The sequence below is a fragment of the Hordeum vulgare genome, chromosome 2H, assembly GCF_904849725.1.
Source record: "Hordeum vulgare subsp. vulgare chromosome 2H, MorexV3_pseudomolecules_assembly, whole genome shotgun sequence".
In the NCBI taxonomy this organism is placed as follows: Eukaryota; Viridiplantae; Streptophyta; class Magnoliopsida; order Poales; family Poaceae; genus Hordeum; species Hordeum vulgare.
In genome coordinates, this window is record NC_058519.1 from 82,973,427 (window position 1) to 83,045,515 (window position 72,089).

Consider the following 72,089-nt stretch of genomic DNA (forward strand, 5'->3'; position numbering starts at 1 on the left):
TGGGTAATTATCCTACGAAATGACATAATTAGCTTAGTTAGCTCCAAAATGGCTTATTTAATAAAAATGACCTATACTTAGCTAATTATCCTCGAAATGACATAATTAGCTCCAAAAAGGCATTCTTAGCCAATTTAGCCCGAAGAAGGGGACAAGAAGAGAAAAAGAGCAAAATGAAAGGAAGGAAGAGGAAAAAGGAGAAGAAGAAGAAGGGGGAGAGGGAGGAGGAGAAGAAGAAGGAGAAGAAGGAGAAGAAGGAGGAGAAGGAGAAGGAGCTCCTCCTTCTCCTTCTTCTTCCTCCTTGTTCCTCCTTCTCCTTCTCCTTCTTCTTCTCCTTCTCCTTCTTCTTTTCTTCTTCTTCTCCTCTTCCTTCTTCTTCTCCTCCTCCTCCTCCTCCTCCTTATTTTACTTCTTCTTCTCTATCTCTTCTTCTACGTAGCTTAGATTTATCCAAGAAAGGCTAAATTGGCTAATTATCCTACGAAATGACATAATTAGCTTAGTTAGCTCCAAAATGGCCTATTTAATAAAAAATGACCTATACTTAGCTAATTATCCTCGAAATGACATAATTAGCTCCAAAAAGGCATTCTTAGCCAATTTAGCCCGAAGAAGGGGACAAGAAGAGAAAAATAGGAAAATGAAAGGAAGGAAGAGGAAAAATGAGGAGAAGAAGAAGGAGGAGAGGGAGGAGGAGAAGAAGAAGGAGAAGAAGGAGGAGAAGGAGAAGGAGCTCCTCCTTCTCCTTGTTCTTCCTCCTTCTTCCTCCTTCTCCTTCTCCTTCTTCTTCTCCTTCTCCTTCTTCTTTTCTTCTTCTTCTCCTCTTCCTTCTTCTTCTCCTCCTCCTCCTCCTCCTCCTCCTTATTTTACTTCTTCTTCTCTATCTCTTCTTCTACGTAGCTTAGATTTATCCAAGAAAGGCTAAATTGGCTAATTATCTTACGAAATGACATAATTAGCTTAGTTATATCCAAAATGGCCTATTTAATAAAACATGACCTATACTTAGCTAATTATCCTCGAAATGACATAATTAGCTCCAAAAAGGCATTCTTAGCCAATTTAGCCCGAAGAAGGGGACAAGAAGAGAAAAAGAGGAAAATGAAAGGAAGGAAGAGGAAAAAGGAGAAGAAAGAGGAAAAATGAGAAGAAGGGGACAAAAGGATGAGAAGAAGAAGGAGAAGAAGGAGAAGAAGAAGGAGAAGAAGGAGAAGAAGAAGGAGAAGAAGGAGAAGAAGAAGGAGAAGGAGCGGGAAGGAGAAGAAGAAGGAGAAGGAGCTCCCGCTCCTTATCCTTCTTCTTCTCCTTCTTCTCCTTCTTCTTCTCCTTCTTCTCCTTCCTCTTCTTCTCCTCTTCCTTCTCCTTCTCCTCCTCCTCCTCCTCCTCCTCCTTTTTCTTCTTCTTCTCCTCTTCCTTCTCCTTCTCCCCCTCCTCCTCCTTCTTTTACTTCTTCTTCTCTTTCTCTTCTCCTATAGTTAGTTAGGGTTCCACCGAAATGACATAATTAGCTTAGTTAGCTCCTAAATGGTCTATACTTAGCTAATTTCTCTCCGAAATAACCTATATATACACTACTTCATCTAGTATTATTTTTCTAACTTTCTTATTTGTCATTTTGCAGATTGCCTTCACTTCACGGGAAGCTTGGTTGATGGAATGCTTGAAGATGATTTCTTATACCATGGGTTGTATTGAAACTATTGTAGTATATGAATATATGAAACTTTGTATGCACGTGGATGAAACTGGTGTAATATATGGTTTGGTACGGATGTAACTTCCATAATATGTATGCACTATGGATGAGAGTTATTTTAATATGGTTATGAGTACGGAAAGAAATTTATTTATGTCAAATATATATATATATATATCCTGATTATTTTTAAAAATGCTGGATATAACAAAAAATAAATAAAAAAGGGACTGGTTCCCCTCTTTGCCGTCTGCCAACACATGGCAAAGGGGGGAGGCACATGGCAAAGGGGGAATCTGCCCCCTCTCTCTCCCCTCTTTGCCATGTGCCAACACATGGCAAAGGGGGGAAGGCACATGGCAAAGGGGGAATCTGCCCCCTCTCTCTCCCCTCTTTGCCGTCAGACCCCACATGGCAAAGGGGGGAAGGCACATGGCAAAGGGGGAATCTGCCCCCTCTCTCTCCCCTCTTTGCCGTCTGCCCCCACATGGCAAAGGGGGGAGGCACATGGCAAAGGGGGAATCTGCCCCGTCTGTCTCCCCTCTTTGCCGTCTGCCCCCACATGGCAAAGGGGGGAAGGCAGACGGCAAAGGGGGAATCTGCCCCCTCTCTCTCCCCTCTTTGCCGTCAGCCCCCACATGGCAAAGGGGGGAAGGCTGACGGCAAAGAGAGGAGGCCTGCCGTTAACACTTAACGGGGACGTTGCAATATACGCCGTCCCATTTATTTTGCCGTCTGCCCCCGCATGGCAAAGATTCTTTGCCGTCCGCTTTGTGAAAGCAGACGGCAAAGAGCCTCTTCACCGGATTTTTTTTTACTGTCTACTTTGCCATGAGGAGGCAGACGGCAAAGCCTTTGCCGTCGGTGGTTGCCCCCTTTGCCGTCCGCCTTGGCAGACGGCAAATTTCTGAATTCTAGTAGTGATACTCCTAAAATATATAAGAAATTAGGTAGAATATACCACATCATGTGTGTGAGGAGACATATACTTCATTTTTATGAGAGAGTAAATATAGAACATTTGTATTTCAGAAGAAGGTAGAACAAGACATTTCAGAAGAACAGGATAATTAACAGTAACCGGTACAAATTAACATTACAATATCATTATATCACTACTACGAGGGGGTATATTTTTATAGTACACATGCATCTCAGTTTTTCAGCAAGATATAACGAGCCTGAATCCCTATTTACATGCTCTGAAAACCTTACCATCATTTTCTTCTTGCACACGGCAATGGCAAGAGCACATTTTGTAGAGGAAGAGGATGAGAAGAAACTTGTGGTTCTCATCCAATCTTTGTGGAACTCTCTTTATGTGCGATTGTGCACTTGTTGGGTCCTTTTTCTGTGCACTTGCACTTGCAAAAGTATTCTGTTGTGCGCATGTAAAATTATTTTGATGTGCCCTTGTTAGGCGTTGAACCTTAATGCATGGAGTCGGTGGATGATATATTGTATTTGATGTGATATGCTACTGAAATGAAATATACATTTTACTTACAATATTTTATTCTGTTGTACTTATTTTTAATGGGCCTATCCTGAGATGTGTGTGCTTCTAGCAAAAAATGCTTCAACCCAAACAAATTAGACATTTTCAATAGTAAAATAGGTATTGGGACATGCCCATATAGGCTAGATTGGTGGACAGGGATCTAAAATTTATGATGATTTCATTTGGTCACTAGCAATGCCACGTCAGCTTGGCCACGTCAGATCCTACGTGGATCACACAAACGGATAATGACCAAACCAAAATTTTGGTCGATAGAGACCTATGACCAAAATTTTACAAAGGTCATGTTTGTTCATTCTTGACGGTCAACTGTTGACCTTGTAAATTTGGTCAAGAAAATGTCAATAAACTACAACAATGACGAATCAGTGACCAATATAGGGAGTCATAATTGACCTTATTTCTTGAAGTGTAATGAAATTACTACCGTGGATTTCAAGGAATTTAATTATGATAGTTGATCTTTGATTGAATGCATTTATTTGATGCAATCCATGTGAAACTCTCTACACGCTTATAGCCAAAACAAGGCCTTTACCGATCATATCGTCGAAGCTATGATAAAATCTCTTGAAGAGAAACTTGAATTGGAAGTCTCTATCTCTAGAAAGCTTCATGATGAGTGAGAACCTACCATCAAAATCAAAATCAAAAACTATGAGTGCAATGCTTTGTGTGCTTTTGGTGCTAGTTTTTCCACGATTCCAAAGTCTTTATGCGATGTTCTGGGTTTTAATGAGATTGAAGAGTGTTCTCTTAATTTGCATCTTGCTGATTCTACTGTCAAGAAACCCATGGGAAGGATCAATGATGTTCTTATTATTGCAAATAGGAACTATGTACCCGTGGATTTCATTGTGCTTGACATTGATTGCAATCCTACATGCCCTATTATTTTTGGTAGACCTTTCCTAAGGACTATCGGTGCTATCATCGATATGAAGGAAGGGAATATTAGATTTCAATTTCCTTTAAGGAAGGGCATGGAACACTTCCCTAGAAAGAAAATAAGATTGCCTTATGAATCCATGATGAGAGCCACTTATGGTTTGAGCACCAAAGACGACGATACGTGATTCTATCACTTATGTGCCTAAGTAAGGGCGTTAAACAATAGCGCTTGTTGGGAGGCAACCCAATGAATTTATCTTTTTCTTTCTGTTTTGTTGCGTCCACACTTTCATAATTCTGTTGTGATTATTTTTTTTGTTTCTTTTTGTGTTTGAGCCAAGCAAAACCTTTATGACTAGTCTTGCTAATGGTTGTTTGATCCTGCTGGAAAAAGATAGAAACTTTTCACTCACGAGATGATTTTTCATTTTTATTCAGAAAGAGTTTTTGAGTTGATTCTTTTTCCTGCTGGTTGATATGCCTTTTTCCAAGGCCGTCATAATTTTTCAGATTTTTTGACGTAACAGAAGTACACGAAGTATACAGATTGCTACAGACTGATATGTTTTTGACAAATTTTGTTTTTGTTGAGTTGGCTACTTGTTTTGATGAAACTATGGTTAGTATCGGGGGTACTAGCCATGGAAAAGTGAGAATACAGTAGCCCAACACCAATATAGATGGAATTTAAGTTTTCTACAGTACCAAAAGAAGTGGTAGTTTGTTTTCTTGTGCTAATGTTATCACGAGTTTCTATTTAAGTTTTGCGTTGTGAAGTTTTCAAGTTTTGGGTGATGTTCTCATGGACAAAGAGATAAGGAGTAGAAAGAGCTCAAGCTTGGGGATGCCCAAGGCATCCCAAGCCAAATTCAAGGACACCAAACAGCCTAAGCTTGGGGATGCCCCGGGAAGGCATCCCTCTTTCGTCTTCAATCCATCGGTAACATTACTTGGAGCTATATTTTTAATCACCACATGATATGTGTTTTGCTTGGAGCGTCTTGGAGGGTCTTGTATCGGAGGAGTCTTTTCCTTTTGTTGTGTCGCAATCATCCTTGCTGCACACCTTTTTGAGAGAGAGAGACATGCACTCATTGTGATTTTGCTAGAATGCTCATAGTGCTTCACTTATATTTTTTGAGCTAGATACTTTTGCTCTAGTGCTTCACTTATATCTTTTAGAGCACGACGGTGCGTGATTTGGTAGTTGGCTTATGCTATGAAAGTAGTCCCAAATGTGATAGGTACCCAAAGAGGATGCAAAAACCTCCATCTTCATGTGCATTGAGTTGAAAGAGAAGTTCTGATTCCTCTCAATTAGTTTTGAGACGTGGATTTGGTAATATTAAGAGGTATGTTAGTAGGGTGTTATGAATCTAAAAATACTTGTGTTGAAGTTAGTGATTCCCGTAGCATGCACGTATGGTGAACCTCTATGTTAGGAAGTCAAAGCATAATTGATCTATTGATTGTAATCCTTTGTGTTGAGGTCGGGATCGCGCGATGGTTAACACCTACCAACCCTTCCCCTCGGAGTATGCGTTTAGCACTTTGTTTCGATTACTAATAAAAACTTTCGCAATAAGTATGTGAGTTCTTCATGACTAATGTGAGTCCATGGTATAGATGCTCTTTTCACCTTCCACCATTGCTAGCCTCTCTAGTATCGCGCAATTCTCGCCGATGCACAAACCCACCATATTCCTTCCTCAAAACAGCCACCATACCTACCTACTATGGCATTTTCATAGCCATTCTGAGATATATTGCCATGCAACTCCCATCGTTCCGTCTCATGACTTGTGCCATCATTCTCATATTGCCTTTGCATGATCGTTAGATAGCTAGCGAGATGTTTCAACGTCATACGCCATGCTAGATCATTGCACATCCCGGTACACTTCCATAGGCATTTCCTATGGAGTCATCATTGTGAGTTTTTGAGCTGTGAGTAAATAAAAGTGTGATGATCATCATTATTAGAGAATTGTCCCATGTGAGGAAATAAAAAAAGAGACCAAAGATCCCAAAAAAATGAGAAAAGAAAAGAAAAAAAAGAGGCCTAAGAGCCCAAATGAAAAAAGAGAGAAGGGACAATGCTACTATCTTTTTTCACACTTGTGCTTCATAATAGCACCATGTTCTTCATGATTGGGAGCTTCTTGCTTTGTCACTACCATACGCTAGTGGGAATCTTCATTATATAACTTGGCTTGTATATTCCAATGACGGACTTCCTCAAAATTGCCCTAGGTCTTCATGAGCAAGCAAGTTGGATGCACACCCACTAGTTTTCCTTTTGAGCTTTCACATATTTATAGCTCTAGTGCATCTCTTGTATAGCAATCCCTACTCATTCACATTGATATCTATTAATGGGCATCTCCATAGCCTTTTGATACGCCAAGTCAATGTGACCATCTCCTCTTTTTTATCTCACAACCACCACCACACTCTATTCCACCTATAGTGCTATATCCATGGCTCACGCTCATGTATTGCGTGATAGTTATAATTTTTTTGAGAAAGTAAGAGTGCGAAAACAATTACTTGGCCAATTCCGGGGTTGTGCATGATTTACATTAGTTGTGTGAGGATGATGGAACATAGCCAGACTATATGATTTTGTAGGGATAACTTTCATTGGCCTTGTTATTTTGAAAGTTCATGATTACCTTGCTAGTTTCCTTGGAGTATTATTGTTTTCATGTTAATAAAAAACTATTTTTTTGAATCTTACGGATCTGAACATTCATGTCGTGTGAAAGAAGTTGCAAAGGACAACTTGTTGGAATTATGCCCTAGAGGCAATAATAAATATAGTTATTATTATAATTCCTGTACCAAGATAATCGTTTATTATCCATGCTATAATTGTATTGAATGAAGACTCATTTACATGTGTGGATACATAGACAAAACACCGTCCCTAGCAAGCCTCTAGTTGGCTAGCCAGTTGATCAAAGATAGTCAGTGTCTTCTGATTATGAACAAGGTGTTGTTGCTTGATAACTGGATCACGTCATTAGGAGAATCACGTGATGGACTAGACCCAAACTAATAGACGTAGCATGTTGATCGTGTCATTTTGTTGCTACTGTTTTCTGCGTGTCAAGTATTTATTCCTATGACCATGAGATCATATAACTCACTGACACCGGAGGAATGCTTTGTGTGTATCAAACGTCGCAACGTAACTGGGTGACTATAAAGATGCTCTACAGGTATCTCCGATGGTGTTAGTTGAGTTGGTATGGATCAAGACTGGGATTTGTCACTCCGTGTGACGGAGAGGTATCTCGGGGCCCACGCGGTAATACAACATCACACACAAGCCTTGCAAGCAATGTAACTTAGTGTAAGTTGCGGGATCTTGTATTACGGAACGAGTAAAGAGACTTGCCGGTAAACGAGATTGAAATAGGTATACGGATACTGACGATCGAATCACGGGCAAGTAACATACCGAAGGACAAAGGGAATGACATACGGGATTATATGAATCCTTGGCACTGAGGTTCAAACGATAAGATCTTCGTAGAATATGTAGGATCCAATATGGGCATCCAGGTCCCGCTATTGGATATTGACCGAGGAGTCTCTCGGGTCATGTCTACATAGTTCTCGAACCCGCAGGGTCTGCACACTTAAGGTTCGACGTTGTTTTATGCGTATTTGAGTTATATGGTTGGTTACCGAATGTTGTTCGGAGTCCCGGATGAGATCACGGACGTCACGAGGGTTTCCGGAATGGTCCGGAAACGAAGATTGATATATAGGATGACCTCATTTGATTACCGGAAGGTTTTCGGAGTTACCGGGAATGTACCGGGAATGACGAATGGGTTCCGGGAGTTCACCGGGGGGGCAACCCACCCCGGGGAAGCCCATAGGCCTTGAGGGTGGCACACCAGCCCTTAGTGGGCTGGTGGGACAGCCCAAAAGGGCTCTATGCGCCAAGAATAGAAAATCAAGAGAAAAAGAAAAAAAAAAGGGAGGAGGTGGGAAGGAAGGGGGACTCCCTCCCACCAAACCAAGTCCAACTCGGTTTGGGGGGGAGTCCTCCCCCCTTGGACTCAGCCGACCCCCTTGGGGCTCCTTGAGCCCCAAGGCAAGGTCCCCTCCCTCCCACCTATATATACGGAGGTTTTAGGGCTGATTTGAGACGACTTTTCTCATACAGTATCTGTCGAACCACGCAGGTCGACGAGACCACGTGCTGCTCCAGAGTGGTATGGTAATCCCGTCTTATCAATCATGTTGTTAGACAACAATGAACCTGCGAATTATGAAGAAGCAATGGTGGGCCCAGATTCCAACAAATGGCTGGAAGCCATGAAGTCCGAGATAGGATCCATGTATGAGAACAAAGTGTGGACTTTGGAGATACTACCTGAGGGCCGCAAGGCTATTCAGAACAAATGGATCTTTAAGAGGAAGACGGACGCTGACGGCAATGTGACCGTTTATAAAGCTCGACTTGTGGCAAAGGGTTTTTCACAAGTTCAAGGAGTTGACTACGATGAGACATTCTCACCCGTAGCGATGCTTAAGTCCGTCAGAATCATGTTAGCAATAGCTGCATTTTTCGATTATGAAATCTGGCAGATGGATGTCAAAACAGCGTTCCTTAACGGCTTCCTTAAGGAAGAGTTGTATATGATACAACCCGAAGGTTTTGTCGATCCTAAGAATGCTAACAAGGTGTGCAAGCTCCAGCGATCCATTTATGGACTGGTGCAAGCATCTCGGAGTTGGAACAAACGCTTTGATGAGGTGATCAAAGCATTTGGGTTTATACAAGTGGTTGGAGAATCTTGTATTTACAAGAAAGTGAGTGGGAGCTCTGTGGCGTTTCTAATATTATATGTGGATGACATATTACTGATTGGAAACAACGTAGAGTTTTTAGAGAGCATAAAGGATTACTTGAATAAAAGTTTCTCTATGAAGGACCTAGGAGAAGCTGCTTACATTCTAGGCATTAAGATCTATAGGGATAGATCAAAACGCCTGATAAGACTTTCACAAAGCACATACCTTGATAAAGTTTTGAAGAGGTTCAAAATGGAACAGTCCAAGAAAGGGTTCTTGCCAGTTCTATAAGGTACGAGATTGAGTAAGACTCAGTGCCCAGCAACTGATGAAGATAGAGAGCATATGCGCTCCGTCCCCTATGCTTCAGCCATAGGTTCTATCATGTATGCGATGCTGTGCACTAGACCGGATGTTAGCCTGGCCATAAGTATGGCAGGTAGGTTCCAGAGTAATCCAGGAGTGGATCACTGGACAGCTGTCAAGAATATCCTGAAGTACCTGAAAAGGACTAAGGAGATGTTTCTCGTGTATGGAGGTGACGAAGAGCTCGTCGTAAAAGGTTACGTCGATGCAAGCTTTGACACAGATCCGGACGACTCTACGTCGCAAACCGGATACGTATTTATTCTTAATGGGGGTGCAGTAAGCTGGTGCAGTTCCAAGCAAAGCGTCGTAGCAGATTCTACATGTGAAGCGAAGTACATGGCTGCCTCGGAGGCGGCTAAGGAGGGTGTCTGGATGAAGCAGTTCATGACGGATCTTGGAGTGGTGCCAAGCGCACTGAATCCAATAACCTTGTTCTGTGACAACACTGGTGCCATTGCCTTAGCAAAGGAACCACGGTTTCACAAGAAGACCAGACACATCAAACGACGCTTCAACCTCATCCGCGACTACGTCGAGGGAGAGGACGTAAATATATGCAAAGTGCACACGGATCTGAATGTAGCGGACCCGCTCACTAAGCCTCTTCCACGGCCAAAACATGATCAACACCAGAACTGTATGGGTGTTAGATTAATTATAATGTAATTCACATGATGATGTGAGGGCTAGATTATTGACTCTAGTGCAAGTGGGAGACTGTTGGAATTATGCCCTAGAGGCAATAATAAATATAGTTATTATTATAATTCCTGTATCAAGTTAATCGTTTATTATCCATGCTATAATTGTATTGAATCAAGACTCATTTACATGTGTGGATACATAGACAAAACACCGTCCCTAGCAAGCCTCTAGTTGGCTAGCCAGTTGATCAAAGATAGTCAGTGTCTTCTGATTATGAACAAGGTGTTGTTGCTTGATAACTGGATCACGTCATTAGGAGAATCACGTGATGGACTAGACCCAAACTAATAGACGTAGCATGTTGATCGTGTCATTTTGTTGCTACTGTTTTCTGCGTGTCAAGTATTTATTCCTATGACCATGAGATCATATAACTCACTGACACCGGAGGAATGCTTTGTGTGTATCAAACGTCGCAACGTAACTGGGTGACTATAAAGATGCTCTACAGGTATCTCCAAAGGTGTTAGTTGAGTTGGTATGGATCAAGACTGGGATTTGTCACTCCGTGTGACGGAGAGGTATCTCGGGGCCCACTCGGTAATACAACATCACACACAAGCCTTGCAAGCAATGTAACTTAGTGTAAGTTGCGGGATCTTGTATTACGGAACGAGTAAAGAGACTTGCCGGTAAACGAGATTGAAATAGGTATACGGATACTGACGATCGAATCACGGGCAAGTAACATACCGAAGGACAAAGGGAATGACATACGGGATTATATGAATCCTTGGCACTGAGGTTCAAACGACAAGATCTTCGTAGAATATGTAGGATCCAATATGGGCATCCAGGTCCCGCTATTGGATATTGACCGAGGAGTCTCTCGGGTCATGTCTACATAGTTCTCGAACCCGCAGGGTCTGCACACTTAAGGTTCGACGTTGTTTTATGCGTATTTGAGTTATATGGTTGGTTACCGAATGTTGTTCGGAGTCCCGGATGAGATCACGGACATCATGAGGGTTTCCGAAATGGTCCAGAAACGAAGATTGATATATAGGATGACCTCATTTGATTACCGGAAGGTTTTCGGAGTTACCGGGAATGACGAATGGGTTCCGGGAGTTCACCGGGGGGGGCAACCCACCCCGGGGAAGCCCATAGGCCTTGAGGGTGGCACACCAGCCCTTAGTGGGCTCGTGGGACAGCCAAAAAGGGCTCTATGCGCCAAGAAGAAGAAATCAAGAGAAAAAGAAAAAAAAGGGAGGAGGTGGGAAGGAAGGGGGACTCCCTCCCACCAAACCAAGTCCAACTCGGTTTGGGGGGGAGTCCTCCCCCCTTGGACTCGGCCGACCCCCTTGGGGCTCCTTGACCCCCAAGGCAAGGTCCCCTCCCTCCCACCTATATATACGGAGGTTTTAGGGCTGATTTGAGACGACTTTTCCACGACAGCCCGACCACATACCTCCACGGTTTTTCCTCTAGATCGCGTTTCTATGGAGCTCGGGCGGAGCCCTGCTGAGACAAGGTCATCACCAACCTCTGGAGCGCCGTCACGCTGCCGGAGAACACTTCTACCTCTCCGTCTCTCTTGCTGGATCAAGAAGGCCGAGATCATCGTCGAGCTGTACGTGTGCTGAACGCGGAGGTACCGTCCGTTCGGTACTAGATCGTGGGACTGATCGCGGGATTGTTCGCGGGGCGGATCGAGGGACGTGAGGACGTTCGACTACATCAACCGCGTTCACTAACGCTTCTGCTTTACGATCTACAAGGGTACGTAGATCACTCATCCCCTCTCGTAGATGGACATCACCATGATAGGTCTTCGTGCGCGTAGGAAAATTTTTGTTTCCCATGCGACGTTCCCCAACACAACTATGCTAGGTAGCATTCCACATAAAAAATCCATTCTTTATCACTTCCCTACTCAAGGACGAGCATGAGTTAAGCTTGGGGATACTTGATACGTCTCCAACGTATCTATAATTTTTGATGGTTTCATGCTATTATCTTTTCAAACTTTTAATGTTTTGCATGCCTTTTATATATTTTTTGGGACTAACTTATTAACTCAGTGCCAAGTGTCAGTTCATGTTTTTTCTATGTTTTTGACCCCTTTCAGAGGAGATTTTGAAACAGAGTCCAAACGGAAGAAAATCCGTGAAAAGATTTTTCCGTAACGGAAGATCGGGAAGCTTGAGAGCCAAGGCAGTGGGGCCTCAGGGGCCCCAAAAGACCCCACCCCTCGACCAGGGGGGAGGCCGTGGCCCACAGGCTTGTGGGCCCCCTGGGCGCCCTTTGCCCTAGGGTTGCGCCTATATATTCCCTAAAAATCCCAAAAAAATCAGGAGATCATCGAAAGTACTTTTCCGCCGCTGCAAGCTTCTGTCTCCTCAAGATCCCATCTGGGCCACGTTCTGGTGCCCTGCCGGAGGGGGGATTCGGACACAGAGGGCTTCTTCATCAACACCATGACCTCTTCGATGATGCGTGAGTAGTTCACCATAGACCTACGGGTCCATAGCTAGTAACTAGATGGCTTCTTCTCTCTCTTGGATCTTCAATACAAAGTTCTCCATGATCTTCATGGAGATCTATTCAATGTAATCTTCTTTTGCGGTGTGTTTGTCGAGATCCAATGAATTTTGGATTTATGATCAGATTATCTATGAATCTTATTTGAGTTTCTTCTGATCTCTCTTATTCATGATTTCACATACTTGTATTTCTCTTCGAGTTATGGGTTTTCTCTGGCCAACTAGATCTATGATTCTTGCAATGGGAGAAGTGCTTGGTTTTGGGTTCATACCGTGTGGTGAGCTCACCCAGTGACAGAAGGGGTAGCGAGGCACGCATCATGTTGTTGCCATCAAGGGTAAAAAGATGGGGTTTTCATCATTGGTTTGAGATTATCCATCTACATCCATCTTTCTTAAGACGTTACTCTGTTCGTCATGAACTCAATACACTAAATGCATGCCGTATAGTGGTCGATGTGTGGAGTAATAGTAGTAGATGTAGAAAGTATCGGTCTACTTGTCTCGGACGTGATGCATATATGTATGATCATATCGTCATGACTTCGTGCGGTTCTATCAATTGCTCGACAGTAATTTGTTCACCCACCGTGATATTTGCTATTTTGAGAGAAGCCTCTAGTGAACACTATGGCCCCGGGGTCTACTCCACACCATATTTTCAGCCTTACACTTTTTCCTTCGTTGCACTTTCCGCCTTCAGATCTCACTTTGCAAACAATCTTGAAGGGATTGACAACCCCTTTGAAGCGTTGGGTGCAAGCTTGTTTGTGTTTGCGAAGGTACTCTGTACTTGACGAGACCCTCCTTCTGGATTGATACATTGGTTCTCAAACTGAGGGAAATACTTACTGCTCCTGTACTGCATCACCCTTTCCTCTTCAAGGGAAAAACCGAAGCAAACAAGAGAAGTAGCAAGAAGAATTCCTAGCGCCAAGGAAGGACTTTTGTTAACGTAGCAACGTGCAAGTTGATATTAACTATTACAACATTATCATCTCATATATCCAATATATCACATGAAGTCATTGGCCATATCATATCACAAGCATGCCCTGCAAAAACAAGTTAGACGTCCTCTAATTTGTTGTTGCATTTTTACTGGCTGCTATGGGTATCTAGTATGATCGCATCTTACTTACGCAAAAACCACAAAGGAGATGCACAAATTGCTATTTAACCTCTCTCCAAGGACCGCCTCGGTCAAAACCAATTCAACTAAAGTTGAAGAAACCAACACCCGCGAGTGATCTTTATGCAACGAGTTGAATGTCAGTCGATGAAACCAGTCTCTCGTAAGCGTACGAGTAATGTCGGTCCGGGCCACTTCAATCCAACAATACCGCCGAATCGAGAAAAAACTAAGGAGGGAAGCAAATCGAACATCAACACCCACAAAACCTTTTGTGTTCTACTCGAGATAACATCTACGTATGAACCTAGCTCATGATGCCACTGTTGGGGAACGTTGCATGGGAAACAAAAAATTTCCTACGCACATGAAGACCTATCATGGTGATGTTCATCTACAAGAGGAGATTAGATCTACGTACCCTTGTAGATCGCTAAGCGAGAAGCGTTAAGAAACGCAGTTGATGTAGTGGTACAGCTTCGTGATTCAAATCACTGTAGTCCCACGATCCGTTCCGATCTAGCGCCGAACGGACGACACCTCCACGTTCAGCACACGCACAGCTCAATGACGATCTCGGCCTTCTTGATCCAGCAAGAGAGACGGAGAAGTAGATGTGTTCTCCGGTAGCGTGACGATGCTCCAGTGGTGGTGATGATCTACTCCTGCAGGGCTCTGCCCGAGCTCCGCAGAAATCCGATCTAGAGGAAGAACTACGTGGTATAGGTTTGAGTTGCACGTGGGAAAGTTGTGTCTCAAAAGCCCTAAAACCACCAGAATATATAGGTGGAGGGGAGGGGCTAGCCTTGGGGCTCAAGGGAGCCCCAAGGGCGCCGTCCGAAGGGAGAGGTGGACTCCCACCCCAATTCGGTTTGGGGGAAGGAGTCCACTCCTTCCTTCCCACCTCCCTCTTTCCTTTTTTTCTTTCCATTGGTATTTTTCCCTTGTGGCGCCATGGCCCTATTGGGCTGGCCTCACCAGCCCACTCTGGGCTGGTGCCCCACCCTAGGGTTACTGGGCTCACTCCCAGGTGGATGGGCCCCTCCCGATGAATACACGGAACCCATTCGTCATTCCAGGTACACTGTCGGTAATCCTCGAAACTCTCCGGTGACCAAATGAAACCATCCTATATATCAACCTTCGTTTCCGGACCATTCTGGAAACCCTCGTGACGTCCGTGATATCATCCAGGACTCCGAACAACATTCGTTAACCACACATATAAATCAACTATACTAAAACATCATTGAACCTTAAGTGTGCAGACCCCGCGGGTTCGAGAACTATGTAGACATGACCCGAGACACTCCCCGGTCAATATCCAATAGCGGGACCTGGATGCCCATATTGAATCCTACATATTCTCCGAAGATCTTATCGGTTGAACCTCTGTGCCAAGGATTCATATATTCCCGTATGTCATTCCCTTTGTCCTTCGGTATGTTACTTGCCCGAGATTCGATCGTCGGTATCCGTATACCTATTTCAATCTCATTATCGGCAAGTCTCTTTACTCGTTCTGTAATACAAGATCCCGTGACTTACACTTAGTCACATTGCTTGCAAGGCTTGTTTGTGATGTTACCGAGTGGGCCCCGAGATACCTCTCCGTCACACGGAGTGACAAATCCCAGTCTTGATCCATACTAACTCAACGAACACCTTCGGAGATACCTGTAGAGCTGCAACGTTTGATACACACAAGGTATTCCTCTGGTGTCAGTGAGTTATATGATCTCATGGTCATAGGAATACATGCTTTACACGCAGAAAACAATAGCAATAAAATGACACGATCACATGCTATGTTCATAGTTTGGGTCTAGTCCATCACATGATTCTCCTATTGATGTGATCTAGTTATCAAGTGGCAACACTTGTATATGGTCAGAAAACCTTGACCATCCTTGATCAACTGGCTAGCCAACTAGAGGCTTGTTCGGGACATTGTCTTGTCTATGTATCCACACATGTATCTATGTTTTCATTCAATACAATTATAGCATGGATTATAAATGATTATCTTGAAACAGGAAATATAATAATAACTATTTTATCATTGCCTCTAGGACATATTTCCAACAGTAGGGAAGCTCACAAGGACTAACCATTGAAGCACAAGATTGGAGAGAAGACATCACATAGCTACTGGTCATGGACTCATGATCCAAGGAGGACTAATCATGGCACATCCGAGAAGCGCCCATGGCGGTGGAGAAGCTCGCGGAGGTCAATCCTCCCTCTAACAGGGTGCCGGGAAGAGTTCTCCTCACTTTCCCGATCTTGGAAACGCTGCGGCTACGGAACGATGGAGAAATTCGCGATTCCAAAAAGTCTGTGAGGGTTTCCTCACAGAACACTAAATATAGGCCAAAGGAGGGCACCGGAGGAGGTGCGGCCCACCCAGGCGACCTCCTGGCGCGGCCTAGGGCCTGGCCGCGCCAACAAGCTGCCTGGGAGGCCCGTGGCCCCCCTCTGGCCCTCCTTCGGTGATCCCGAAGCTTCTGTTTTGCTGATTTATATATATATATTTCTGGATTTTTTCGGGCTTCGGAAAATTGGGTAAAAGCCCTTGCAAAATAGACATCGATAGATAGAAACTAGCACTGGGTGCACTGAGTTAGTAGGTTAGTCCGAATATGTGTAAAACGATATAAAATTGTAGCAAAACATATAACAATGTCACCCACAAGATCATGGAACAAGCAGCAATTATAGATACGTTTGGGACGTATCAACATCCACAAGCTTAATTTATGCTCGTCCTCGAGTAGATAAATGATAACACAATAATTTCTATGGTGACATGCTAACACACATATAAGAACTTCAAAGTAAAGCAAGTTACATATGCAATTCAAGTCAAGACAATAACAAGCAAGAGTCTATATCTAGTATTGAATTTAGCAAAGTAAGAACTGCAAGAGGTCTCGCTGTCCGGTGTGTCAGAGCAGTCCGCCTCATTCTCTCAAGCGGAAGAGATACACCTCCTTCTCTCCAGCGGCTAGCGGTACAAGCAGAGGCGGGAAATACGGTCCATCTCTCAAGTCTCTGGAAAAGTTACCATATGAGAGGACCAAGCAGGAAAACGAGGACATATGTCGTGCCGAATTGAGGGCCCATTTTGCAAAGAAAACTCCACCTCAGAAGGAGAAGCTAGATTCGGTGAAAGTGGCGGGCACTATCAATTAACTGAAGCGACCACTACCGCCTCCGCTGGATTCCAACTAAGACCGCGTTCTTAAAAAGACATATGCACAAGCGCGGCGGTCTGGAACTACTTCCAGTGATGCAAGGAGAAGAGGGAAAACAATTCCCCAGCTCGGCCAACTGGAGAAGCAATCGTGCCCCCCCCCCCCCGCTCAAGGTGTCTAGCGATATCGTCATTGCTAATCATCCAGCGATGGTGCCCGGTACCAATCCTGATGATTACTTGGGGATGAGGTAACAAAAGAACAATATAAATACGTGTGTGGGAAGCCTCTCATCAAACCTGGTCATCCTGATCTAACAACGATGATGCACAAATTGCATGACTGGTACATGAAAACCTGCAGGGAGTCTGAGAAAGACGTTATGTATGTGGCAGTGAAACCAGAGCACGAATTCATTGGACTTCCCATGATTCCTATTCAATTTGAGGAGTTATTTCAGTTATACAATCAACTGTCCCTCGACAAACAACTCATGACTTCCTACTATCTATAAGTCTCTAGCTCAGCTCGTTTGTTGCATGTATATATAATTATCCTCACTATGTATATTATGTATATTGAAGATCGTCGAATCAAAAAAAGCAGGAATCGTCGATGTTGGGTTCATTAGCCCAGATGTTATAAATGAATTGACGGTACGAAACTCAATCAAAGAGACCGAGGAGAACTTGCTAAACTCGTTCCTTATACATCAAAACAAAAGGGAAATAATCTTTCCTTACAACTTCAAGTGAGTGTTGATGTCTTCTCTGTATACTCGGTTTCGCTTACTCGAGGTTAAGTAATATAATTGATGAGTTATATATGCGTGCGCAGATACCACTTTATTCTTCTATCCATTGACGTTGGCAGGGCATAAGTAACTGTCTTAGACTCGAGACGTAACGCCAAAGAGGATTATGCGGACATGACTGCAATGCTCAAGAAGTAAGTCCAGTCAATACCGGGACCATATCGGCATGCAACTTTCGTTCATGGGCTGATATCAAGTAATCATTTTCTTTGCCTAGCAGGGTTGGGAAGAAGTTCGCCAATAAGGTTGCCGGTCTAAACAAAGAGTTGCGATTTACGCATCCCAACGTAAGTAGTACTAGCTAGTTCCACGCATCTCTAATTGATTCAAATTTTTATCAATATATCATTACCATGCTTGCTTATCAGTTTGATTGAACTCTATTCTCGTAAAGTATATGTACCAGGAAGAAGGGACTGTTTTATGTGGATACTACGTATGCAAGTTCATTCGCCACTCGACCTCTGAGCGGGGCTTCTCTAAGGAACTATTTGAAGTACATAACTAATATTCATAATTTTATTTTATAAATTACCATCAATTGTATTGAGTTTTATTCATATATATGCATGTATTGACCCCTTTCTTTAAATTAGATCTGCGAGAGGCTGGATGAACTCCTACCATATGATCGCATACGAGCAATTTAAGAGGAATTGGCGGGATTCTTTCTTGACCATGTCATACCTAAAGACGGAGAATACCATGTGAATTTGTGATTGGATCTTAATTAGATGTTGTTAGGGATTGTAAAAGACCTTATATTATATATATGTTATGGATTGTAAATGGTTTCCTTCATTTTTTATTAGCTAGCGTCAAGTTCTTTCTATACGTATAGTAGCTAGCGTCGACCAAGCACTCAGAAAGAGAGGCCACTTCTCTCTATTAACTAGCTAACACAATATGAAATCACTAAATTAACCCTCCAAAACCCCCCAACCCCCCATTAAAAAAATCCAACTCCGGCCAGATGATGGCGCGTGGATGCCATTTGGTCCCGATTGGTGTGACCAACCGGGACTAAAGTTCCTTCTGTGTGGGCTCCCCGCAGCGGCCACATGGAAACACTTTTGTCCCGATTCGTAAGCCAAACGGGACTAAAGGTTTTGGGCTTTAGTCGCGACCCTTTAGTCCCGGTTCCAGAACCGGGGCTAATGGGCCTGTGAAACCGGGACAAATGGGCCTTTTTTTACTAGTGGTATTTGCTTTGATCGATAGAAGACGGCGACCTAGGTGTGTTGGACTGGGTCGTGTCCTAGACGTGATATGTAGCTTGGTTGTGGTCTTCGGCTTTAGATACTAGGTTTAGGTGAGAGGCATGGGTATCCGGCTCACATTTTCTGCGTATCTTCATCAATGGATAGAAGTAACGATACGTGTTATCAAGATGATGGTGCTAGACATATTGGTGTATTACTTTATAAGATCTTTGTGAATAATTAATAAAGTGATTGCATACATCTTCCAGATGCACATGCCGGGGTCATCCTTCTTTTCGAGAAGAAAAAATACTCCGTTGCATCGTTTCATTCTCTCAAATATATTTGCAAGTTGCTTGTATTTTGATGTATCTTGCTACAAGATGATAAGGTTTTGGTCAAACCTTCCTATCTACACGTATCAACGTGCGCGGGCTTGCGGGGCCTGAAATGTTGACAATAGCAACATCTCGACATGCACATGAATGTGTGTGGTTGCGGTGAGAGGCTTGCGCTGACACGGCTTTGAAACATCTCTCTTTTATTTATTTAGCATTGCTTATAAATACAGGGCAGCTTCATCCAGACATCTATACATCTGAAAAAACAAACCAGTACTAGAAACGATCAAGTCACATAGAGGTACATAGAGCTGGTGGTAAGTACCATGTCTTTCCTCCCTCCTTTTTGAGAAGATCCGTGTTCTATCTATTCCTCCGGTTTACCATATCATGTGTCATGTACCATTGTCTATGAAATGTGTCATCCGTACTCGGCAAAATGGTTGGAAATTCATATTATCGATTTCCTTTCTTTCCATATTATTCATTATCGTCTCGTTTTCTACAAAGAGACTGCTTCTATTACATGTCCCTAATACTAGTACCGTACAAATTTAAAAGAAAAATAAAAGAATACAAAACCAGCTGCTGGATCGAGTTGTGACCAAGGCTAAAAGGTTGAGCCTAGTTTTGATTGGGAACAGATAATTCATTTGGCTGATGTTGACCACGAAGCCCCATACTACTTGCAGGCGTTTGTCCCATTTCGTTTCCAACATGAGCAAGTCATGCGACGGTGCCAAGACGGAGTGGCCTGAGCTGGTCGGGTGCACGATCAAGGAGGCCAAAGAAAAGATCAAGGCGGACCGGCCGGACCTCAAAGTCGTCATTGTGCCGGTAGGAAGTATTGTGACACAGGAGATCGATTTGAACCGCGTCCGTGTCTGGGTTGACAAGGTGGCGAAGGTTCCCAAGATTGGCTAAGCTAGCTGAATAAATGCCCATGCAAGTCTCAATATCGTCCAGTTAATCAACCGAATAAATAAGCAGGGTACCTTTTGGAGAAACATAACATGAGTGTTGCGGGTGTTTCGCAGAGAATGTATGGATGTGTGTGTGTGTGTGTGTGTTTTGCGGGGAAGTATGGATGTGTTATGTAATGTTGTTTTGTTCAAGTTGCAATAAGCATCGGTAATATTGTACGTCCCTGTTTATATATTGTCTAATAAATATAATCTACTTTAACGTAGGAAAGTCTGTTAAAGCATTTCTGGAAGACCCGGTAAAAAATGTCCCTTAAAAACGCGTATAAGGGGCACTCTAAACTGTTTTTACACTGCGAAATTACCCCGCACAGAATACACCTTGTAAACGAAATTGTATCCAGCTATAACCCATTTTTTCTCTTTTTTTTCTTTTCTCCTTCCGTCCCGGCGAGTCCGTCTCCGGCCACGGCGTGCCTCGGCCTGCCGCCCGCCTCACCCCCGCCTTGTCCTGGTGTCGTCTGTTTCCGGCCATGCATGTAGTGGAGGAGCCATGCGCCGCTCGCCCCCGACTGAACTCGGCACTGCCCGTCCCCGATTGAGCTCGACACTGCCCGTCGCTGTAGCGACCCGACTCAAGACGAGTCAAGCCTCTGTGTTTCTGTGCCATCCCTCGATCAGTATACTGGCACACACAGTACATCAATGTATATATCAAAGTGCAATCACATGTAAAATAGCGTAAAACTGATATATACCTTAAATATCTCAGCGGAAGCGGCCAAGGGAGTGGAGTCCCAATAAACACCAACGACAAGTTGAGTGTAGACCGTAACCCTGAATCGTACTCTTACTCGTCGAAGAAAAATATCTGCAACATAAGACGTTGCAGCCGTGTAGGTCAGCATATTGAATATGCCGGCAAGTCACATAAGAGAGGGGTGAAAAGTAATCATCTATACTATATGCATATATGGCAGGTGGGGCTATAAGTTTTTAGCGAAAAGCAAGTTTTCTCCTACATCAAGAGGGGGCTAAAAGCAAAATGTTACTACATTGTTGGTTGTTAACGAGCTGGTTCCGCCAACCAGTTCTCGTACCCGAGTTGTCAATAATTACCCTCATCAAATATATTTAATGGTGTTGAGAAATTCAGATAACTTCAGTTCCTTTGGCTCAAGTTGTCCATGACCGTGGACACGGCTAATCGATTAGGTTTGAGTACTCTGCAGAGTCTTGCACACGTTCCCCACAAGATTTGATCGCCTCCGTGTATGTCCTCGCACTTCAGGGTGTTTGAAGACCGGATGATCAAAACATGGTCTTTCAACGGGTCCCTCTGAATCCCTGTCGGTGCCCATCCATTCCTACCGTTCTTCTACATCTGCTAGCACCGCCTGTCCAGAGTCGCCGCGTTGTCCAACCAAGCCAGAGCCCATAATGACTTGTGGCTGTGCAGGTAAGCATTGGGTCTTGAAAATATCCGTCCGTCTCTTTGAGCCCGGGTGAAGCTTTCCGCAGGATGTCATGGCCTCTCCAGCATCCCGGGTCATCCACTGGGTTCTCCAGGGAGCCGATCAACCGTCCTTTACCCAGAGTTGCATTGCGTCCGAGGTCTTGAAAATATTGTCTTAACCGGTCTTGATTATTTAATCAACCTCGCATCACTCGTGTTATGCACTCAACCGAAATCCCGTCTACTCAAGCATAGCAATATGAAATTTGTCGTCCCGGAGCCAAGTATCGGGGTTGTTGTGTGCCTACCACATGATACTACAATCTATACTAAAATTTCCAAGTACCTAAGCAGCATGCAATTGGGCATAGGATGGTAGAACTACGATGCATAAAACATAGGTGATAGTATGATCAAAGTGACTTGCGTGGTGATGTTGACGAAGAAGAATTTCTTGAGAAATAACTTGATAGACTACTCGCCACTCTCCGATGAAATCTATATAACAAACATATCATTCACATGAGCACTCATACTAGCAATCATTCTAGCAATCAAAACGAAGAAGAGAGTGAATAAGAATCCGAAAGAAACTTCAAATAAGACTAGGGAGTCTTCTACTACGTCAAACACTAAATAGTTTTTGTCTAACAGAAAATAATAACAAGGAACTAAGATATAAATTTAACTAAGATAAAATAGAGTATTTTTCACAAAACTATTTGAAAGTATTTCCAAACGGGATTTGAAACAGTGGGGAAACCAATTGCAAGTTACTAAGGAACTAGAATTGATTTCATGATAACAAATAAAAATAAAATCAACACTTGTTGCAAAACTACTGTTAACTAACATAAAAAAGACAATAATCTTTCTGAAATATAAAAGAAAATAATTTAAAACAATTTACAGAAAAAGGAAATAGCCATAGTCCTAAAAAAGGTGAAACAGAAATTGTTTCACAAGAAACAGTGAGCTAAAATACTCAAACAATTCTGAAATTGTTACCACTGATAAATAAGATCACTAGTGATCAGTAGCAAAAAGAATTAAATTAAAAGCTATTTTTAAACTCCTGGAATAAGCGAAACAAGGTTTAAACTAAATGTGATCTAATTTAAATTTGGAAATTTCAAACATAACCAATTTATATGTTTTTAAAAACTAAGGAAATTTGTGAGCTACTGGAAAAAGAATCAACTCCATTGGACTTATGGATCAAAAGTTATGGGCTAACCAAGATTGGAACTTTTCTGTTTTTGGAACTAAACAGGAAAAAAATGAATAAAAGCTAACTAATGAACGGGCCAGGTGGCGATCTCTGGTTGGCTAGGGGGTGTGTGCTGCGTAGGCTAACGAGCGAATGGCCGAATTATAAGAAAACGCTTCGGTTAATAAAAATAAACGGTCAGTTCTTGTCAAAGAACCGAAGGGGTATGCCCTTCTATTCTACACCGTAGGTCTTTGATCTAAGGGCAAACCAAAAGAAAAAAAACAGTAGGAGGAGAAGGAGCCTTACCGTGACTTCAGGGGCTGGAGGCCTTCTCCGGTGAGGGGGTGCAACTCCGGCGGGGTGGGGTCGCCGGCGGGGGGGGGGGGGGGGGGTGGGGTGGCAGGGGGAGGCGGTGGAGGGGGGTGGCGACGAGGGGAGTGGCGGCGAGGTGGAGGGACCTACAGGGGGGCGGCGTGGTGTAGCTCCTGGCGAAGAGCTCCTGGCAGGAGTTCTTGGCGGGGTGGGGTGGTGTGCAGGGGGCGGTGGAGGGGTGGCAGGGGGCGGCCGACGGCGGGGTTCCAGGGGCGTCGGGGTTGCTCCTGGGCAAGGGCCGCTCCTGGGCGAGCTCCTGGCTCGGCCCGTCACGCAGGGAACCGGCGAGAGTGGAGGGCGGCGCTAGAGGCGAGGGGAGGGGCGTCTCTTGGGGAAAATGGAGAGAGGAGAGCTGGGGCTCTCTTATAGGGATGGTGGGAGGAGCTGGGATGGAAGGGAGAGGGAGATCGGGAAAGGAGGGTTTCCCTGTCCATGGCTAAGGAAAGCTTCTGTAACGTGAGGAAGAGACACAGGAGGAAGAAGATCCTCTGTTGGGCCAAAATAGGAAAACTCTTAATGGGCCAGCAAGAGTTTCCAAATAAAAGTGATTCCCTTCCTATTTTTAAAAGTAGGAAACTAAAACGATAAAAGGGAAATCAAATCAATTCGGAATAAAGAGTTTCTATATACTAAAATTATCAGAAAAATAAAATCTAAATGATGGGCATTTTTCCACGGCCAAAATAAAAACTTAAAAAAATGTTTTAAAAAAAATCCCTAAAAGCATTATTTCCTTTTGCAATTATTTTCTCAAATTAAATTTTGTTTCCTTGGCTCAAAATACTTCAACAAATGCCCCTGGCTTTGGAGGGTCATGTTCCTCCTCTCTTTTCTGTTTGACAGAATATTATTCCCCGGCATTTCTTGAGTGGTGGGAAAATAGAATTTGCAAATTAAAATCAAAAGAAATTCAAATGCCAGCTCCATTCAAATTCTTTATAGCTGAAGAAGTCATGTCATCTTCTCTCATTGCTTTTAAATGATTGAATTTGAATTCATCGGAGATGGGGAAAGTCATTTTATTCCCTCTCATTCAAAAGTTTTTGAAAAGTTTCAAATTTCACACAAGTTTCAATCACTCAAGCAAACAAACAAACAATCTAATAATTATTTTAACATTCCGAAAATTTGGGATGTTACAAAACTACCACACTTAAAATGAATCTCGTCCTCGAAATTCGAAGAGGCTAGAAAGAAAGGTTAGGGTTTGGGGGTCTTCTAACAAATCCAATCTCCGGCAAGGTGGGATGCTACCACACTTAAAATGAGAGGTACTGGTCCCTCAAAATGCTCTAACGATCCTCTGGGGTTTTGGCAACTGACATTGCACAGTCTTCATATTAAATCCTTTGGTGATGCTCTCCCGTTGATATAAGCTTCTTTCGTCACTGGGTCTTCTTAACTGACAGTCTCGTGGTCAATTCTAAATAACATATTGATGGTTCTCATGGTGGTCTACCATTTGTGGTTATCCTGCAGAGAGAGAGGTCTTGGTTTATTCTCACCGTAAAATTTCCTACGCGTGACAACAACTGCCATGTACTTGGGGCGTTCATCATACCATTCTATGGCTTAAACAAAAGCTTCAAAGAACGTCTTCTCTCTATATGGGTAAGTCTATCAGATTTACTATTCCGAATAGCAAGATCAATGATAAGAGTAAGTTGTCATGGTGATCAATCCATTCCGCACCCAAATCATTTCCCTGTATAAGGTTTAGCGAATCTCGCATTCTAACACTTGGGCATCCTCACAAGCATTGCAGAATTTCTCTTGTACACGAACGAAGTTCGGATGGATCCGTTGGTTCTGCAAGCTGAACAAAACATTTATCGTATTCTTCACCACTCTTAGGTTTTCGTATGTTCCTAAGAAAACGTTTGCTGATCCATCATAGCTTCTTCCATAAATCATATTCATTTCATAATCAATCCTTTATTACATCCTTGCTTTCTTCAGAATTCCAACTCAAAAGTAATTTATTACAAATGCTGCCATCCACATTGTTCGGTATGGTCGAGCATTTCTGCCAACATTATTCATTCGTCTCTCTTGGAGGTACTTTAGTTCCACTCGAACTTTCCAATGTGCTCCTTGAAATCATCCATCTTTTGCTTCATCATGGTGGTCATGAGCTTCACCTCCATCATCTCCGCATGCACTTCACTCAGGTATTCCTGGGTATGACGGAGTCTTGCTTCAAGTATTTCTCAGATCTGACGTATGGCTTCCATGGCAGCTTCACGAACAGCATCAAAGAAGGTTGCTCCCTCAAGAACTAGCAAGTAAAATCTAAATGATGGGAATTTTTCCACGGCCAAAATAAAAACTTAAAAAAAATGTTTTAAAAAAAAATCCCTAAAAGCATTATTTCTTTTTGCAATTATTTTCTCAAATTAAATTTTGTTTCCTTGGCTCAAAATACTTCAACAAATGCCCCTGGCTTTGGAGGGTCATGTTCTTCCTCTATTTTCTGTTTGACAGAATATTATTCCCCGACATTTCTTGAGTGGAGGGAAAATAGAATTTGCAAATTAAAATCGAAAGAAATTCAAATGCCACCTCCATTCAAATTCTTTATAGTTGAAGAAGTCATGTCATCTTCTCTCATTGCTTTTAAATGATTGAATTTGAATTCATCGGAGATGGGGAAAGTCATTTTATTCCCTCTCATTCAAAAGTTTTTGAAAAGTTTCAAATTTCGCACAAGTTTCAATCACTCAAGCAAACAAACAAAAAATCTAATAATTATTTTAACATTCCAAAAATTTGGGATGTTAGAGTCGCCGTGCGTATGTTCCCCGTCGTGGCCGCGCGAGTTCCCCGACCCTGCTCCGCTCTTCTTCGGTGTCACCCCGCCCTGATTCAGGCCGCCGGTGGCCTGCTCTATCCTGCCCGTGGACGGCCTCGCCTCGGCAGTGGAGGTTGAGCTGGCCGCATTTCGGACCGGTGGCGATAAATTCCGGCGTGCGGATTCTTTTGACATGCGGTGACGGATTCCGGTGAGTTCCATGTAGATTCCGGCCAGTTCTGTGGTGGCGCATTGCTCCGACGAGGTTTGACCAGTTTACGGGTTGAACTGTATACTACCTCCAAAATTGCATATATAAAGTTTTTGCTGATGAATTTACCATGCCCCTTCAAAATTTTACAGGTCGAACAAGTTTTACGGGGTCTGCTCTGTGTCATTTTTCCGACCGAAACTATAAACACGTCGTTTTTTCTGAGTTTGACCATTATACAGAGTCTGCTAGAGATGCTCTTACGTACCTTCGCCAGAGTCATATCTTAACATTCTAATCACTAAAATTGGCATAATCCTGCCAATTTTAACCTTATGGGAGTTGCCAACACTTTACACTTGAAGAGATTGTGAGATATCTAACGGATACCTATCGGTGAAGCATCTATCATAAAAATGGTTTGAGATCCGTATGTATGGGGTAAGATAACTCATCTTTTCATATATCCTTTTGTAGTCGCAAATTTAAAGGGGTGCGCATGAGTGTGGGCCCCGCACATGCCAAGCCTTTCCCGACAGCTCAATTACCTCACAATTTGTGAAGTACGGATCTTGCATGAGGGCAGATAAAGTTTCAATCATTAAAATTTACTACTCTCTCGGTTCCTAAATATAAGTCTTTATAGAGATTTCATTAGAAGACTATATATGAAGTCAAAAGAGCGAACCTACGCTCTAAAGTATGTCTATCTACAACCGTATGTAGTCCCTCCATGAATCCTCTAAAAAGATTTATATTTAGGAACGGATGGAGTATTTTTCATTTGAAACTTGTGATTTTCTTGCAGCTTTTATCAAATTTCTAATTTTTTAGGACATTTTGTTTGTCGGTTGTATGCACAAAATTCATGATTCTATGAATAGCTCGTACTAAGTTTAACATTTATTTTCGAAAAAAAATCAGAACTTGTTCAAACTGAATCTTATTTGAAAACTCTCATCACAAATAAACAAGAATACCAAAAAAACTTGATTTGGACTTTTGTTCATAATATATAAAAGTTTGAAAATTGGAAGCCAAAAATAGAAAGCACACCCGAGGGACCTCATATCATGAGACCTGTGTGCCATTAATCCTTGTTTCCTTTTTGAGACAAGCCATTAATCTTTGTTGGTTGAACGGGTCGTGTCAACGACAAGTAGTACTCCCTCCGTCTGGAAATATTTGTTCTCGAAATAGATGTATCTAGACTTATTTTAGTTATAGATACATCCATTTTGTACATTTTTAGGACAAGTATTTTCGGACGGAGGGAGTACTACTTCTATCGGTGGAGTATGCGCGTGTATGCAACATGTCTCCTCGCTCTTCCTCCCAAACAAATCAATAGATTTATGTTTGCTTATAATTTTAGATACTCATTATCTTTTCCACAATAAAATTCTATTGTTGAATTTGTCATATACTCAAATTCCTTACAACATGATCTTTAGAACAAGATCAATCTTAAATATATTTAAACTAGCTTTAAAAATAACTTGATTCACATATTTCAAAACATTGCGTGTTTCATATATTTCACCTAGTTCAAAACACCAAATTTCCTAATTTCATATATTTCAACTATTTCAAGGAATTGAAACGTGCATTGTTAATTCAAAATGAGTTAGTCTTTTTTGAAATGAGTGAACTAATTCTTGAAACGACTGAAACATGTGCTTTTAGAAGATTTAAATTATTTTTTAATAAATGAAATGATATTTTCGTTGTTGAGTGAAATTGTACTAAAAAACTAGTGAAATTTGTTTTCTCACCATTGACTAAGTGAATTTATTTGTTTTGAAATGAGTACGATCAGTTTTTTGAAATGGATGAAATTGTTATTTTGAACAAGGTGAGTTGAATGAAATCAGCTTTTATGAAATGAGTGAAACCATTTCTCTGAACCGTCTGAACTTCTGATATGTTTTTCGAAATGAGTGACATATTCTTTTGATTGAGTCAAACCATTGTTTAAAAGAACTGAAATTAAGTTTTTTAAACAAGTGATTTTCTAAAACATTGTAATATTTTCTTTCTAAAACAAGTAAAGTTTTTCCTATGGCAAAATCAATGTTTGGAGATGAGTGAGGTCAGGTTTTTGAAATAAACTAAATGAGTGAAATCAGTTTCAAACATGCGGAAAATCTGTTTTCTAAAACGAATGAAAATTGCAATATGAAACAAGTTGCTAGAGCATATCTCTCCATATGTGGTTTTTGTAATTGATGACAATTCCTATGGACTAATGGTTGCCTTAAGTTATATTTATAGGATTTGTCCATAGGCACTTCTTGAAGTCCACCTGTTGGGTTCAAGGAGTTTATATGATGACCAAGGTGGTATTCAAGGTATTATCCAAAGAATGATCATAGAGACACATGGTTGATCAAGATCGTCAAACAAAGAGTAAGTCAAGATGATCAACACACAAAGCATACAAGATGTACCGAGAGGGGTCAAGTGATCCCATGGTATGGTAGTACCGCTTCCATGAGCGGTAGTACCGCTCTGTGCGGGCTGTGAAGCATAACGGTTGGTTTTTACGCACGTATAAAAGGGGGTCTTCTTCCCCATTGAACCTTATCTCTTCAGCTCATGTTCTTCCCCCATTGTTGACCTTCTTCGATCTTGCTAACTCTCAATCCCTCCAATGATTCCCCGGGTGCCCGTCGACCCGGATCAACCGTCGCGCCGCTGTGCCGCTGCCGGACCGCCTCCGCCTCCGATTCGCGAGTTTGCGGCCAGCGATAGTGAGTCCTTCCGTGCCTTTTCCAGTACAATGTAGCGGCCGATTCGGCGAACGAAATCCGTTCATGCGAGCTAGGCGTGCCATTTTCGTAGATGGATTTGAGCCTTTGCAAGGAGTTTTTGCTCGTGGATTTGAGCCATTTCGATGATTTGAATATTTATTGTAATCTAAATGATTGTTGTATTATAATTTAGATATTTAATCTTATATTTAATATATCACATTTGAATCAAATCCAGCAAATATCACGCTTTTTACCCGCTGGCAAGGGCCCTGGGTGAGGAAAACCCCATCGCGGAACTGTAAAATAGAATATTCGTAATATTCTGTTTTTACAGTTTCACGATATGGGTTATGTTCTTTCACGGCCCTCGTCCCTCGTCGGTCCGTAAAAAGCTATTTTGCGACGTGTAAATGCGTGATAAGGTCCACGATATAAGAATATACTAGAGTTGCTCTTGCGTAAAAGGATGACATTGTCCGACTTGTATCAAGTCGTATTTCTAGGTGTAGCTGCGGGAAACGATTACCGTGTTATACCTGACTAGTTAGCATGCACGTACAACAACGCACAACTAACCGAATAATTTATAAATTGTTTTTAATATTAAAATTTTAGTATATATATATCGCTGCAAAAATATTGAAACACACATAATATACACATTACTTGCACTCCATTGAAAAATTGAAAACAAATGTATTCAGTGGAATAATGGAAAAAAATGTTTGAAGTAACATAAGACAAGGAGACCATGATCAGCAACAAATCATTTTGCTAAATTGGATATGATCAAATTGAAATTCATATCTCTTTTCAAATTCCACGTAAAAAGCCACTTGAGTTATATGGAAATAAAATATTGATCGGATGCATGAAAGGGCTGTGTTTAATGTAAGCGAATCATACATGGTAAAGTGCAAAATTGTTTCCATAGATGGATGTGCGTCATACACACATTGTGCAAATATGCTGTAAAATGAGCGGCCTCAACATGTGTGAATGCACAATACTAAGCATTGCAGCCGCAATTTAAAAAAGATCCATAATTTTGCCAAAAAATAATTATATAGTTGATTGGAAACATAACATATTACAAAGGCAGTTCATATCAGGCAAGAAATACGACCAGCATGCAGTCTTGCCAAAAAAAATGAACATTATATACGTGATACATAATCAATGCAATTGCCGTAGAAAAAAAGAGTACCTCACAAATTAACAGCATCGTTAACCATAATCTAAAAAGCACCAATACTTCAAAGTCTGCTGTATCCGCATATAAACGTGTGATACGTGATACACAGGATATGTGTAACACCATTTTCTGACTAAAAATAAATAAATAAATAAAGGTACGCTGCTAGGACGCCGTTGATACATCGGGGACGTGGGAATGGTGCAGCCCGGTAAAGCCCAACTACTAACCCTAACAGACAGCTCTCCTCCCGTGCTATTCAATGGAGGATTGGATCGAGCGCATGACCGCACCTGGGCATCACTTCCAACGCCTCCATCGGCTGGAGCCAAGCAAAGCAAGGTAACTTCCCCTGTTCCCAAATCCCCTACTCTCCTCTGGTATGGGGGTGCTTGCTTGTGTGCGTGCAGCGTGCTTGGTGGCTGGCTGCTGCTGCTTTAGTATTGATTGCTGCTGGCTAGCTACTGCTGGTGCTGGCCGTGGCCGCTATAGTTGAAGTGTTGATTCCAAATACACACGGATTGAGGCAATTGAGGGCATGAAAAGAGTCACAGAGACAACAAATGGGGAAGTATTTTGATATCATGTGATATCTCAAAATTATTCTGTCTTTATTACATGGATTTTATTAATTATTTTGTATCACCTATGACTGTTTCTAGAAATTGCAGTATCCCTTGTCAATGCTTCCTAGAGGATAACCAGCCTAACGTCGTTCCAAAATGATATAAAGATTTAAGAAAATGTTTAGCATAGAGCTAGGTCACATGCACATTATACACAACAATAAGAATGATACGGAAGGGGGTGGAAGTGAGAAGAATGACCTGTTTGGAATCAAACTCTCGCTGCCATTTCCTAGCATCCCAGAAATCCCGACCCATCTCTCTGCAGTAGTGCCCAACCCGATAGCCAGTCCTCTCGCGTATCACCTGAGCTTGCTGCAATTTCAGCAACACGGTTACACCCACAAGATATGAAACCTTAATCACTGGAAGCTCGGTCCTATACGTATGTATGTATGTATGTACCTGATACAAAAGAGGCACCTTGGGAACCAAGAACACGGCAAGTATTTTGATGTTCTCCTTCATCATTTTGTCACATATGCTTTTGATGAGCAGCACAGCAATGAGGGTCTTCCTTACGCCGGTCTCGAGGAAGGCTATTGTGTTCCTGCTCTTTGCTTGCTTGAGCACCTCCAACTGGTAATGTCTGGCCTACTCCTCGGCGAGAGGCTTCTCCTTGTGAGCGGAAGCCGCCTTATCTGCGTCTGCATTTTTCTCCATGGAGCTTCCGGTCTGTGTCCTGGCACGCTTTCCGTCGCGCTCAGACTCCTGCTCCCAGGTGCCAGGGCGGAACACCATCTTGCCACCATGGTCCCGCTCCCAAAATCCTCGAGCCTCGCGCCGGTGGGTAGGGTTGCTGTCGCGGTGGCGGTCGCGCTTGCGAGGCTTGTCAACGAAGTCGTGCCTCCCGCGCCGTTCATCCCAGCCACGCGAGGGCGGCGACAGCATCGGGCGCCGCCGCGAATCAGGGCGTGGGCCCCCGTCAGCCCCAGGGGCGAGCCGAGGACGCTTCCCGTCTCTCCACTCCCCGCCGCGACCACGGTTCGCCGAACCGCCTTCCGTCTCCCTTCTCGTCTCCTTCCTCGGCTCGGCGCTTCTCGTCTCCTTCCTCGGCTCGACGGTTCTCGTCTCCTTCCTCGCCTCGATGGCCTGGCTCCTCTCCCCCGAGCCCACCACCGCCACGGCATTGTTGGCCACAGCCGCAGCAGCAGCAGCAGCAGCCTCCTGCACCCGCTCCGCCGGCGGTTGCGGGGGAGTGATAGGTCTCAAACGTATCTATAATTTTTGATGGCTTCATGCTGTTATCTTGTCATCTTTGGATGTTTTATGTACCTTTTATATCTTTTTTGGGACTAACTTATTAATTCAGTGCCAAGTGCCAGTTCCTGCTTTTTCTGTGTTTTTGGCTCTTTTCAGATCTGATTTTGAAACGGAGTCCAAACGGAATAAAATCTCCGAAATGATTTTTTCCCGAACGGAAGAAGATCAGGGGGCCTGTGGGCCAAGCCAGGAGGGCTCCAGGGAACCCACAAGCCCCCACTCCACCACCAGGGGGGGCGGCGGTGGCAGGGCTTGTGGCCTCCCTGAGCGCCCCCTGACCTAGATCTTTGGCCTATATATTCCCTAAAATACAACAAAAAATCAGGGGAGCCTCAAAAATACTTTTCCGCCGCCGCAAGCTTCCGTTTCCGCGAGATCTCATCTGGAGACCCTTCCCGGCGCCCTGCCGGAGGGGACTTTGGAGTTGGAGGGCTTCTTCATCATCATCATCGACCCTCCAATGACTCGTGAGTAGTTCACTTCAGACCTACGGGTCCGTAGTTAGTAGCTAGATGGCTTCTTCTCTCTCTTGGATCTTCAATACAAAGTTCTCCATGATCTTCATGGAGATCTATCCGATGTAATCTTCTTTGGCGGTGTGTTTGTCGAGATCCAATGAATTGTGGATTTGTGATCAGATTATCTATGATATATATTTGAGTCTTTGCTGATTTCTTATATGCATGATTTGATATCCTTGTAAGTCTCTCCAAGTCTTGGGTTTTGTTTGGCCAACTAGATCTATGATTCTTGCAATGGGAGAAGTGCTTGGTTTTGGGTTCTACCATGTGGTGACCTTTCCCAGTGACAGTAGGGGCAGCAAGGCACACATTAAGTAGTTGCCATCAAGGGTAACAAGATGGGCTCTGTCGTTGATATGAGATTGTTCGTCTACATCATGTCATCTTGCTTAAGGCGTTACTCTGTTCTTTTGGACTTAATACACTAGATGCATGCTGGATAGCGGTCGACGTGTGGAGTAATAGTAGTAGATGTAGACAATATCGGTCTACTTGTTTTGGACGTGATGCCTATAAATATAATCATTGCCATAGATGATGTCATGACTTTGCGCGGTTCTATCATTTGCTCGACAGTAATTTGTTAGCCCACCGTCTACTTGCTTTCATGAGAGAAGCCACTAGTAAACACTACGGCCCCGGGGTCTATTCACACCTATCGTTTCCACTTTCGCTTTTACTTTGCTTTGTTACTTTGTTGTTTTCAGTTCTCACTTTGTGAACAATCTATAAGGGATTGACAACCCCTTCATAGCGTTGGGAGCAAGCTTTTTGTGTTTGTGTAGGATCTTGTGATACTCCTCCACTGGATCGATACCTTGGTTCTCAAACTGAGGGAAATACTTACCACCGTTGTGCTACATCACCCTTTCCGCTTCGAGGGAACACCAATGCAAGGCTCCAAGTCCACGGGGGAAATCCTTTGCATATTTTCCTAGGAAGTCCCTTAAGGCGTAGCCGTAGCAGAAGGATTCCTGATGCCGTCAACACGACTATTCATGTCGCCGTTGCCGGGGAAGCACAAGTGACATCAGAAGTATTTCTGGCGCCGTTGCCGGGGAAGCACAGCTGACATCAGAAGTATTTCTGGCACCGTTGCCGGGGAAGAGAGATCAAGATCTATCCAAGTAGGTCTCACAAACTCATCTCTTGCATTAGTTTTGTTGCCAGTTGCCTCTCGTTTTCCTCCCCCCACTTCACATTTGCCGTTTTCATTTGCCTTTCTCCTTTGTTGTTTTCTTTTGCCTTTGTCGTTTCCCTTTTGCCGGTTTTCTTGCTTGCTTGTGTGCTTGTTTGTTTGTTGAAGTCATCATGGCTTAAAACACCAAACTTTGCGACTTCTCGAGCACTAATAGTAATGGTTTTATTAGTACTCCGATTGCTCCCGCCACTAGTGCGGAATCGTATGAAATCAACGCAGCTTTGGTGAATCTTGTTATCAAAGAGCAATTCTCTGGCCTTCCTAGTGAAGATGCCCATCCCATCTCAATACCTTCATTGAGCTTTGTGATATGCAAAATAAAAGAGATGTGGATAATGACGTGATTAAGTTGAAACTTTTTCCTTTCTCGTTGCGAGATCGCGCAAAAACTTGGTTTTCTTGTTTGCCTAAAAATAGTATCGATTCTTGCGATAAGTGCAAAGATGCTTACATATCCATGTATTTTCCGCCGGCTAAGATCATCTCCTTACGTAACGATATCATGAATTTCATGAAACTTGACATGAACACGTTGCACAATCTTGGGAGAGGATGAAGCTTATGATTAGAAATTGTCCTGCTCATGGCTTGAGTTTGTGGATGATTATACAAATCTTTTACGCTGCCTTGAATTTCGCTTCTCGCAATATCTTGGACTCCGCCTCAAGCGGAACGTTTATGGAAATCACGTTAGGAGACACTACAAAACTCGTAGACAATATCATGACCAACTACTCTCAGTGGCACACTAAAAGGTCGCCTGCTAGCAAAAAGGTGCACGCTATAGAAGAAATTAACTCGCTTAGTGCTAAGATGGACGAGTTGATGAATTTGGTTGCTAGTAGAAACGCTACCGTAGATCCTAATGACATGCCACTATCTTCTTTGATTGAGAGTAGCAACGCTAGTTTGGACGTGAATTTTGTTGGTAGGAACAATTTTGGCAACAACAATGCTTTTAGAGGAAACTATGTTCCTAGGCCTTTTCCTAGTAACTCCTCTAACAATTATGGCAATTCCTACAACAACACTTATGGAAATCACAACAAATTACCCTCTTATTTAGAGAGTAATATCAAAGAGTTCATCAACTCTCAAAAGATTTTCAATGCGTCCATAGAGGAAAAACTACTCAAAATTGACGATTTGGCTAAGAGCGTTGATAGGATGTCTTGTGATATTGATGCTTTGAAAGTTAGATGCGCTCCTCCCAAGGTCAACTTGGATGAAACTTTGAAAGCTATGCATATCTCCATGAATGAGATCAAAGAAACAACCGCCCAAATTCGCGCTGGGCATGAATGGTTTAAAAGGGTGCGTTCTAGTGATGCAAATCACGAAGATCTTAAAGTGCTTGGTGTGTCTCCTCTTGAATTTTTGTTTTCGCGTGTCAAACCTATTTATGGAGGGGCTGGATATGAATCCACTTTGGTTGAAAAACTCCCCAATGATTCGAAGTCCACCTATCTTGATGATAAATGTGTGGAGAGTGGAGTAGAAGAAGTCAAAATTTTGGGTAGTAATGAAACTCCCACTTTGGATTTCAAGGAATTCAATTATGATAATTGCTCCTTGTTTGAATGCATTTCTTTGATGCAATCCATTGTGAACTCTCCACACTCTTATAGCCAAAGCAAAGCCTTTACCGCGCATATCATAGATGCTATGATGAAATCTCTTGAAGAGAAGCTCGAACTAGAAGTGTCTATACCTAGAAAACTTCATGATGAGTGGGAACCTACTATCAAAATCAAGATCAAAAACTATGAGTGCAATGCTTTGTGTGATTTGGGTGCTAGTGTTTTCGCGATTCCAAAGTCTTTATGTGATATTCTTAGTTTTCATGAGATTGAAGAGTGTTCTCTTAATTTGGATCTTGCGGATTCTACTGTCAAGAAACCCATGGGAAGGATCGATGATGTGCTTATTGTTGCAAATAAGGACTATGTACCCATGGATTTCATTATACTTGACATAGATTGCAATCCTTCATGTCCCATTATTCTTGGTAGACCTTTCCTAAGGAATATTGGTGCTATCATCGATATGAAGGAAGGGAATATTAGATTTCAATTTCCATTGAAGAAGGGCATGGAGCACTTTCCTAGAAAGAAAATAAGATTGCCTTATGAATCTATGATGAGGGCTACTTATGGTTTGAGCACCAAAGATGACTATACATGATCTCATCACCTTTCGCCTAGCTAAGGGCGTTAAACAAAAGCGCTTGTTGGGAGGCAACCCAACGAATCTATCCTTTTTCTTTCTGTTTTGTGTTTTCCACACTTTCATAATTCTCTTATGATTGTGTTTTTTGTGTTTCTTTTTTGCGTTTGTGCCAAGCAAAACCGTTATGATTAGTCTTGGGGATGATCGTTTGGTCATGCTGGAAAAGACAGAAACTTTCTGCTCACGAAAGATTTTTTTTTCTTTTCTGTAAGAGATTTTGAGTTGATTCTTTTTGCTGTTGATTGCTACGCAAATTCTTCAGACTGTCGTAGTTGTTCAGAATTTTTGAAGTACCAGAAGTATACAAAATATACAAATTGCTACAGACTGGTCTGCTGTTAACATATTCTGTTTTTTGTTGTGTTGGTTGCTTATTTTGATGAAACTATGGATAGTATCGGGGGGTATTAGCCATGGAAGATTGAAAATACAGTAACCAAACATCAGAAAAAGTAGAATTTAAGTTTGCTACAGTAACTAAGGAAGTGGTGGTTTGCTTTCTCATACTAATGATATCACGAGTTTCTGTTTAAGTTTCGTGTTGTGAAGTTATCAAGTTTTGCGTGAAGTTCTTATGGACAAAGAGATAAAGAGTGGCAAGAGCTAAAGCTTGGGGATGCCCAAGGCACCCAAAGATATTCAAGGATGCTGTAAAATCCTTAGCTTGGGGATGCCCCGGGAAGGCATCCCCTCTCTCGTCTTCAATCCATCGGTAACATTACTTGGGGCTATATTTTTATTCACCACATGTTATGTGTTTTTGCTTGGAGTGTCTTGTATCGTATGAGTCTTTTATTTTTGTTGTGTCACAATCATCCTTGCTGCACACCTAGAGAGAGAGACATGCACTCACCATGATTTTGTCGAGCTTCACTTATATCTTTTGGTAGACAATTCAGCTCACATGTGCTTCACTTATATCTTTTGAGCTAGATACTTTTGCTCTATGTGCTTCACTTATATCTTTTAGAGCACAGCGGTGCGTGGCTTGGTAGTTGATCTATGCTTTGAAAGTAGTCTCAAAAGGGGTAGTTATCCAAAGGGATACGAAAACTTACCTTCATGTGCATTGAATAGTTAGAGAAGTTTGATTCATCTCAATTTGTTTTGAGTTGTGGTTATGGTAATATTGAAGTCATGCTAGTAAGGTGTTGTGGATCTAGAAATACTTGTGTTGAAGTTAGTGATTCCCGTAGCATGCACGATGGTGAACCGCTATGTGATGAAATCTGAGCATGATTAGTATATTGATTGTCATCCTTTGCGTGGCGGTCGGGATCGCGCGATGGTTTATACCTACCAATCCTTCCCCTAGAGTATGCGTTGAATGCTTTGTTTCGATTACTAATAAAACTTTTGCAACAAGTATATGAGTTCTTCATGACTAATGTTGAGTCCATGGTTTAGATGCACTTTCACCTTCCACCATCACTATCTTCTTAGTGCCGTGCAACTTTTGCCGGTGCACAAAACCAACCATTAGCCTCCCTCATAACAGCCACCATACCTACCTACTATGGTTTTTTCAAAGTCATTCCGAGATATATTGCCATGCAACTACCACCATGACATGTGCCACCACGTCTACATTGCCATTGCATGATCGTAAGATAGCTAGCATGATGTTTTCATTAATGTCTATGCCATGCTAGATCATTGTCACGGTACACTACCGAAGGCATTCCATATAGAGTCATAGTTGCTCTAAGTTTCGAGTTGAAAGTGTGATGATCATCATTAATGGAGCATTGTCCCATGTGAGGAAATAAAAGAGGCCAAAGAAGCCCACCAAAAAAAGGCCAAAGAAGCCCACCAAAAAAATGAGAGAAAAAGAGAGAAGGGACAATGCTACCACTTTTCCACACTTGTGCATATTAAGCACCATGATCTTCATGATTGAGAGTCTCTCATTTTGTCACCACCATATAGCTAGTGGGAAAATCTGCACTATATAACTTGGCTTGTATATTCCAATGATAGGCTTCCTCAAAATTGCCTTAGGTCTTCGTGAGCAAGCAAGTTGGATGCACACCCACTAGTTTTCTTTAAGAGATTTCACATACTCGTAGCTCTAGTGCATCATTTGTATGGCAATCCCTACTCATTCACATTGATATCTATTGATGAGCATCTCCACAGCTCATTGATATGCCTAGTTAATGTGACTATCTTCTCCTTTTTTGTCTTGCAACCTCCACCACACTCCACACCACTTATAGTGCTATAACCATAGCTCACGCTCATGTATTACGTGAGAGTTGAAAAGGTTTGAGAAAGTAAAGGTGTGAAACAATTACATGGCCAATACCGGGGTTGTGCATGATTTAAATTCGTTGTGCAATGATGATAGAGCATAGCCAGACTATATGCTTTTGTAGGGATAACTTTCTTTTGGCCTTGTTATTTTGAAAGTTCATGATTACCTTGCTAGTTTGCTTGAATTATTATTGTTTCCACGTCCATAGCAAACTATTGTTTTGAATCTAATGGATCTGAACATTCACGTCACATAAGATGAGTTACAAAGGACATCTATGCTAGGTAGCATTAAAGCATCAAAAATTCATTTTTATCACTTGCCTACTCGAGGACGAGCAGGAGTTAAGCTTGGGGATGCTTGATACGTCTCAAACGTATCTATAATTTTTGATGGTTTCATGCTGTTATCTTGTCATCTTTGGATGTTTTATGTACCTTTTATATCATTTTTGGGACTAACTTATTAATTCAGTGCCAAGTGCCAGTTCCTGTTTTTTCTGTGTTTTTGGCTCTTTTCAGATCTGATTTTGGAACGGAGTCCAAACGGAATAAAATCCCCGAATTGATTTTTTCCCGAACGAAAGAAGATCAGGGGGCCTGTGGGCCAAGCCAGGAGGGCTCCAGGGAGCCCACAAGCACCCACTCCGCCACCAGGGGGAGGCGGCGGTGGCAGGGCTTGTGGCCTCCCTGAGTGCCCCCTGACCTAGATCTTTGGCCTATATATTCCCTAAAATACAGCAAAAAATCAGGGGAGCCTCGAAAATACTTTTCCACCGCCGCAAGCTTCCGTTTCCGCGAGATCTCATGTGGAGACCCTTCCCGGCGCCTTGCCAAAGGGGACTTTGGAGTTGAAGGGCTTCTTCATCATCATCATCGCCCCTCCAATGACTCGTGAGTAGTTCACTTTAGACCTACGGGTCCGTAGTTAGTAGCTAGATGGCTTCTTCTCTCTCTTGGATCTTCAATACAAAGTTCTCCATGATCTTCATGGAGATCTATCCGATGTAATCTTCTTTGGCGGTGTGTTTGTCGAGATCCGATGAATTGTGGATTTGTGATCAGATTATCTATGATATATATTTGAGTCTTTGCTGATTTCTTATATGCATGATTTGATATCCTTGTAAGTCTCTCCAAGTCTTGGGTTTTGTTTGGCCAACTGGATCTATGATTCTTGCAATGGGAAAAGTGCTTGGTTTTGGGTTCTACCATGTTGTGACCTTTCCCCAGTGACAGTAGGGGCAGCAAGGCACACATTAAGTAGTTGCCATCAAGGGTAACAAGATGGGCTCTGTCGTTGATATGAGATTGTCCGTCTACATCATGTCATCTTGCTTAAGGCGTTACTCTGTTCTTTTGGATTTAATACACTAGATGCATGCTGGATAGCGGTCGACGTGTAGAGTAATAGTAGTAGATGCATACAGTATCGGTCTACTTGTTTTGGACGTGATGCCTATAGATATAATCATTGCCATAGATGACGTCACGACTTTGCGCGGTTCTATCAATTGCTCGACAGTAATTTGTTCACCCACCGTCTACTTGCTTTCATGAGAGAAGCCACTAGTAAACACTATGGCACCCGGGTCTATTCACATCTATCGTTTCCACTTTCGCTTTTACTTTGCTTTGTTACTTTGTTGCTTTTAGTTCTCACTTGGCGAACAATCTATAAGGGATTGACAATCACTTCATATCGTTGGGAGCAAGCTTTTTGTGTTTGTGCACGATCTTGTGATACTCCTCCACTGGATCGATACCTTGGTTCTCAAACTGAGGGAAATACTTACCACCGCTGTGCTACATCACCCTTTCCGCTTCGAGGGAACACCAACGCAAGGCTCCAAGGCCACGGGGGAAATCCTTTGCATATTTGCCTAGGAAGTCCCTTAAGGCGTAGCCGTAGCGGAAGGATTCCTGGTGCCGTCGACACGACTATTCCTGTCGCCGTTGCCGGGGAAGCACAGATGACACCAGGGAGCCAAAGGCGGGGGCTGTGGCGCGGGGGCGGTCTCGGCCTCGATGCTCTCGAGAATCCGGTCGATCTCGGCGACTAAACCGTCGTCTACGCCGGCACAGTCCATGGCGGGCATGAAGCCGGGGTCGAAATCTGCGGAGGCGGCGAAGTCGATGCCGCAGTCCATGGTGGGCAAGGGCATGAGCCCCGGATCGAAGTCGGTGGACGAGGCGAAGTTGATGCCGCACAACAACGACATGTCCTTGTCGTCCTCGCATGCGTCGTACCAGTAGGACACCGCCCTCGGGTGATCGCCCGTGCCGCCGCCTCCTCCTCCTCCCGCCATCTCCACCGCCCGCAGCTCCAAGCACAGCAAACAAATCGTCACGCACAACCAGCACACCAAACAACCAGCAGCAGAATCAGAAGAAGGAGCGGGGAGAGAGGAGGGAGGAGGGAAACGAATGTTGGTACTACTGTTGCTGCTACTCTGCCGATGGCGGCGTCGCGGGAGGGAGTAGCTCCTGGCGATGGCGGCGAGGAGGAGAGAGAGGAGGGACATGGAAGTGGGGAGCGGGCGCCACCGCGCCGCGAGCTCGAACTCCTTCGCTGGTGGCTGTCCCACGCTCGAGGGAGGGGTGAGATCTGGTGGGATTACGTGTTGCAGGATGGGTGATAGAGGTGGAGAACGGTCAGTCATGGGAATTTGCTAAGTGCACACATAGATGTATTAGGTAAATGCTGGTTGTTGGATTAGGATTTATGGGACTAATTGTGTGGTGCTGATTGATTCGTGTATTTTGTTGTACTAATTGTTGGGTGCACGTAAGAAAGTTCTCGTTTGCTTGTTCAATAGTAGTATAGATAAGGCCGCAGCAATCTTGATGAATCGAATAGCCATGAATTGTCCAACACTATATACCAATTCCATTAAAGCCTACATTCGAACTTTTTAAATGATCCTTCATACCAGTCAGTGACCAGACAGAAAAGAGAAAATAAAATGACCCAACCGGATCCTTCATATCGTTTTATATGTTCGGACTGTGCGTGAACCCTTGTATCCGTCTTAAATATGGGGAGGATATGAGGGCTCGCGGACGCGTCCGGGAGCGTTCGATGAGTCCATCACATAGGACGAGACCCCATTCGGACCATCTTTTTCTTTTCTTTATTCATTCATTTTATTCTCTCCTTTTTTTCTTCATCAATCACGTATAAGTGACCGCATATATGAGAAAAAAAAATATTTGCAATAACGAACAAATAGGGGACACTTTGGGTCACTGACCGGACACGTCTGCAAATATTTAAGGGATCGAATTTACAAGTTCAAGTTGTAGATGCTTTCTGATTCTCTTTTTTTCTTGGAGGTAGTTCCATACCGAAAGAAGGACCACGCCGGGCGGTTGGGCGGCGACGGTGGAGCATCGGAGGACAGAGGAGAAATTCATGACTTTGGGACAGGGATAGCGACACCGCTAAGAAACCTGGACAAATATTTGTGGATGATATGCACTACACGTTGGGCCGGATTGGGCATTCTATCTTACACCCAATCACACACAAAAACCGCAGCTCACATTCGACAGAGCGTCGGCCCGTGAAACGGTGCTTTCTACATGCGGTGCATAATCAGCGTAACGATGTGGACAACTGTAGGACCGAGTAAAAGGGTGTTTGTTTATAGGGATTTTTGTTGTGGGAATTAGAAAAACCTTTTTAGTTTCATTTAAATTAAACATGAGAGACTTTTAAGGAATAAAATTGGATATTTAGAACTAAAGAAAGAAGAACCCGAGGGAAAGTCTTTTTTGGACTTTTTTCAAGAGTGCTCTAACTTTTAACATGTCATTTAATAATCTTTAGTCCATTACTAAAGATAACATGATCTTTTACCATGTCATTTAATAACCTCTAGTCTATGTTTAGTATCTGAAACCAAAAAGACTTTTAAGTAGGACTAAAAAAATTCGTAGCACTTTTTAACCAAATCTATACCTACTAATAAAGAAAATAGGTATTCCTAGTCCGTCATGCAATTTTATAGAAAAATCCTTCATGTTCTTAACATTAAACCCGTAATACATATTAAATATATTTTTAAATACTCATATCTCCTAAACCGCAACTCCAAGTTTAACATGTTATATATGAATTTTGATTAGAAAAATATGTACAATATGAATATACATAATAAATATATTTTTTAAATGCTCCTATCTTCTAAACCGCAACTCTAAATTTAACATGTTATATATGAATTTTGATTAGAAAAAATATGTAGAATCTGAATATGATGTTATTTTACCTTTTAATCATTTAAAAAATATTATCTAGGATACAATCTTAATCAATAATGTATTACCCGTATTTCTTTCATACGAGTACTGATTTGGATTGTGGATGAACATCACAGCAAAATCAGGATTAGAGACGAAATTGAAGATCACTTAACCGTTTCTTTTTACGTATTAAATCTACATGCAAGTCATATTTAAATAGAAGACCTGTGAAATCTTGAACTCCGTTTTTATAGGCTAAGATCGTCTTTGTTTGGGTCGTAGCTACAAATACTCAAATTAGAGACCACTTTCGATAAATTAAAAGTGTGTGGTATCCTTTTTTCCCGTTGCAACGCACGGACCCTTTTCATATGCCTATTAATAAAAGAAATATTTCTTAGTCTGTCATGCTATTTTATAGAAAACTCCTTGATGATTTTAACATTAAACCCGTAGCAAAAATCAAATATTATTTTAAATACTCATATCTTTTAACCCGTAACTCAAAATTTAACATGTTATATATAGATTTTGATTAGAAAAATATGTAGAATCTGAATATGATGTTATTTTACCTGTTAAACATTTACAAATTACTATATAGGATGCAATCTTAATCAATAATGCATTATCCGTCTTTCTTTCATATGGGTACTGATCCGGATTGTGGATGAACATCTCAGCAAAATGAGAATTGGAGACGAAATTGAAGATGACTTGACCGTTTCTTTGTATGTATTAAATCTACATGCAAGCCGTGTTTAAATAAAAGACCCGTGGAATCTTGAACTGCATTTTTGTAGTCTGACATCATCTTTGTTTGGGTCGTAGGTACAAATACCTAAATTATAGACCATTTTTGTAAATTAAAAGTGAGTGGTATTCCTTTCTCTCGTTGCAACACAAGGGACCTTTTGCTAGTAAAGCCTAAATAATGTGTGTACATACGCATGATCCGACTGCTGAGAACTTCAAACCGTTATGGAGACTCATAGGTAATTGTGTCTTACTGCTTTTTAATTTCCTTGCTGTTGAAATCTCTCTCTTATTAATTAATTGCATGTAGCTCACCTGTATGATTAAAAAAACGAGTTTTCGCATATGTTTCATTGTGCCGTGTAACAATTTCATTGAATTTAAATATTCAGGTTCCAGAGTATTTAGCAGTTGTCTCATTTTGAAGATCTGGCACTACTAACACAACCCCTTACACAAATCATAATACGACGATCGATAAATCTGTAGGCATTTTAAATTTTGGGAAATTCAACTAAATGCATGGGTTAGTTTTAGTTTTGTAACATAAAATTGTTTTTCACTATACTCATAGCAAGAGCAGTTACCTGTAAATATGGCTCCGTATCAAATCAAACCATGTATTGATCGGATTATTGTAGTCAAACTTTGCCTTAACTAAACTATGTTTGTTTTGCTAAACCTAGGTGCGTAAATGTTTTGCACGTTAATCGATTTATGCGGAGCACCTAGGGGAAGATGGGGGACCATGGAGAGTGAAGCGTGTCACTGGATGTCGGCAAGGCCTCGAACATGAATGGTACACAGTTGGCGATGATGCGGCAATAGTGTCACATGTGGTGGGAAGCCTACATATTGACTAGTTGGGGTGTAGGGCGAGTAGGAGTTTGGTAGAGGAATGGTTTGGACGGCGGTAACACATGTGGACAACGGCTCAACGACGGGCGTGGTGGCAAGTCAAGAGTGGGAGAACCGACGACGTCGAGGGGCGAGAGCATGAGGTCCAGTTGGCATGAGTCAGCAGTTCCAGAAGGATAGGGAGAATGTGCATTGGACCCATTGGGGGGAGGGCGAGGGTTAAAAGTTGTAGAAGATTATACAGGTGGCTATTTCCCATTCAGTGTCTGAGATATTCAACCGGCACTTATAAGGTTTTCAGGCACTTTGACATATAGCCCGTTCACAAACTAGATATTCTCTCTCTCTCTCTCTTATATTTTAGTGTGTATCTAATTTTTTTAGGTCAAACTTTGTAATCCTTGACCATGTTTAGAGAGAAAAAATTTACGTTAAAATACATAATGCACATCATTGGATAAATCATGAGCTAAATTTTCATATTGTATATGTTTGTTATTATAAACATACATAGTTTTTACCATAAACTTGATTAAATTTTGCTAAGTTTGGTTTTTAGAAAATCTGTAAGCGTCAAGGAACTGAGGGTGTACACCGAATTAGGATGTGTTTGGTAGGATGCATGAAGGCTGCATGAGCCTTAAAGTTACCTTTCCAATCCACTTTTGGGTGTTTGGTAGAGTGTACGAAGGATGCATGAGTCCACACTAGTTTAACACAAATACACTAAATACATGCATAAAGAAAGCATGTATGATGAGGAATGTTGAGATGAGCATGCACGAAGTCGGAACAACTATTCTGAGATGGTTGTGTTAAGCAAGCGTGGACTCATGTATTCTTCAGATACTCTACTAAACATCCAAAAGTGGGTCGGAAAAAAACCTTTAGGCTCATGCACCCTTCATACATCATACCAAACACTAGTACCAGTGCACGCGGAACACACACGTCGGGACTAGTGGTGCTCCTCCCTGTAGCTGAACCCAGATCATCATAACAGTTATTTTTCTTTGACGTGTAGGCACGATTTGCTTTTATCAGTTTGGCTAGCTGTATAATCTCTCGATTTGTTAAGGCAAAAGTATCTAAGTCCATCGACTGATTTATTTATCTCGTAAACCTCCTCCTCCACCTGCCACGTGCCCTGGCGTCCACCGCTTCCCTGGCCTTATCTCCCCACCGGCGAAGCTGTCTCATCCACCTGTTTATTTTCTTCTCCTTTCCAATCTCATTCATCTTGTCAGCCAAAGGAGAGGATCCATGGAGAGCATCACCATAGAAGCTAGGAATCGGCAGGGGCTACTGTCGGCTACCGCCTTGATGCATCCTCGGCCCAACCCCGTCAAGCACACAGAGGACGACACAACCAAATCGTTGCTGCATCCTCGTCGTGGACTGCGGCTGCAAAAGGAGAAGAAAGGCACCGGCGACCACAACACCAAGGTTGTTGCAAGGCCGACATAGGGCTACTCCGGTCCTTAGGTGCGAGGTTCCAGTGTGCCCCATTGTGGCCTGCAACCCCTGTTTCTTGCAGCATCGCCATTGCAAAGACGGCGGCCGTGATGGGCATCAATTTGTGTGACATCAACCACAAATTTCTGCGATGTCCTGCTGCGATGGCGGGGCAACAATTTTGTTGTGCTGCGTGGCTGCAAGAGAGCGCTCACTCATGCTCAGTCCCGTACCGCAATGGAGATCTCACCACTGCTGCAATGGACCGCTCGCTCGCGCTGCTATGGAGCACTCACCGGAAGTCTCGGAGTTTGGACGCATCTCGTGGGAGCTGCAATGGAGCGTTCGCCGACGCTCCCCACGTTGTAATGGAGTACATACCAGAATTCTTGGAGCGGCGATGCTGCTCACCGGAGCTGCAATGGAGCGCTCGTCGATGCTCCATCCAGGCTTTGAAATGGAGAGCTCATCGCCGCTGAAATGGAGCACCCGCCGGTGCTCTGGAAGCTGCAATGGAGCGCTCACCGGAGATCTCAGAGATACGATGCAGCTCGTCGGAGCGCTCGCCGATGCTCCCTCCTATTGGAAATATGCCATAGAGGCAATAATAAATTGGTTATTATTATATTTTCTTGTTCATATAATTGTCTATTTTCATGCTACAATTGTATTAACCGAAAATAGTAATACATGTGTGAATATATAGATCACAATGTGTCCCTAGTGAGCCTCTAGTTGGCTAGCTCGTTGATCAATAGATGATCATGATTTCCTCATCAAGGACATTGGATGTCATTGATAACGGTATCACATCATTAGGGGAATGATGTGATGGACAAGACCCAATCCTAAGCATAGCAGTAGATCATGTTGTTCGTGTGCTAAAGCTTTTCTAATGTCATGTATCATTTCCTTAGACCATGAGATTGTGCAACTCCCGGATACCATATGAGTGGTTTGGGTGTATCAAACGTCACAACGTAACTGGATGATTATAAAGGTGCACTACAGGTATCTCCGAAAGTGTGTGTTGCGTTGGTATGAATCGAGACTGGGATTTGTCACTCAGTGTGACGGAGAGGTATCTCTGGGCCCACTCGGTAATACATCATCCTATTGAGCTCAATGTGACTAAGGAGTTAGTCACATGATCATGTGTTACGGAACAAGTAAAGAGACTTGGCGGTAACGAGATTGAACAAGGTACGGGGATACCGACGATCGAATCTCAGTCAAGTAACATACCGGTAGACAAAGGGAATCGTATACGAGATTGATTGAATCCTTGACATCGTGCTTCATCCGATGAGATCATCGTGTAACATGTGGGAACCAACATTGATATGCAGACCCCGCTGTTGGTTATTGACCAGAGAGGTGTCTTGGTCATGTCTGCATGCATCCCGAACCCGTAGGGTCTACACATTTAAGGTTCGATGACGCTAGAGTTATATGGGAATAGTGTACGTGGTTACCGAAGGTTGTTCAGAGTCCCGAATGAGATCCCGGGCGTCACGAGGTGTTCCGGAATGGTCCAGAAGTAAAGATTCCTATATAGGAAGTGAGGATTTGGTCACCGGAAGTGTTTTGGGACGCACCGGTAATGTACCGGGACCATCGGAAGGGTTCCGGGGGTCCACCGGCAAGGGCCAACAGCCCCAAGCTGCTACATAGGCCAAAAGTGGATGTGAACCAGCCCCTAGGTAGGCTCATGCACCACCACTAAGGGCACAAGGTGCAGCAAGGGGTGGAGGTGGGCAAACCCTAGGAGTGGGGAGACCACCTTGGGCCTCAAGGCCCACTCTAGGGCGCCTCCATCACCTTGGCTGCCGCCCCTTGCCCTAGATGGGATGCCGCACCCCTTAGGGTGGGAAACTCTAAGGGTGGGCACCCTCCTCCCTCTCCTCCTATATATAGTGGAGGGTTTGGGGCTGATTTGAGGCAACTTTTCTCTCTCTCTCGGCGCAGCCCTACTCCTCCTCCTCCTCGTCCTCCATAGTGCTTGGCAAAGCTCTGCCGGAGTACCATGTATCTCCACTGTCACCACACCGTCGTGCTGTCGGAGCTCTCCCTCAACCTATTCTCCATCCTTGCTGGATCAAGGCGTTGGAGACGTCACCGGGATGCACGTGTGTTGAACGCTGATCTGCAGTCTCTGGGGTTAGCTAGACGAATGCTTATGACAACAAACCTTCTCCTGCAATTGCACCAGGAGAATGCTGATAGCACTCCCTAGTAATGAAACTAGAAGAATGTTGTTGGCGGCCCACCAACGCGTGGGTTCGCAGCAGTTTTCGAGGGTAGAGTATTCGACCCAAATTTGTTGATCGCCTATAGGAGGTGAGAGAATACTCTCGAGTATCAGCAGCTAAATTTGTCGGATTCAACCACACCTGAAAGATTAGTATCTGCAAGCACAGTAGTAACAACAAAGTAGTATGATAACAACGGTGTCAGAAACGATCTATTGACGGCAGACTATTCCTAACGATTGTATCAATGGCGCCTCCGTTGCCGCGTTGACGGAAGTTTTCAATTCCCGTCAACGGTCAGCGAAAAAGTATAGTAGCAGGTAGCAGCAGTGTAACGAGTAACAGCAGTGGCAAGGAACAACAGTAGTGACAATAGTAGCAAGTAGCAATAGTAGCAAGCGATAGTAATAGAAATAGTAGTAGCAGCAGAGCAAAACAAGTAACAACAGTAGCAACAGTAGCAGCAGCAGAGCAAAACAAGTAACAACAGTAGCAACAGTAGTAGCAGCAGCAGCAGAGCAAGACAAGTAACATCAGTAGTAGCAACAGTAGTAGCAGCAGTAGGACAAACTCGTAGGCAATGGGTCGGTGATTTGTTTGGATGATATTCATCATGCAACAGCTATAACACGCAGAGATATGTGGATAGCTCCCGGTCGTCAATGTGATGTAGGCATGCATTCCGTGTGTCGTCATACGTGCTTAGGGAAAAGAACTTACATGACATCTATTGTCCATCCCTCCCGTGGCAGCGGGGTCCAAAAGGAAACTACGAGATATTAAGGTTCTCCTTTTAATAAAGAACCGGACCAACGCATTAGCACTTGGTGAACACATGGACTCCTCAATCTATGGTCATCATCGGGAGTGGTTCCGGTTATTGTCACTCTGGGGTTGCCGGATCATAACACATAGTAGGTAACTACAACTTGCAAGATCGGATCTAAAACACACATATATTGGTGACAACATAATAATTTCAGATCAGAAATCATAGCACTCGGGCCCTAGTGACAAGCATTAAGCATGGCAAAGTAGTAGCAACATCAATCTCAGAACATAGTGGATACTAGGGATCAATCCCCATCAAAACTAACTCGATTACATGATAGATCTCATCCTACTCATTACCGCCCAGCAAGCCTACGAATGGATTACTCACGAACAACGAAGAGATTCATGGAATTGGAGAGGGAAGAAGGTTGATGATGACGGTGGCGACGATTTCCCCTCTCCGGAGCCCAAGACAGACTCCAGATATGCCCTCCAGATGAAGAACAGGTGGTGGCGGCGCCTCCGTATCGAAAACGCGACGAAAACTTCTCTTTTTTATTTTTTCTGGGACGAAAGGCAACTTATAGAGCTAGAATTGGGGGCGGCAGAGCCGTGTGGGCCCCACAAGCCTGCACTACGCCACCAGGGGGGGTGGTGGCGGAGCAAGGTCTTGTGGCCCACTCGCCCACCCCCTCAGATGGAACTTGGCGCAGATATTTTTGATATTTTCCAAAACTGCTCCCCGTAAATTTTCACGACGTTTGGAGAACTTTGATTTCTGCACAAAAGTAACACCAAGGCAATTCTGCTGAAAACAACATCAATCCAGGTTAGTTCCATTCAAATCATGCAAATTGGAGTACAAAACAAGGGCAAAAGAGTTTGGAAAAGTAGACATGATGGAGATGTATCAAAGGCGGAGGTGTCGTTGTTCGGCACTTAGATTAGAATCCACCGCGATCTGAATCGCTGCGAGTACGACTCCATCAACCGCGTTCATAGTAACGCTTCCGCTTAGCGGTCTTCAAAGGTATGAAGATGCTCTACCCCTTTGCTCGTTGCTGGTTTCTCCATAGATAGATCGTTGCATGACGTAGGATGTTTTTTGAAATTTCTACGTTCCGGAAGAGTGGCATCCGAGCCAAGGTTCTATGCGTAGATTCTATGCACGAGTAGAACACAAAAGTTGTGGGCGATGATTTTGTCAATTGCTTGCCGTTACTAGTCTTATCTTTTTTGTCAGTATAGTGGGATGAAGCACCCCAGACCGACTTTACACGTACGCTTATGTGAGACTGGTTCCACCGTCTCACATGCACTTGGTGCATAAGGTGGCTAGCAGGTGTTTGTTTCTCCCACTTTAGTGGAATTGGATTCGATGAAAAGGGTCCTTATGAAGGGTAAATAGCATTGGCATATCAACGTTGTGGATGTCACGTAGGTAAGAAGCGTTCTTGCTAGAAACCCAAATCAGCCATGTAAAACTTGCAACAACAATTAGAGGACGTCTAAGTTGTTTTTGCAGGGTATGCCATGTGATGTGATATGGCCAAAAGGATGTGATGTTACATGTGTGATGTATGAGATTGATCAAGTTCTTGTAATAGGATTCACGACTTGCATGTCAATGAGTATGACAACCGGCAGGAGCCATAGGAGTTGTCTTAATTTATTGTATGACATGCAACGCCATGTGGTTACTTTACTTTATTGCTAACGATTAGCTATAGTAATAGAAGTAATAGTTGGCGAGACGACTTCACGGAGACACAATGATGGAGATCATGGTGCCATGCCGGTGACATTGATGATCATGCGATGCCCCAAAGATGGAGATCAAAGGATCAAAGATGACAATGGCCATACCGTGTCACTATATGATTGCATGTGATGTTTATCATGTTTTTCATCTTATTGCGTAGAATGATAGTAGCAAAGATAAGATGATCCCTCATAAAATTTCGAGATAAGTATTCCCCTGAGTGTGCACTGTTGCGAAGGATCGTTGTCTCGAAGCACCACATGATGATCGGGTGTGATAGATTCTAACGTTCGAATACAACGGGTGTAAGCCAGATTTAATTTACACACGCGAAACACTTAGGTTGACTCGACGAGCCTAGCATGTACAGACATGGCCTCGGAATACGGGGGACCAAAAGGTCGAACATGAGTCGTTTGGTTGATACGATCAGCATGGAGATGCTCACCATCAATGACTAGTCCATCTCACGTGATGATCGGACACGAGCTAGTCGACGTGGACCATGCTACACTTGGATGACTGGAGGGATGTCGATCTAAGCGGGAGTTCATTAAATAATTTGATTAGATGAACTTTGTCCAAAAATGTCTTTACAATAGCATGTTGTAGATCACTAGCTCACGCTAAAGCCCCCTGTTTTAATATGTTACTAGAGAAACTAAGTTGAAAGATGATGGTAGCAATTATGCGGACTAGGTCCGTATAATGAGGATTGTCCTCATTGCTGCACAGATGGCTTATGTGTTTGATGCACCGCTCGGTGTGCTACCCCAAGTGTCGACTATGGATGTTGCGAACATTTGACAAACACGTTTTTGATGACTACATGATAGTTCAGTGTGTCATACTTCACGGCTTAGAATAGAGGCTCAAAACGTTTTTTGAAACGTCACGGAACATGTGAGATGTTCCAAGAGCTAAAATTGGGATTTCAGCCTTCTGCCCGCGTTGAGAGGTATGAGACCTTCGACAAGTTCTTTGCCTACAAGATGAACGAGAATAGCTCAATCGTTGAGCATGTACTCAGATTGTCTGGGTACTACAATCGCTTGAATCAAGTGGGAGTTAATCTTCCAAATGAGATAGTGATGGTTCTCCAAAGTCACTGCCACCAAGCTACTGGAGCTTCGTGATGAACTATAGCATATCAGGGATGAATATGATGATACCTAAGTTGTTCGCGATGTTTGACACCGCGAAAGTAGAAATAAAGTAGGACCATCAATTGTTGATTGTTAGTAAAACCATTGGTTTCGAGAAGGGCAAAGGGTGACAAGGGATACTTCATGAATAGCAAATTAGTTGTTGCTCTAGTGAAGAAACCCAAGGTTGAACCCAAACCCGAGTCTAAGTGCTTCTATTATGAAGGGGACGGTCACTCAAGCTGAACTACCCTAGATATTTGGTAGATAAGAAGGTTGGCAATGTCGATAGTAATATATTTGATATATGTGTTATTGATGTGTACCTTACTAGTAATCCTAGTACATTTGGGTATTAGATACCGGTTCAGTGACTAAGTGTTAGTAACTCGAAATAAAAGCTACGGAATGGACGGATACAAGATAATGGCGAGGTGACGATGTGTGTTCGAAGTGATTCCAAGGTTGATGTGATCAACATCGCACACTCCTTCCACTACTAGGAAAAACCTTATAGGCAGGACCTTAGTAGTAGTGTTGGAAAAAAGAAAACGCTGCTGCTAATTAGCAGTCGCGCTGATCCAGTAAAGCGCTACTAGGAACACATTAGCAGCAGCGCTGCTAATTAAAAAGGCGCTACTACTATGTGGAACCAGACGATGCCACCGACGGTAGCTGTAGTAGCAGTGTTGCCCAAAATCCAGCGCTACTGCTAAATGTTTAGCGGTAGCGCTTTGTTTTGCAGCACCGCTGCTGCTAGTTGGCCCCACTTAGTAGTAGCGCTCTCTGGTATGCCGTGCTACTACTAATAGAATAGCAGCAGCGCACTCTTTTATCCAGCGCTACTGCTAGTTGCGGCTGCCACCTTTTTACCGCCCTCCCCTCCCCACTTTCACCTCTCTCCCCCTCCTCTCCGCTCTCCACACTCTCCACACCATTGTTGCTCTTCTTCTCTCTTCCTTCTACCTGCCCAAGCAACCACACCTCCCCTCCCCTCCCCAGCTTTGTCGGGAGCAACTCGGCGAACAACACAACACCAACACCTGCCCAAGCAACCAAAAAAGGTCCCGTTTCTGTTCATAGCAGCCCGACCTCCGTCTCTGGCATGTTCGGCGGGCCTTCTTCGCTAGCTGAGCTCGACGCCCTCATGGTAATTACGCGTCATACCCTTTTCACCAGCATTTCTATAGTCTTCCATTTCAGTTGCCTTTCAGATGTTTGATGTCGCAGGCATGTCTCCGTCGTAGGCCGACGAGACCCCGTGCACCCTACTCTATGACATCAAGGGCTAGAAGTTGGCTGTGGGAAAGGCAACCATCGTGAAGCCGAAGGACCACATGTTCCACAACCCACAGATGCTCGATGGCGTCTTCAAGGTTAACGTGGCCAGTGTTTTAGCGGGCTTCAAGAATTCGCCTCCTCCAATACCAGCCGGTGACGACGAGACCCGTACGCTTATTGGCGCATGCAAGAACTGGTTCTTGACTTGGCCAAAGTCTCTTCTTCGTCTCGAGGAGCCCGGTATCATGGCAACGCCAACTTATCAAGAAGGTATGAACAACACCCCACCTACCAAATTACCTACAACTGTCGTGGCGGATGATGATAGCATACGACGCGAGGGAGAGCCTCCATTAGTGCCAGATCATGTCGCCCCCGCTGTCGAAGAAGCAAATGTTGATGATGACACGGAGGATGATGATGAGGACCCGAACTAGTATTTCAATAGCGCCTATGATGGATTGATGGCTCGGGATGCCGAAGACTCAAGCTATGACCATGGAGATGATAACTTCATGCTGCCTGATTTTCCGGAGCCGGAACATCCTAAGGCGGAATGCAAAAAGTATCTCTTCAAGCCATCCTCGCAGGAGACGCCTCCAGATGCCACGTCTACCCGGCAACCCCCCGAGGCCTGTCCACTATTTAGACCGGGACACTTGGGGTGGTGGTTAGGGAAGGTATGGTGGGCTCACTACCACCACCCCCCAAGAAGCAAAGGAAGAGACCGACCAAGAGACCTGAAGGCGCCATAGGTGCTTCAAGCAGCCAGCCGCCTCTGAAACCCCTGGTGGTAGACAGAATACCTGTCGAAGGTAAGCCGCGTGTCCACATTGCTGGTGAGCCGATCCTACCTGCCAAAGCGCTAGATCACATACTGAACAATGATCTAAAGAGACTCCATGAAGATGTGCTGGCCAAAAGAGAAAAACCTTCTGGCCGCAAAACATCCAGGATACCCGCTTTACTCGGCTCATGTGCCGGGTGGGAAGATGTACGTCTATACCTGGCCCGCGAATCAGTTCCTCCTGCGATTTGACTACATCTACAACATGTTCCACATGACCAAGCTGGATTTCCAGTTCATCCGCATGTATGCGGTGTATCTGAACTCCATCATCAATATGGAGAGCATCAAATATATCTGCGTCGCGGACCCATACTATATGCATGAGGACTTCTTGGAAGTTTGCAAAGATCACCGTGAATATGCAAGCAAGTACCTCGACGATTTCATTATAGCTAATAAGGACAAGGAAGCGATTCTCCTACCTTATCATCCCTCGTAAGTCATCCGCGTAGATCCTTTCATACATGTTTCATTCCTTTGCAAGCATGGAGGCTAATTGAGGTGTACTTAATTTGCGCCGCGGGGGTGGCGTCGTCCTCATCGTTCTATACCCGTAATACTCCCATGCTATCTACTTGGACTCGTCGAAGAACCTCAAGAAAAAGGATTACACGTACGTAAAGAGTGTTCTCGACTCTGCCCTGTGGACCTTTAGCCTGACTGGTGGATATATCAAGGTGAAAAAGACCAGGAATAAAGCACCGCCTTTCGGCCATAAGACCGACTTCTGCTGCATCCAGCAACCGGACAACAGTACGGTTGATGGAGTTCAAAAGGGATAATCAACGCCTTCACATGTCAGCTACTACCAAAGATGCCGTGATTGTCAGCTGGGCCACAAGCATAGGAAGGACACCGGATCATCGAATCCGAGCTGAGCTTTATCACGTACAGTGTGAACTAGCCCAAGTGATCATGAAGCAAGTCCTCGAACCAACGGGGATGTTTTACAATGGGGCAATCACGCGGGTTGATGTCCGAGCATTGCTAGTCGCTCAGCGTGTGGACATGAAGCCTTTCACGAAGCTCGGGTGCGTCCTCGATGACTATGAAGATTGGGACGAGGACCTGAACGACTGATTGTCAATGATAATGTGATGTAACTAAACCGTGGTCCTGAACTAGCATGCTTTATCACTACTGTCTTTCTATGGAAAAACTTTGAAATTATGCACGGCGATACTATGTGATGTAACTAAACCATGGTCCTGAACTAGCGTAGATCGTTCTAGTTAATTAGTTTGGGTATGAGGAACTTCGTCATTTATGTTTACTATTGGTTGCTTTTATTTTACTAATCATGCCTCTTTGTTTTCTTAAGTACATTATGTTGCATCTTATCGTTCAAATCAACAACTCACGATGCAGGTACCTAGATCAGAGATGGCGAAGGACTACTACGTCGTGTACGTTGGGAGGGTTCCAGGAGTCTACGACCACTGGCCAGCCGCTCAGGCCCAGGTGCACACGTACCCGGGTGCTACCCACAAAGGGTTCGACACCAGAGCTGAAGCGGAAAGTAGTTACTTCAGGAGGACACTCCAGCATGGGCAGGGGCGGGACCACCGGTACTACATAGTCGCGCTCTTCCTCATGCTGACCACTCTTCTCTTGTACATCATGTTGTAGATAGAGATGATGAAACTTGTGGGTGTGCCATGACCATGTAGTTGCACTTATTCGAGACACGACATGATCGCACTTATGTATCGCTATTTTCGAGATTATGTGATGATATTTTGTGTTGAATCATGATGATGATGATGGTATGACGAGACTATTGTATGTCTATGATATGTGAGAATGGTGTATGTTTAATATGATGTGATGAAACTATTGTATAGAATCTGTATAAATACATGACAAATACGTAGAGGGTGCAAAGCTGTGAAAGCAGTAAAAGTTAGCAGTAGCGCTGGTAAATACTTACCAGTAGCGCTGCTGCTATGGGCAAACGCTACTGCTATAGTTAGCAGTAGCGCTTGCCTGTCCAGCGCTACTGCTAATACTACTTACCAGTAGCGCTGCCCATACTTGCGTTACTACTAGGGTTTAGCTGTAGCGCGATAGCAGTAGCGCTCGACCCAGCGCTACTGCTACACATATTTCCAGCGCTACTAGTAGGGTTTTCCCTAGTAGTGTTCTACCGCTGTGAACCGGAATAAAAGTTATTTGGTGTGTGCGTTGAGAGTAATCATGATAAGATCATGTTTATTGCAAAACGATTGTTCATTTAAGTTAGAGAATAAATGTTATTCTATTTACATGAATAATACATTCAATGGTCATGCACGCAATGTAAATGGTTCACTGAATCTCGATCGTAGTGATACACATACTTATAATATTTATGTCAAAGGATGCAAAGTTAATAATGATAGTACCACATACTTGTGGCACTGCCGCGAAAAGGTCATAGTGGTGTAAAGAGCATGAAGAAGTTCCATGCTAATTGATTTTTGGAATCGTTTGATTTTGAATCACGTGATACATGCGGACCATGCCTATTGGTGTAAAACACATGAAGAAACTCCATACTGATGGATCTTTGGACTCACTTGATTTTGAATCACGAGAGACATGTGAACCATGCCACACGGGCAAGATGACTGAAAGCCTCGTTTCTTCAGTAAGATGGAACGGACAAGTGACTTATTGGAAATAATACATGTTGATGTATGCAATCCAATAAGTGTTGTAGCACGCGGTGGATATCGTTATTTTCTAAACTTTCACTAATGATTTGAGTAAATATGAGAATGTTTACTTAATGAATTACTAGTCTGAAAAACGTTTAAAAGTTCAAAGAAAATTTCAAAGTGAAGTTGATAGTAATCATAACAAGAAGATAACGTTTCTACGATGTGATTGTGGGAGTGTATGTATGAGTTGTGAGTTTGGCACTCATTTAAGACAATGTGGAAATTGTTTCACAACTCATGCCACCTGGAACACCATAGTGTGATGGTGTGTCCGTATGTCATAGTCCTGCCCTATTGGATATGATGCATACTCTGATGTCTCTTATTGATTTGCCACTATAGTTTTGGGGTTATGCATTAGAGACCACCACATTAACTTTAAATAGGGCACCGTCAATTTCCGTTGAAATGACACCATATGAACTATGGTTTCGCAAGAAACCTAAGCTGTTGTTTTTTAAAGTTTGGGGCTGCGATGCTTGTGTGAAAAAGGTTTCAACCCGATAAGCTCGAACCCAAAGCAGATAAAATGCATATTCATAGGATACCCAAAGGATACAGTTGGGTGTTCCTCCTATCTCAGATCCAAAGGCAAAGCGTTTGTTCCTAGGAACGGGTCATTTCTCGAGAAAAGGTTTCTCTCGAAACAATTGAGTGGGAGGATGGTGGAACTTGATGAGGTTATTGAATCGTCACTTCAACCAGTGTGTGGCAAGGCGCATGAAGTTGTTCCTCTGGCGCCTACATAAATTGAAGTGGAAGTTCATGATCATGATCATAATGCTTCAGATCAAGTTACTACAAAACTCGTAGGACGACAAGGTCACGTATTGCTGCAGAGTGGTACGGTAACCCTGTCTTGAAGGTCATGTTGTTGGACAATGATGAACCTACGAGCTATGAAAAAGCGATGGTGGGCCCGGGTTCCAACAAATGGCTGGAGGCCATGAAATCCGAGAGAGGATCCATGCATGAGAACAAAGTGGGGACTTTGGAAGAACTACTTGATGGTCATAAGACTGTTAAGTACAGATGGATATTAAAAGGGAAGAGTGACGATGATGGTAAATGTCACCATTATAATAGCTCGACTTGTCGCAAAGATGTTTCCAACAAAGTTCAAAGAGTTGACTACGATGTGACTTTCTCACCCGTAGCGATGCTAAAGTTTGTTGGAATTATGTTAGCAGTTGCTGCATTTTTCAATTATGAAATCTTGCATATGGATGTCAAAACATTGTTTCCTCAACGGTTTCCTTGAGGAAAGGTCGTATGTGATACAACTAGAAGGTTTTATCGATCCTAAGGATGCTAACAAGCATGCAAACTCCAACAATCCTTCTTAACGATTGGAGCAAGCATCTCGGAGTTGGAATAGTTACTTTGATGAATGATCAAAGCTCTTGGGTTTATACAAAGTTTATGAGAAACTTGTATTTCCAAGAAAGTGAGTGGGAGCACTATAGAATTTCTAATAAGTATATGTGGTTGACATATTGCTGATCGAAAAAGATATAGAATTTCTAGGAACCATAAGGGTTGGTTTGAAAGGAGTTTTTCAAAGGAAAACCTAGATTGAGATACTTGAACATTGAGCATCAAGATCTATATAGATAGATCAAGACTCTTGATAGAACTTTCAATGAATACATGCCTTGACAAAGATTTTGAAAGAGTTCAAAATGAATCAGTCAAAGAAGGAGTTCTTGACTGTATTGTAAAGGTGTGAAATTTATTAAGGCTCAAAGTCCAACCACGGCAAAGAAATACAAAGGACAAAGGTCGTCCCTTATGCATTAGCCATAGGCTCTATAGTATGCCATGTTGCGTACCGCACCTGATGTGTGCCTTGCCATGAATCAATCGAGGGGTACAAAAGTGATCCAGGAATGTATCACTGGACAGCGGTCAAATTTATCCTTAGTAACCAGCGGACTAAGGAATATTTCTCGATTATGGAGGTGATAAAAGGGTTCGTCATAAAGAGTTACGTCGATGCAAGCTTTGACACTAATATGGATGACTATGAGTAGTAAGCCCGATTCGTATAATGGGGAGGCCAGCTAGAATTGTTCTAAGTGGAGCGTAGTAGCAATGTCTACAGTATGACATAGAGATTTGTAAGGTGCACATGGATCTGAATGTTTTAGACCCATTGACTAAAACCTCTCTCACAAGCAAGATATGATCAAACCCCATAACTGTATGGGTGTTAGATTCATTGCAATCACATAGTGATGTGAACTAGATTATTGACTCTAGTGCAAGTGGGAGACTGTTGGAAATATGCCCTAGAGGCAATAATAAATTGGTTATTATTATATTGTCTATTGTTCATGCTACAATTGTATTAACCGGAAATAGTAATACATGTGTGAATATATAGATCACAATGTGTCCCTAGTGAGCCTCTAGTTGGCTAGCTCGTGGATCAATAGATAATCATGGTTTCCTCATCATGGATATTGGATGTCATTGATAACGAGATCACATCATTAGGAGAATGATGTGATGGACAAGACCCAATCCTAAGCATAGCACCAGATCGTGTTGTTCCTCTGCTCAAGCTTTTCTAATGTCAAGTATCGTTTCCTTAGACCATGAGATTGTGCAACTCCCGGATACCGTAGGAGTGGTTTGGGGGTATCAAACGTCACAACGTAACTGGGTGATTATAAAGGTGCACTAAAGGTATCTCCGAAAGTGTCTGTTGGGTTGGTACGAATCGAGACTCAGATTTTTCACTCCTTGTGATGGAGAGTTATCTCTGGGCCCACTCGGTAATACATCATCCTATTGAGATCAATGTGACTAAGGAGTTAGTCACAGGATCATGTGTTATGGAATGAGTAAAGAGACTTGCCGGTAGTGAGATTGAACAATGTATATGGATACCGACGATCTAATCTCGGGCAAGTAACATACCGGTAGACAAAGGGAATCGTATACAGGATTGATTGAATCCTTGACATCGTGGTTCATCTGATGAGATCATCGTGGAACATGTGGGAACCAACATGGATATAGATACCCCACTGTTGGTTATTGACCAAAGAGGTGTCTCGGTCATGTCTGCATGCTTCCCGAACCCGTAGGGTCTAAACACTTGAGGTTCGATGAAGCTAGGGTTATATGGGAATAATGTACATGGTTACCGAAGGTTGTTCTGAGTCTCGAATGAGATCCCGGACATCACGAGGAGTTCCGGAATGGTCCGGAGGTAAATATTAATATATAGGAAGTGAGGATTTGGTCGCTGAAAGTGTTTTGGGACGCACCGGTAATGTACCGGGACCACCGGAAGGGTTCCAGGGGTCCACCGGCAAGGGCCAACAACCCCAATCTGCTACATGGTCCAAAAGTGAATGGGAACCAGCCCCTAGGTGGGCTGGTGTGCCACCACTAAGGGCCCAAGGCGTAGCAAGGGGTGGAGGGGGGCAAACCCTAGGCGTGGGGAGACCACCTTGGGCCTCAAGGCCCACCCTAGGGCGCCTCCACCACCTTGGCCGCCGCCCCGTGCCCTAGATGGGTTGTCGCACCCCTTAGGGTGGGAAACCCTAAGGGTGGAAACCCTCCCCCCTCTCCTCCTATATATAGTGGAGGGTTTGGGGCTGATTTGAGACAACTTTTCTCTCATTCTCGGCGGAGCCCTACTGCTCCTCGTCCTCCGTAGTGCTTGGCAAAGCCGTGCCGGAGTACCACATAGCTCCACCATCTGTTGGAAATATTCCCTAGAGGCAATAATAAATTGGTTATTATTATATTGCCTTTTCATGATGATCGTTTATTATCCATGCTAGAATTGTATTGATTGGAAACTCAAATACATGTGTGGATACATAGACAATACACTGTCCCTAGTGAGCCTCTAGTTGACTAGCTCGTTGATCAAAGATGGTCAAGGTTTCCTGGACATAGGCAAGTGTTGTCACGTGATAACGGGATCACATCATTAGGAGAATGATGTGATGGACAAGACCCAAACTATAAACGTAGCATACGATCGTGTTAGTTTATTGCCACTCTTTTTCTGCATGTCAATGTATGTGTTCCTATGACCATGAGATCACGCAACTCCTGGACACCGGAGGAATACCTTCTGTGTATCAATCATCACAACATTACTGGGTGATTATAAAGGTGCTCTACAAGTATCTCCAAAGGTGTCTGTTGGGTTGGCATGGATAAAGACTGGGATTTGTCACTCCGTGTGACGGAGAGGTATCTCGGGGCCCACTTGGTATTACAACATCACAACAAGCCTTGCAAGCAATGTGACTAAGGAGTTAGTTACGTGATCTTGTATTACGGAACAAGTAAAGGGACTTGCTGGTAACGATATTGAACTAGGTATGGAGATACCGACAATCGAATCTTGGGCAAGTAACATACCAAAGGACAAAGGGAACATCATACGGGATTAACTGAATCCTTGACATAGAGGTTCAACCGAAAGATACCTTCGTAGAATATGTAGTAGCCAATATGTACATCCAGGTCCTGCTAGTGGTTATTAACCGGAGAATGTCTCAGGTCATGTGTGCATAGTTCTCGAACCCGCAGGGTCTGCACACTTAAGGTTCGGTGACGTTTCGGTATAGTTGAGTTATAGGTGTTGGTAACCAAATGTTGTTCGGAGTCATCGATGAGATCCCAAACGTCACGAGGAGCTCCGAAATGATCCGGAGGTAAAGATTGATATATAGGAAGTCTTGTTTTGGTCACCGGAAAAGTTTCGGGCTCATCTGTAGTGTACCGGGAGTGCTGGGAGGGTACGGGGACCATCGGGAGGGGTGTCACGCCCCGAGGAGCCTTATGTGTTGTGGGAGGATACAAACCAGCCCCTACTCGGCTGACATAAGCTCCCACTAAGGCCCATGAGGTTTGAGAGGCAAAAACCCAAAGGTGGAAAAGGTGAAAAGAGTTTCCAAGTGGAAAGGAGGAATCCTACTCCTAGTAGGATTGGAGTAGGACTCCTCCACCTCCAATTTCAGCCAAACCTTGAGCTTTTGAGGCTGCCTCCTCCCCTCCCTCCCTGCTATATATACTAGAGGTATTGTTTGTTTTTGAGACCCACAATTTCAGCCACGTGCTACGCTCTCCTCTAGTTTGTAGTTCTTCCTCTAGATCGGATTTTTGCGGTGCTTAGGCGAAGCCTGCAGGAATAGATCACCACCATCAGCGGCGCACTGTCACGATGCCGAAGAACTCATCTACTTCCTCGTCTATATTCATGTATTGAGAAGGCGGGGATCGTCATCGAGCTGTACGTGTGCTGAACGCGGAGGTGTCGTACGTTCGGCACTAGATCAGGATGGATCATGGTGGGATCGTGGGATGGATCATGGTGGGATCGTGGGATGGATCGTGATGAGATTGTGGGACGGGCTGCGATTTCAATCGCGAAGATGTTCCACTACATAAACCGCGTTATATATGCATCCGCTTAGCGATCTACAAGGGTATGTAGATTCACTCTCCCCTCTCGTAGATAATCATCACCATGGATAGGTATTGCGTGTGCGTACGAAATTTTTTGTTTCCCATGCTACGTTCCCCAACAGTGGCATCTTGAGCTAGGTTCATGCGTAGATGATATCTCGAGTATAACACAAAGGAGTTTGTGGGCGTTGATGTTCAATTTGCTACCCTCCTTAGTACTTTCTTAATTCAGTGGTATTGTTGGATTGAAGCGACCAGGACCAACTTTACTCGTATGCTTACGAGAGGCCAGTTTCATCAACTAACATGCAACTTGTTGCATAAAGATGACTGGCGGGTGTCTGTTTCTTCAACTTTAGTTGAAATGGATTTGACCAAGGCGGTCCTTGGAGAAGGTTAAATAGCAATTTTCATATCACCGTTGTGGCTTTGCTTAAGTAAGATGCGATCATACTATATACCCATAGCAGCCACATAAAAAATGCAACAACAAATTAGAGGTTGTCTCACTTGTTTTTGCAGGGTATGCATGTGATGTGATATGGCCAAAGACATGATATGATATATTGGATGTATGAGATGATCATGTTGTAATAGTTAAATATCGACTTGCACGTCGATGCTACGGCAACCGAAAGGAGCCATAGGGTTGTCTTTAAACTAATGTTTGTTCTTGTAGATGCGTTTACTATATTGCTAAGTAGTAGCTTTAGTTGTAATAGCATAGATAGCACGACAACCTTGATGGCGGCACAATGATGGAGATCATGGTGTGGCGCCGGTGATGATAAAGATCATGCTGGTGCTTTGGTGATGGAGATCAAGAAGCACAAGATCATGGCCATATCATGTCACTTATTATTTGCATGTGATGTTAATCCTTTTATGTACCTTATTTTGCTTAGAACGACGGTAGCACTGTAAGGTGATCCCTCACTAAAATTTCAAGATAAAATTGTGTTCACATACAATGGGTGCAAAACAGTTGCACACGCGGAACACTCGGGTTAAACTTGATGAGCCTAGCATGTACAGGCATGGCCTCGGAACACAAGAGACCGAAAGGTCGAGCATGAATCATATAGTTGATATGATCAACATGGAGATGTTCACCACTGAAACTATACTCAACTCACGTGATGATCGGACTTGAGTTAGTGGATTTGGATCATGCGCCACTCGAATGACTATAGGGATGTCTATTTTGAGTGGGAGTTATTAGTAATATGATTAGCTAAACTCAATTATCATGAACATAGTCAAAAGGTCTTTGCAAATTATGTTGTAGATTGCATTGTAGCTCTATTGTTTTTGATATGTTCCTAGAGAAAATTTAGTTGAAAGATGATAGTAGAAATTATGCGGACTGGGTCCGTAAACTGAGGATTGTCCTCATTGCTGCGCAGAAGGCTTATGTCCTTAATGCACCGCTCGGTGTGCTGAACCGCGAGCTTCGTCTGTGGATGTTGCGAACATCTGACATACACGTTTTTTGTTGACTACATGATAGTTCAGTGCGTAATGTTTAAACGGCTTAGAATTGAGGCACCGAAGACATTTTGAACGTCACGGAACATGCTAGATGTTCCAAGAGATGAAATTGGGTTTGATGATCATGCCCTTGTTGAGAGGTATGAGACTTCCGACAAGATTTTTTGTCTACAAAGTAAGGGAGAAAAGCTCAATCTTTGAGCATGTGCTCAGATTGTCTGGGTGCTACAATCGCTTGAATCAAGTGGGTGTTGATCTTGCAGATAAGATAATGATTGACATAGTTCTCCAAAGTCACTGCCACAAAGCTAGAGAGCTTCGTGATGAACTATAACATGCCAGGGATAAAATTGATGATCCTTCAGCTATTTGCGATGTTTGACATCGCGAAGGTAGAAATCAAGTAGGAGCATCAAGTGTTGATGGTTAGTAGAACCACTAGTTTCAAGAAGGGTAAGGGTTGAAAGGGATGCTTTATGAAATGGAATACCAGTTGCCACTCTAGTAAAGAAACCCAAGGTTGAACCCAAACCCGAGACTAAGTGCTTCTATTATGAGGGGAACAGTCACTGAAGCGGAACTACCCTAGTTACTTGGTAGATGAGAAGGATGGCAACGTCGACAAAAGTATATTCGATATACATGATTTTGAGTGTACTTTACTAATACTCCTAGTAGCACTGGGTATTAGTTACCGGTTCAGGTTGCAAAGTGTTAGTAACTCGAAATAAAAGCTATGGAATAAACAGATACTAGTTAAAGGCGAGGTGACGATGTGTTGGAAGTGTTTCCAAGGTTGATGTGATCAACATCGCATGCTCCCTCTACCATCGGGATTAGTGTTGAACCTAAATAAATGTTATTTGGTGTTTGCGTTGAGCATGAACATGATTGGATTGTGTTTATTGCAATACGGTTATTCATTGAAGTTAGAGAATAAAAGTCATTTTGTTTACATGAATAATACCTTCAATGGTCATGCACCAACATGAATGGTTCATTGAATCTCGATCGTAGTGATACACATGTTCATAATATTTATGCCAAAAGATGCAAAGTAGTAATGATAGTACCACTTACTTGTGGCACTGACACTTGAGTCATATTGGTGTAAAACACATGAAGAATCTCCATGCTGATGGATTTTTGGACTCACTCGTTTTTGAATCATTTGAGACAACGAACCATCCCTATTGGTGTAAACACATGAAGAAACTCCAAGCAGATGGATCGTTTGGGATCACTTGATTTTGAATCACTGGAGACATGCAAATCATGCCACATGGGCAAGATGACTGAAGGCCTCGTTTTCCATTGAGATGGAACAAGAAAGTTAATTTTTGGAAGTAATGCATTTTGATGTATGCAGTCCAATGAGTGTTGAGGCACGCAGTGGATATCATTATGTTCTTACTTCACAGATGATTTGAGTACATAATAGTATATTTACTTGATGAAACACAAGTCTGAATTATTGAAAGGTTCAGCAATTTTAGAGTGAAGTTGAAGATCGTCGTGACAAGAGGATAATATGTCTACGATTTGATCGTGGAAGTAAATATCTGAGTTGCAAGTTTGGTATACATTTAAGACAATGTGAAAATTGTTTCACACCTAATGCCACCTGGAACACCATAGTGTGATGGTGTGTCCGAACGTCGTAGCCGCACCCTATTATATATGGTGCATATTATGATGTCTCTTATTGAATTACCACCATCGTTTTGGGGTTATGCATTGGAGATAACAACATTCACTTTAATAGGACACCACATAGTTCCGTTGAGATGACACCGTATGAACTATGGTTTGGAGAAACCTAAGCTGTCGTTTCTTAAAAGTTTGGGGCTACGATGCTTATGTTCAAAGGCTTCGGCCTGATAAGATCGAACCCAAAGCGGATAAATGCATCTTCATAAGATACCCAAAATAGTTGGGTATACCTCCTATCTTAGATCTAGAAGCAAAGTGTTTGTTTCCTAAAACGGGTCCTTTCTCGAGAAAGAGGTTATCTCGAAAGAATTGAGTGGGAGGATGGAGGAACTTGATGAGGTTATTAAACCAACACTTCAACCACATAGTAGAAGGGCGCAGGAAGCTGTTCCTCTGGCGCCTACACCAGTTGAAGTGGAAGCCAATGATGGTGATCATGAAGCTTCGGATCAAGTTACTACCAAATCTCGTAGGTTAAAAAGGATACACACTACTACAGAATGGTGCGGTAATACTGTTCGGAGGTCATGTTGCTAGAAAACAATGAACCTACAAGCTATGGAGAAGCGATGGTGGGCCCGAATTCCGACAAATGGCTGGAGGCCATGAAATCCGAGAGAGGATCCATGTATGAAAACAAAGTGTGGACTTTGGAAGAACTACTTGATGGTCGTAAGACTATTAAGTACAAATGTGTCTTTAAAAGAAGACAGACAATGATGGTGAAAGTCACCATTTAAGAAAGCTCGACTTGTTGCAAAGAGGTTTCCAACAAGTTCAAGGAGTTGACTGTGATGAGACTTTCTCACTCGTAGCGATGCTAAAAGTCTGTTGGAATTATGTCAGTAGTTGCTGCATCTTGCATATGGATGTCAAAACATTGTTTCCTCGACGGTTTCCTTGAGGAAAGGTTGTATGTGATACAACCAGAAGGTTTTGTCTATCCTAAGGATGCTAAAAAGTATGCAAGCTCTAGCGATCCTTCTAAGGACTAGAGTAAGCATCTCGGAGTTGGATATGCGCTTTTATGTGATGATCAAAGCTTTTGGGTTTATACAAAGTTTGTTAGAAACTTGTATTTCCAAGGAAGTGAGTGGGAGCACTATAGAATTTCCGATGAGTATATGTGGTTGAAATATTGTTGATCGGAAATGATGTAGAATTCCTGGAATGCATATAGGGTTGTTTGAAAATGTGTTTTCAGAGGAAAACCTGGATTGAGCTACTTGAACATTGAGCATCAAGATCTATAGAGATACATCCACACGCTTGATAAAACTTTCAAAGAAATGCATGCCTTGACAAGTTTTCGAAGGAGTTCAAAATAGATCAGCAAATAAGGAGTTCTTGGCTGTTTGCAAGGTGTGAATTTGAGTAAGACTCAAAGCCCGACCACGGCAGAAGAAAGAGAAAGGACGAAGGTCGTCCCCTATGCATTAACCATAGGCTCTATAGTATGCTATGGTGTGTACCGCACCTGATGGGTGCCTTGCCATGAATTTGTCAAGGGGTACGAAAGTGATTGTCGAATGGATTACTGGACAGCGGTCAAAAGTTATCCTTAGTAACTAGTGGACTAAGGAAAAAATCGATTATGGAGATGTTAAAAGAGTTCATCGTAAAGGGTTACGCCGATGCAAGCTTTGACACAAATCCGGAAAACTCTTAGTAGTAAACCGGATTCATATTGTGGAGCAGTCGTTTGGAATAGTTCCAAAATGGAACATTGGTAGCAGCACCTACAGGATGACATAGAGATTTGTAAAGCACACTCGGACCTGAAAGGTTCAGACCCGTTGACTATAACCTCTCTCACATGCAAGACATGATCAAACCCCGGAACTGTATGGGTGTTAGATTCATTACAATCACAGAGTGATGTGAACTAGATTACTGACTCTAGTGTAAGTGGGAGACGTTGGAAATATGCCCTAGAGGCAATAATAATTTGGTATTATTATATTTCCTTGTTCATGATAATCGTTTATTATCCATGCTAGAATTGAATTGATTGGAAACTCAAATACATGTGTGGATACATAGACAACACACTGTCCCTAATGAGCCTCTAGTTGACTAGCTCGTTGATCAAAGATGGTCAAGGTTTCCTGGCCATAGGCAAGTGTTGTCACTTGATAACGGGATCACATCATTAGGAGAATGATGTGATGGACAAGACCCAAACTATAAACGTAGCATATGACCGTGTTAGTTTATTAATTGCTACTGTTTTTTTGCATGTCAATGTATCTGTTCCTATGACCATGAGATCATGCAACTCCCGGACACCGGAGGAATACCTTGTGTGTATAAACGTCGCAACGTTACTGGGTGAATATAAAGGTGGTCCACAGGTATCTCCAAAGGTGTCTGTTGGATTGGCATGGATCAAGACTCGCATTTTCCACTCCGTGTGACGGAGAGGTATCTCTGGGCCCACTCGGTAATACAACATCACAACAAGCCTTGCAAGAAATGTGACTAAGGAGTTAGTTACGGGATCTTGTAGTACAGAACGAGTAAAGAGACTTCCTGGTAACGAGATTGAACTAGGTATAGAGATACCAACGATCGAATCTCGGGCAAGTAACATACCGAAGGACAAAGGGAACAAAATACGGGATTAGCTGAATCCTTGACATAGAGGTTCAACTGATAGAGATCTTCATAGAATATGTAGGAGCCAATATGGACATCCAGGTCCTGCTAGTGATTATTGACCGGAGAATGTCTGAGGTCATGTCTGCATAGGTCTCGAACCCGCAGGGTCTGCACAGTTAAGGTTCAGTGACGTTTCAGTATAGTTGAGTTATAGGTATTGGTAACATAAAGTTGTTCGGAGTCCCCGATGAGATCCCGGACGGCACGAGGAGCTCCGGAATGGTCCGAAGGTAAAAATTGATATATAGGAAGTCCTGTTTTGGTCACCGGAAAAGTTTCGGGCTCATCGGTAGTGTACCGGGAGTGCTTGGAGGGTACCGGGGACCACCGGGAGGGTTGTCACGCCCCGAGGGGCCTTATGGGCTGTGGGAGGATAAAAACAAGCCCCTAGTGGGCTGACATAAGCTCCCACTAGGCCCATAAGGTTTGAGAGGCAAAAACCCAAAGGTGGAAAAGGTGGAAAGGGTTTCCAACTGGAAAGGAGGAATCCTACTCCTAGTAGGATTGGAGTAGGACTCCTCCACCTCCAATTTTGGCCAAACCTTGAGGGTTTGAGGATGCCTCCTCCCCTCCTTACCTCCTATATATACTAGAGGTATTGAGGGTTTTTAGACACACAATTTCAGCCACGTGCTACCCTCTCCTCTAGTTTGTAGTTCTTCCTCTAGATCGGATTTCTGCGGTGCTTAGGCGAAGGCCTGCAGGAATAGATCGCCACCATCACCGCCACACCGTCACGATGCCGGAGAACTCATATACTTCCCCGTCTCTCTTGCTGGATCGAGAAGGCGGGGGTCGTCATCGAGTTGTACGTGTGCTGAACGTGGAGGTGCGGTCCGTTTGGCACTGGATCGGGATGGATCGTGATGGGATCGCGGGACGGGCTGCGATTTGAATCGCGAAGATGTTCCACTACATCAACCGCGTTATATACGCTTCCGGTTAGCGATCTACAAGGGTATGTAGATTCACTCTCCCCTCTCGTAGATGATCATCACCATGGATAGGTATTGCGTGTACGTAGGAATTTTTTTGTTTCCCATGCTACGTTCCCCAACGCCGTCACCACGCCGTCGTGCTGCCGGAGCTCTCCCTCAACCTCTCCTCCGTCGTTGCTGAATCAAGGCATTGGAGGCGTCACCGGGCTGCACGTGTGTTGAACGCGAATGTGCTGTTGTTCGGCACTTAGATCGGAATCCACCACGATCTGAATGTCTGCGAGTACGACTCCATCAACCACGCTCATAGTAACGCTTCCGCTTAGGGATCTTCAAAGGTATGAAGATGCTCTACCCCTTTGCTCGTTGCTGGTTTCTCCATATATAGATCCTTGCATGAGTAGGATATTGTTTGAAATTACTACGTTCCCCAACACCTCCCACCGCTGCAATGGAGCGATCGCCGGCGTTGCTGACGCTCTAGTGGAACACTCACCGGAGGTCTAGGAGATGCGATGCAGCTTTCCTGGGCTACAATGAAGAGACTAAACAACGGTGTCCCGGTGTTGCCTTGCAACGGTAGGTAGGAGGGGGGCTTGTGCTGATGGAGAGCAAATTAGGATCCCGCGAGAGGCCAAATCAACGGTTATGAATGTGCGCATCTAACGGCCCTAGAGGCGGCTTACCTTCTCACAAATCAGTGGGATGATTTGTAGCACTCCCCATTGTTAAGTCTTAATTGGATCAAAATGTTGGACCCTATAAAAGTTGGACATATATATATATATATATATGATGAGAGGAGAAGTAAGCACCCCAGATCTTAGTTCTAATAGATTCAGATCAGTGATAATTAAATAGCACATTAACCTGGTTAGCATGGAGGTCCCTGTACGAAGCGACGTGGTAATGAATCGCCGCGTTTACGTCGACAACGCCGCCACGGCAAGCGTGGTACGCAGGCTCCTTGTCCCTATCGCGAACCAACTCTCCGAGTCCGGCTACATCTCCAACTTCTACCGGAGCCTCATCTTGGTCTAACTTCACTCATTGACAGTAGGGATGTAGAACGGCATCCGATCTATCCCGCTTTTAAATTAAAATATATTAGGTTGCTTATAAATTTTTCATCAGACTTATCTTAGTTTAAATTAATATTATGTTATACAGGTTTATGTGGATGTCTGCTTACATTCCTAATTGATAGACCCACAGGACGTGCGCACGGCATTGAACGATGCAGTATGAAGGCGATGGTGGTCTTCAGGTCGTTTATCATTAAAGATGCCATCAACTCTTTTTCAATTTTAATATGTGTCCTTACAACTGCTTTTTTGTTTTTTATTTGTTACAATTAACAACTGTGTTAGCTCGCATCGAGCCGACAACTCATATCTAATAAGTAGGTTGTTGAATAGCGACCTAGCGCCGCCGGATCGGGTTCATATCGTGGAATCTAGTCGGGTTGATACCATGGAATCTAGCCGGGTTGATATCATGGGATAGTAGCGAGAGCATCCTTAATTAGGTGGAGTGGTAATGTGCCACATGTAAATCACCCTGTACCGTTAAATGTAGAGGGAGTATTTCTTATCTTTTTTTTAATATATATGATGCACACATTCATACGCATTCAAGAAAAAAAAATACACCCAGAGGTGTCTAGTCCTCCACACAAACCGACTCATTTTCAGGTTTCTTCCCAACGAGATTGCCTAAGGTTCACCTTGAACGGATTTTTTTACTATTTTTGTTCTTTCTCTTACTTTCTTTGTTATTATTCTTATTTTCTGTTTTTCTGTTTTCATTCCTTTTTATTTTTTTCTTCTTTTTTCATTTTATGAACTTTCGAATTCGTGGACATTTATTGAAAGCACGATTTTTTTTCTTCTGAAATTCCATATATTTCTCAAATTTGTGAAAAATTATAAATCTTGAACATTTCAATTTCCCAAACATTTATGGAATTATGTGCATTTTCTTGAAATTGGTGAACATTTTTGTGAGTTATAGATTATTTTCTAAATTTGGAAACAATTTTAAAATTGACGGAATTGTTTCTTTTGATGATATATTTTTATGAAATGCAGGATCATTTTTTAAAATTTTGATTATTTTTCTCATGAATCAGCCAAAATTTGAACCATTGATTTTTTTTTCCAGTTTGGGAACAATAAATTTTTACATTCGCAGTTGCTTTTGAAATTTTTGAATATTTTACAAGAATAAATGATAATCTTGAACTCAACAACATTTATTCAAAGTCACAAACATTAATTTCAAAATCAGGAATATTTTTTTTAATATGCGACTATTTTTGGAATACCCAAACATTTCATGATTTCCCGAACTATTTTTTGAATTCAATAGACTTATATGATTTCTTGAAGAAGAAGAAAAATCAAAATGTGCATTTTCAAACTTTTGGAACATTTTTAAAGTCCTGAATTATTTTAAAAGAGAAAAAATTGAAAATAAAATAGAAAAAAAGAAAATAAAATGAGAAAACAGGGGCGCATATTTTGGCACAAATGGGCACGCAAGGGCCGGTTGAATAAGGGATTAAGGGTTGCGCGTGCCGCGTCTTCAGGCCGTGTGGGTCACCAAATAGGAGTTCTCCGTCAAGCTTTTATCATACAAATAATCGAGCTGGTTGTGTTGTCTACAAGTTTTCCTACTTGCGTGGGCTTTGCGATTTTCTCTTCATTTTTGGCCTGCAACATCACCTATTTTCTCTTTTATGTCACTAATTTTTTTTGAGGGTTTTTACGTCATTAATTGCTTCCTGGTTCTTGAACTGCATATTTTGGGTCGGCCCATTTCTCTTTGCTTCTCTATCTTGTGGTTCTTTTTGTTCTTTCCGATTTTTATTCTCACTTTTACCTATTTTAGTTATTTCTTTTCATTTTTATTATTTAATTCTAGTTTTGCTACATTAATTTTTTTAAATATATGATGGATTTTTTTCCTAACATGGTGTTACTTTCTTTAATTTTTTTAATATATGATGAAATAAAATAGTTACACGGTGAAACATTTTTTTCGTAACATAGTCACCATATTTTCAGGAGTAGTTAAATACATTTTTTGTTCATTTTGCTAAACAATAAATTAGTGGAAATATGACAACAACATGGTATCAGCCTGATTTTTCGTCTAGCATTTACCTTATAGAATTCTTGTCATGCCAGCATTTTAGTTCTCAAAAAATGAACGCCCAAACAAACAGTGCATGAATGAAATAGTAAATACACAAAAAAACTAGAATACTCACCTAAAATCAGTCAAGAAAATGAAAGAAGGACGCATGCTAGAAACTTAATGGGCCTCAAAACACTAAGCCCGTCGATGATCTCTCTTAGCGAAGGCTAGTCTTTGAGGCCAATAGACGTTAACAACGAGCTCTCCCAAAAAATGACACCAACCTTTTTGAAAGACAAAACCCCTTCTAAAATAAGGTGTGGCAGTGTCCTTTGCTTAGAAGCAAACAACAAGAAAAAAAGGTAAATAGAAGTCATATTTACATGTCAATGGTCAACTTGCAACTCAGATGGAAAAAAGTTAGGACCTATTGCAAA

At 42.9% G+C, this 72,089-nt stretch overlaps 1 long non-coding RNA gene across 1 annotated transcript; it reads left to right on the plus strand.

Annotated features, from left to right (window-relative positions):
* Nucleotides 1-19,355: 19,355 nt before the first annotated feature.
* LOC123429659 lies at nucleotides 19,356-20,359 on the plus strand. The gene is made up of 2 exons (XR_006622727.1): nucleotides 19,356-19,487; nucleotides 19,863-20,359. It is a non-coding gene; the product is annotated as an uncharacterized LOC123429659 (long non-coding RNA).
* Nucleotides 20,360-72,089: the final 51,730 nt, after the last annotated feature.